The sequence below is a fragment of the Sus scrofa genome, chromosome 15 (assembly GCF_000003025.6).
Source record: "Sus scrofa isolate TJ Tabasco breed Duroc chromosome 15, Sscrofa11.1, whole genome shotgun sequence".
NCBI lineage: Eukaryota > Metazoa > Chordata > Mammalia > Artiodactyla > Suidae > Sus > Sus scrofa.
In genome coordinates, this window is record NC_010457.5 from 44,444,547 (window position 1) to 44,516,635 (window position 72,089).

At 44.4% G+C, this 72,089-nt stretch overlaps 1 protein-coding gene and 1 long non-coding RNA gene across 10 annotated transcripts; both read right to left on the bottom strand.

Moving 5' to 3' along the window:
• On the bottom strand, nt 21,766-48,048 carry DCTD (dCMP deaminase). 9 transcript variants are annotated; one of them, XR_002339072.1, is made up of 8 exons: nt 47,675-47,861; nt 46,170-46,284; nt 45,651-45,786; nt 40,061-40,130; nt 28,043-28,183; nt 26,695-26,811; nt 25,265-25,361; nt 21,766-23,241 (listed from the first exon to the last, which is right to left on the bottom strand). XR_002339072.1 is itself a non-coding variant. In XM_021075124.1 (6 exons), exons 2-6 carry the CDS (start codon nt 46,275-46,277, stop codon nt 23,163-23,165), a joined length of 537 nt encoding a protein of 178 aa, XP_020930783.1. In that variant the 5' UTR covers nt 46,278-46,284; nt 48,025-48,048; the 3' UTR covers nt 21,766-23,162. The 9 variants fall into 9 exon arrangements, 7 of the variants coding, with proteins under 7 accessions (XP_020930783.1, XP_005671735.1, XP_005671737.1 ...); XR_002339073.1 differs by lacking the exon at nt 28,043-28,183 and having other exon boundaries at nt 47,675-47,853; XM_021075124.1 differs by lacking the exons at nt 28,043-28,183; nt 40,061-40,130; nt 47,675-47,861 and adding an exon at nt 48,025-48,048.
• Nucleotides 63,205-69,489, bottom strand: LOC106506216. The gene is made up of 3 exons (XR_001301382.2): nt 69,449-69,489; nt 68,283-68,314; nt 63,205-63,399 (listed from the first exon to the last, which is right to left on the bottom strand). It is a non-coding gene; the product is annotated as an uncharacterized LOC106506216 (long non-coding RNA).

Here is a 72,089-nt window from a genome sequence, read left to right on the forward strand (position 1 = left end):
ATTCATTCATTCACTTATTCATCAAAACTTAAATGCTTACTATATGCCAGGGACTGCTATTATTGCTTTTAGTAACAAAATATTGGGAGAATAAAAGAATTGTCCAGTTAGAGGGAATTGGTTAAATAAATTTTGTTACAGTAATATGACAGAATACTACAAAGCCATTAAATACTATGCATTTAGAAGAATAGTTAATGACACAGGGAATCCATATTAAGGGGAAAAAGTCAGTTTCATAGTGTATAAAGCATAATCCCAATTTTGAAAGGAGGAAAACACAGCCACACCCACTAAAATGATAATGGTGTCTCTCTCTAGGAAATGAGATTAGGAGTGATTTTTATTATTTAGCCCATGTTAGTATATATTCCCAAATGTTAACAACATACAGGGAACACACTTTTACTTTTTTTTATTTTTTATGTTTTCTTTTTTGCTTTTTAGGGCCACATCTGAGGCATATGGAAGTTCCCAGGATAGGGGTCAAATTGGAGCTGCAGCTGCCAGCCTACACACAGCCACAGCAAGCAAGATCCTTAACCCACTGAGCGAGGCCAGAGATCCAACCTGAATCCTCATGGATACTAGTTGGTTTCATTATCACTGAGCCACAATACGAACCCCAGGGAACATACTTTTCAAAATTACTTATAAGCAATAAGCAAATATGATCATGCCTCCCTTTTACAAAAAACCCATCAACTGTTCTTCCTCACTTGAAGAATAAATGCTCCAGCATGGGCTCCCTCCAGCACCTCCTAAGTCCCGCCACTGCCCCCATTGCAGCTTCTGGAGTAGCCACATCCATGGCCATTCTAGAGAACACTGTGCTCTTTTGTACCTCAGGACCCCTCCCTACCAGTAGTCCCTCTTCCTGTACTGCCTCTCTCTGTCTTCATTCACCCAACAAACCCTTAGGGGGCATTGCTTCTGTGCCAGCCAGTATGGACGCCGAATGAAGTCCATGGCCTCTTGGAGTTCATCTTCCAGTGGAGGAGGACAGGTGATGAAGACATAACCCAGGAGATACGTGGTGTATTCATTTCCTATGGCTACTGTGAGAAATTTTCACACATTTAATGGCTTGAAACAACACAAGCATATTCTCCTAGAGTTCTGAAGTTCAGAAGTCCAAAAGGGGTCTTACGGGACTAAAACGGAGGTGTCAACAGAATGCTCACAACAGCCTCTTCCCAGGAGGCTCCAGGGAAGAATCCAATTCCTTGTCTTTTTCAGCTTCTAATCGCTTTTGACCATGGCTTCCTGCATTCTGAAAGCTTCCTCCATCTTCAAGGCGGACTGAAGTGTATCTTCTCTCACCTCCCTCTTAGAAGGACTCTGTGATTCCATCAGGTCCACCCAGATAATCCAGGATAATCTTCCCATTTTCAGATCCTTAATGTGGGAGTTCCTGTTGTGACACAGAGGAAACGAATCCGACTAGGAACCATGAGGTTACGAGTTCGATCCCTGGCCTTGCTCAGTGGGTTAAGGATCTGGTGTTGCCGAGAGCTGTGGTGTAGGTCTCAGATGCCTGGCTCGGATCCTGCATGGCTATGGCTGTGGTGTAGGCCGGCAGCTACAGTTCTGATTAGACCCCTAGCTTGAGAACCACCATATGCCGTGGGTGCGGCCCTAAAAGGACAAAAAGACAAAAAAAAAAAAAGATCCTAAATGTGATGGGGAGTTTCAGGTTAGTAGATGCAAACTATTATATTTAGAATGGATAAGCAATGAGTCCCTACTGTACAGCACAGGGAACTATATCCACTTTCTTGGGAATAGAACATGATGGAAGGTAATATAAGAAAGTGAATAAATATATATATATTTCTTTCTTCCTTCCTTCCTTCCTTCCTTCCTTCCTTCCTTCCTTCCTTTCTTTCTTTCTTTCTTTCTTTCTTTCTTTCTTTCTTTCTTTCTTTCTTTCTTTCTTTCCTTCTTTCTTTCTTTCTGGCTTTTTAGGGCAACACCTGGGGCATATGGAAGTTCCCAGGCTACGGGTCAAATTGGAGCTGCATATGCTGGCCTACACCACAGCCACAGCAACACAGGATCTGAGCTTCATCTGCAACCTACACCACAGCTCAGGGCAATGCTGGATCCTTAATGCACAACCTGCATTCTCATGGATATCAGTCAGTCAGGTTCACAACCCGCTGAACCACAACGGGAACTCCTAAGTGAGTTTCCATTTATCTGGCTATCATAATGCTTGGCATCCTATGTGATCATTTTTTTTGCTGACAAAGGGTTTTCCCTAGTAGGTTATGAGCTTATTGGGGGCAAAGACAATGTATTGTGACAGTGCCCCCAACCTCACCCAGCACAGGGCCAAGTACAGATTAATAGTTGCTAATTGGGCTTGGAATCAAACAACTAAAATTCCACCTCTCCTGCTTAGCAGTCATATGATAAGTCAAGTTATTAAATCTCTCCACGGCTCTTTCTCATCTGTGAATGAGATGACACTAATAATAATGTCACCTGCTTTCCAGAATTAAGCTGAGAATCCAAGGAGGACAAAAGTATGTAAACCTTTTAGCAATTGGCTTACGGGTTTCTGTTCAATTATATACAATAGTGCTTCTGATATTGGGGGTGAAGAGTAGTTAATAGAGAAGTAACTATTGAAAACTTGTCACTAGTCACTTAAACTTAAGCTAAGGATCTCAACTGGGTACCTGCTCCCTGCAGACACCACGCACAGGTTTCTATCCTGTGACCAGCAGGAACATTGCCTCACCCATGTTGTATCTTCTGTGGAGCCTAGAATACATTTGTTTATCTTAGCCAAGGTGTACAGAGCTTCTTATGTAAGCCAGGAACTGGGCTGGATGCCAGGGGTATACAGTTGACCATAGAGACCCACTTTTTGGCTTCACAGGCATGACATCAACTAAATAGATGACCAGACTCCAAGGCCGGTGAGCCCCTCGGCGCCTAGAACCAGGCTATGCTTTGGGTGGTATGGAGTTGTAATTTGCCTTAAAAAAAAAAAAAAAGGCCTCGTGCAGAACTGCATCTCTGGCTTTGGTATAATTTTGAGAGAAGATGGTACTTAAGATACCCCTGATTTTCCATGCAGGCTTCTGTTGACAGCACCACAGCTTTAGGTCTGTGAAATTTGCTAATGCATGATTCCGCTCTAATGCCTTGTAAGGCATTTTTATGACATCCGTGCAGCTCTGTTAAAGAACATGCTTACAACTGGGAGGCAAAAAAAACAACAGCTCGGGAATGGAGCAGTGTGGGTTCTCAAGAAATTTCCATTTTCTCCTCGCTTAGAGCTGTTAACAATCAGGCTTGGTTTCTCTGACTCCAAGACGCCGCTTCTGAGAGGATGTGACTTTCCTGATGAAACACCCTCTCGGTTCTGAGATGGATGTCAGCGGGATGCTGACTTTCTCTGCCCTCCCAACCAGGTAAGAGGCTAGAGCTTCTGCCCCCTGGGGATGGTGACAGCGAGAAAGCCTTTGTGGATGTTTGTGTTTTTGAAGATCATGTCATTGGCGCTTGTTCCCTGGTTGGCAAAAGGCCACCGAGCACGTCCTGCCCTTCACCGTGGCGGTGTCCTCAGTGGCTCCACGTTCAGGTACTGGTCAAGTGGCCACCACAAAGTTTGTGATCACCAGGGGCACACGGATAGATCTGAGCCTTGGGAAGTCCCTGGCCCTGCCCAGAAAGTGCCCAGAACCACCTCCCGTCCCCTGCCCAACACTCTTGAGCACAGATTTGCCCCTGACTTGCCAACTCTGGCCTCTTAGGTACTGTGTCCTCTTTTCCTGGGATCAGCATCTTTTCTTCAAGTTGCTGCTTAGATTTCCTTCCTGCCCCTGCGTCCTGGACACCGGTAGGGGTTCAAGCATAATGGGAAGGAGCAATGTGGCCATGGGGTCTGCGAGGCCCGATCTGGCCTATTTTGAAATGTAAATTTGGTTTTCAGTCATAAAAAGGCCATAAAAACCTTACACTAAATAAGGAAACCTATCCCATTCCGGGGCCTAATCCCGGCCCCGTTCTGCCCGGCTTGGCTCCCTCATTATACTTGTATAATACAGTATGGTTCCTATTCAGCCTTTCCTTCCTGTTTTTACACTTATTCTTGCTTCACTGACTTTATTATCGGCAGAATTTTGCAGCGTTTTTTTAACACAGCCATAAATACTATTCAATTCAACAAATGCATACAAATGGTTTCCATTAGAATTTTAATCTACTCTCAAAATGAAAGAAAAGCTTAATATAAATCTTTTTAAATTACCAGAACATAAATGCAGACAGGGACAGCTCCACCTAGACTATGCACAAGGGGTCACATCCTGCTGTCCTCGCTCATAAATTAATTGAGGTCTCTCACCGCCGTCAACGAACAGTGCATCCTGGAAAGATCATATCTGTCAAGATTTCAGATTGGTTTCCCTCAGACTTTGTAAAAGTCACAGCTTACAATACCTTCATTATGCCGATGAGAATGGCTGTCTCCCCAACTGGAAAGAAATAGGTGTTTTTGTTCTGTTGGACCAAGATTTACAGAAAGCAATTTTCCTCCATGCAGGAGATATGACAAACCTGCTGGAAAAAAATGTCATTTCACAACTTCTTTCATTTCATCACCTTTTTTACGGCTAGATGTAGATTCTGTCCCCTGCGCAAACAGGCTGCAGTGACATTTAATGGCTAAGTGAGGTAGTCACTACTGAGCGGAAGGGTTGAAGTCCAGCTAGTGTCCCCAAGGGGTGGTGGGGAAATGTCCCACTGTTGGCCAGCCTGCGGGAGTGAAAACCTGAGCCACTCAAGCCCTCGGACCAACTTGAACTTGAGAACTCGCATGAGTCCTGATAGTCTTTGGCCAACAGCTGAAGTTGCCTCCGTTACCCTCCTGTTTGCCGAGCCCCAGAACCACAGCACACTCGCCCCGTCCTTGGTTGTCGGCCCTGCACTCTCTCAGGAGGACGACTGAAGGGTAGAGTTTGGGCTTAGGTTGTTTTATTTATTTTTTTTTTCCCATTTCCTCGTGTCATAACCTAATGCTGTTCTAGCAAAGCTTCTGCATATTAAATTGCCTTTTAGCAACTGGGAAGGGGGTGGCATGATCTGTGGAGAAAAGGCCCCTCATGTAAATGTATGATGGGCTGACACTAGTCCCCGGAGGAGAAAGGGCAGGATGAGCCTGGAGACCAGAGGTCACCAAACCCTGGGAAACGTCACTCTTTACAGCCACTTCTCTCTCCTTGAGTCAAGAGCCACCATTCTGGGCTCCTTGCCTGCCACAGCCCCATCCCAGGCCTGTCACCACCTGTTCTCTGGGCCGTGCTGGGCAACAAGGCCAAGGGAGGCTGGGGAGGAGGGGACAGAAGCACTTTGGGCTCTGAGAGCATCTCTGAGGTTCAGGTACCAGACAGAGAGCAAGATGAAATTAAATCTCCCTCCTGCCAAGGAGGCGCACCTAGGCCTAGGGTGGCCGTCCTGCTGCAGACGAGGCTTCTGGCCTGGGTGCCATTTAGCGGCTCCCAGCAGGGCGGGCAGGGCACTAGGAACCCCAGTGTGTCTCCGGGCTGATGAGGGTTTTGCAAATCTTTCTACCAATGATGATCACGATCCACATAAAGTGGCATAATAGCCTCTTTGCTTTACTGAGTGATGCTGGCTGTTGAAGTGCTCATTTCTTGATTCTTAGCCCATTTGCTTTCCATTAGCAGTAATCTCAAGCCTGCAAAACTCCAATTACTAAGTGATAATAGAAATTCAGTTCTGCCTCGAATTCTCGGGAGCCCGGAGTCCAGAGCGAGCCCAGGTTCCCCGCAATCATGCGGCAATTGTATTTATACTACCAGGGTGAGACATCTAGCTGAGCCTGGGCTGAAAGGCCCAGGGGAGCTGAGGGGTGTGCCAGGGGGGTGTCAGCATTGTAGGCCCAGGGGAGCTGAGGGGTGTGCCAGGGGGGTGTCAGCATTGTAGGTCCCTGGTGGCCTAGGGGTGAAGGATTTGGTGTTGTCACCGCTGTGGCCTGGGTGCAGACGAGGCTTCTGTTTGATCCCTAGGGAACTGGGGAAACAGGACAGTCCTCCTGAGACAGACGGGGACCCGCAGGCAGAAAAGCAGCATCGGGAGAAGCGATGACATAAAGCAGGAAGCTGAGCATGTGCCTCCTTGGATTCCTGAGTTGAGAGCAAGGATGGCTGAGTGACTCTAGAGACAGAGCAAGGGGAGGGGTTTAAGTCAGGAGTGTGGCTCAGAAATGCACCCAAGGTGATGAGAAAATTCACCACGTGGCCCTTGGTGACCACTCCAGGGGCACGGCAGCTGTTTCGGTTTTATTTTTCATGGTGGTAAAACACCCATAAGGTAACACCCACCATCCTCATCATGCCTAAGTGTACGGTTCCATGGTGCCACGTGTATTGACTCTGGTGTGCAGCTGATCTCTGGAACTTTTTCATCTTGCAAAACAGAAACTCTGTATCCATTCAACAACTCCTCAGCTCCAGCCCCTCAGCCCCTGGTAACCTCCATTCTGCTTTCCGTCTCTGAATTTTACCTACCCTGGGTAGCTGGTATAAGTGCAATCATGTAGTCTTTGTCCTTTTGGGACTGGTTTATTTCACTTCGTACAATAGCCTCAGGGTTCATCCATGCAGCAGCAGGTGTCAGGATCTCCTTACTTTTTAAGGCTGGGTATCATCCCACTGGATGGAGCTTCACATTTTGTTTATCTATCCATCCATTGATGGATACTTGGGTTGCTTCTGCCTCTTGGCTGTTGTGACCAGTGCTGCCATGCACACAGGTGTGGGCGGCTGTTTCATAAGGGACAGGATGGTGGCACTTGGGTCAGTCCATTTGGCCTATAACCCCATCGAGCTCCTCCTGAAAGGACTGACCACTCTTTGTCCTCCTAAGACTTTCTGTCCTTTCACCAAGCCCCCTACACCTCAATCAGCTCTATCCTCAATTTCTTCCTTCCCAAGGCTCCTCTCCCTTTAAAAGTCTCCAGTTTTACCTATTTCAGGCCTTCAAGAATAAGCATGTTTTTCCCATTCTTTCTCAATCTTAAATGACTCGCCACCTTTTGTTTGCTTCACTATCAAATCCTTTTGCTAACTTTCACCCAGCACTATCCTTTCCAATCCCTAATTTTTAAATTTTTTTATTTATTTATTTTTTTGTCTTTTTAGGACCGCACCCGCAGCATAGGGAGGTTCCCAGGCTAAGGGTGTAATCAGAGTTGCAGCCGCTGGCCTACGCCAGAGCCACAGCAACGCCTATACCACAGCTCATGGCAACACCGAATCCTTAACCCACTGGGCGAGGCCAGGGATCGAACCCTCAACCTCTTCATTCCTAGTCAGATTCGTTTCCACTTCACCATGACGGGAACTCCTGCCAATCCCTAATCTTTTTCTTCCAATTTTTCTTGACTGCAAGATCCTCTTTTAAATATACTAGAAAGGAGGAGTCCCTGGTGGCCTAGGGGTGAAGGATTTGGTGTTGTCACCGCTGTGGCTCAGGTTTGATCCCTGACTTGGGAATTTCCTCATGCTGCAAGCACGCCACCCGCCACCGACACACTAGAAAGGAGAACTTATCTAACTTTTTTCTATTTCACACCCAGGGATAAACAGATCCCAAAAGACAAAAGGACTACAGAGTGTGGAGGTCCTGACCACTTTGGTGATTTTTGTTCCTTTGCTTCAATATCTGTACACATACATGCCTTGGAAAACAATAATCCATTTACTACTGCCACTGTGCAAACACAGAAAGGGTTTTTTTCCGGAGTATGTCCAGCCTTCCGGTGAAAAAGCAGCAAAGAAAACAGGGTGCATGTGCTCTTTCCCTCTGACCCTTCTGCACTTTCCTGAGTGGCTTCTCAATTACTCACTGTGACCACATTTTTATTTTTAGATTTTTTTTCTTCCTTTTTTTTTCTTTTTATAGCTGCATCTGCAGCATATGGAAATTCCCAGCCTCGGGGTCTGATTGGAGCTGAAGCTGCCAGCCTGCACCACAACCACAGCAATGCCCGGTCCTCAATCCACTGATCAGGGCCAGGGATCAAACCCGCCTCCTCACCGACACTATGTCGGGCTCTTAACCCGCTGAGCCACAACAGAAACTCCAGATTTTTGTCTTCCAGTTTTGAGATATAATTGACACACAGTGCTGTGTAATTTTGAGGTGTACAACGTAACAATGTAACTACAACCTTATGAAATGATGGTGTAATAGGTTTAGTGAAAATCCATCATCTCATATGGATACAATATCAAACAATAGAAAAAATTTTTTTCCTTTTGATGAGAATTCAGGCTTTGTTCTCTTAACTTTCATACAATGTACAACAGCATTAATTGTATTTATATGTCATAGGTTACATCCCTAGCACTTATATAGCTGGAAGTTTAGATTTCTTTCTTTCTTTTTTTTTTTTTCTCAGCTGCACCTGACAAAATGCCAGCTCCCTAACCCACTGCTCTGGATTCCACCAGAGAGATAACACTGGATCCTTAATCCACTGTGCCACAGCAGGAACTCCTAGTTGTTTTTTTTTTTTAATATTAGATTTTACTCTTTAAGGTAGTTTTAGATTTACAGGAAAATGGAGAGGGAAGTAGAGAGAGTTCCTATATTCTTCCCTCACTTCTCTTCCCACAACACACACACACACTCTCCCCTACTATTAATATCTTGCATTAGCGTGGCATATTTGCTACAACTGATAAGCCAATACTGGTATATGGTTATGAACTAGGGTGTACAGTTTACATCTGGGTTCATGCTCTGTACATTCTATGGGTTTTTGACGAGTGTATCCTGCATTATCAGCCACAAGCATTTCACTCCCTAAAAATCCACCTATTCCTCCCTCCCTTCTGACTTACCCACCAACACTCCCCTCCCCCGGCACCAGCTACATTTAAAATCACACTTTGGACCATTTTCATGAGACTCTCTACTGACAGTCTCTGACACGTCTGCCTCACATGTTCTTTTTTAAATCCAAGGAGAGGGAGGGAATGAGGATAAGATGGAGTGAACTCTGGTTTTCCTGCTGAGGTTTCTGCGCTAGAGGCCATACACCAAGAGATCAGAGCAGTGAGCTAAAGTAGGAATCCTCTCTTCTGTGTCATTATGAAAAAAATTGTTAGTTGCAAAAAAAAAAAAAAAAAAAAAAGGATGTGTATTCTCCCGAGTCCACACCTTCCAGGCTTCCAACATGACACACCAGTAGGCTCCTTCCCTTAAGAGAGAGACTGGGGAACTCTGAGCCCCCAATGTGTTTTGGTGACTGGATTTCCACCCAGCCCATTTTCAGTTCTGATGAGGTTACCTGCCTGATAACCCAGCCCCTTGCTCTGGCAGTTCTCTGTCCAGGTCCCGCCCTGGTGGCTGGGGCTTTGCTGCCTGCTGACAGTCTCTCCCCGCTGCCCACTTACATCTCCTGTCCCAGGCACCCCTCACTGGCTCCTCTGAGCCTCCAGTCATCCTCACTGCAGGCTTGTCCCCTGGCTTGCTCATTGCCTCTTGGCAAACCAATGACTCTCCAGCCCTCCCATCATCACTAGCCCCAATTACTGCGCCACCATGAGTCCACACCATGTTTCCAAAGCTGTAGCTGACCTGACCCTTCCCAAAAAAAGATCTAAGTCCAGGGTCTGGTACTTACCAGTCTGCCTCCACTACAACTGGTCTGACCAGGATCAGCCCTATGCTAAGATATGAAAGCTGCTGAAGATCACTCTGTGACACACACAACTCTGGGGGCATCATTCACAGAGAAACCATAGGACAGTGCCCCTAGGAACTACCCAGCATGACCCCTGCCAGACAGATTCCTGGGCACCAGAATGGCACATGTGGCGGGGGGTGGGGGGTGGGGGGGAACACAGAACAGAGATAGTCAGGGTCCGTCTCTGGGAAGAATAAGACTTGAGCAATGTTCAGTGATGGGAACAGCCAGAGGAGGATGCTCCCATGTGGGAAGGAAAGACAGCAAGTGCAGCAGCCTTGACCTGGGAAGGAATGTCCAAGAGACAAAACAGAGGCCAGCAAGGCCAGACCATCAAGGAGGGTCCAGGGGAGACTAGAAATCTAGCCTGAGTGGAAAGCAGCAGAGCACGGGTTAGCCCGGTGTTCTGGCCAGGGCTCAGAGTTGGGAAGCCTGCCGGCTCCTCCCGCTTTACCTCTAAAGCTGCAGAAGCCTGGGTAAGTAGACGGTTGGAGAGTAGATGCTTGTAAACTCCAATGTTCTTCAGCACCAGCTGTGAGAGGCTGCTCTCCCATGGACACAGATTCACACGGAGCCCCAAGACTCCAAGCTCACAGGCACCAGGCCTGCCTTGCGAGAGCCTAGATCTTCCCCTGCAAACCTGCTGCCGCTCCTGTGAGAGTGGAAGCCTGCCAAGCGCAGCCCGGGGACACTAACAACTCACTTGGCCGGTGAGTAATGTCACGGTGGTGTCCAAGAGAGGACAGGCAGGGGGAGAGCACGGTAACAGGCAGGGCGCCCACTCCCAGACAATGAGGCTCTTAAAGAGCCCTGACTGCGCAGGAGTCTAAATTGAAACATCATCCCAGCTCAGCGGAGTGATCGCAAGAAAGCAAGTTAGAAAAGCAGACCGCAAGCTGCCTGCCAACCCACCCGCCAGAGGCTCCGGCTAACTTCCTGGTTTGGCCAAAGCACGGCCAGTGTTGCGGCCAGTGTTGAGAGGCACCAAGCTCACTGGCATCACCACGGGGGGCTGAGTCAACTAAGCCTTTATTCAATTAAACTGCATCCCCCAGGCGACACGGAAGGGTCGGGGGACCGACTCTGGTGGTCTGCGCTGAGACCCTCATCCAGGCTGCAAAGCCGTGAGCTCGGAGCTCACACCGGGGCGCTCACACCGGGGCCTCCACCTCCGTGGCTCCTTCCCACGTCCAACCCAACAGATCAAGTACAATCCGGGGGGAGGGTGGCAGTTGTGATGGGAGAGGCGCTCCATGTTAGTGTAGAATCTATCCACTCCTGCACAACTAGTACTCAGAATGCACCGTGACGTTTTTCAAACGGGGCACTGTTACTGTTTGGTAAAGAACCGCCCTTCTTTGGGGGAATTAGTGGGGCAGGCACATGTCACAGTGCTGCTGGGTACCGTTTTCCGCTGAATTTCACAAGCCGGACCTGCGTTGTGGAACCTTCTCTCCCTGGTGGCTGCTTAATCAAAACGTACAGTGAAGACGTGTTCATATTCGGCATCGAAGGGTTGGGTTTATTTATAGGTGCATTTTCGGGGGGGCACGTTCCTTAAGCTAGTTTGCACGTTCCTCCAGCGTGTTGTGGGTGTGATGCGGGGCCACCTGCCTCAGTGAGCGTCACCGGGGATAGGGTGGAAGAGAAGTGAGGAGATACAGAGGACTTTTCGGTCATTATTTTGTGATATTTTTGAGCCACAAGAAAACCCCGCTGAACCCCTTCCTTCTTAGAGTCAGCTGCTGGCGGAGGTACCCAAATCCCCTTCCTCCTCGCCTCCGTTGCCGGCTCACAAAACAAAATCAAGGTCACAAAACATGCAGAGAACATGCTCACAGTATGGAGTTTCTTCTAAACTACACTTTTCTGATTCATTTTATTAAGAAAATTAAATAGTTGATCCATTTGAACTCTCATTAGCAGATATTAAATGTTGCCTATTATAAGAAGGCTAATAAATCATCAGGTTTTAAAAAAATTAACTACCCAATGGCTAACAAATTAAATGTAAATAATTAAGTCTGATATTCCTAGAGAGGGATCACAGGGGGTGGTACATTAGAGACCCTGTTTTTATTTTGTTTGGTTTTAAACAAAAGGAGCCCATGCTGGCTGCTGGCTCCTGCCTCCCTGGCCCTGTTTCAAAAGGCCAGCAGCTGCGAGGCAGCTGACTGGGTGGGCAGCCTTTTGGAGGGTGGCTGGGCTACCTGGGCTGCCTGGGCTGCAGGGCAGAGTCCCTGACCTAGACCTCATTAGTCCTGGCTCCAACCAGCCGTGCTAATCAGTGCGGACATGTGTTGTCCAGTGGTGATGCTCTGTCACTTATGGCCCCTTCCAGGACTGCCCCAGGTAATTAAAAGCTCTAATTCTATGGAGAGGATGACCAATCAGCCTCATCCGGGGCTGGACAGAAAAACCATTGTCTCCATTCAATGAAAAGGAAGCAGGAAACCCAGCAGGCCCAGGAGGTGGTCCCAGTCTTCATGAGAACTCAGAACCCACCCTTCCAGCAGCTCACCTTGGCCTGATGGAGGCGGGCTGAACTTTCGTCCTTCTTGCAATAGTCTCAGCGGACCTGACTCAATCCGATGTTGCTTATTAATATTTTAACACAAGGACATTAAATAAGAAGAGGGATTTTGATATTCTAATGTAGAAAACCTGAACAGACTGATCTGTTCAGCTGCAGCTAACTGAGCCAGCCTGGTCTACATCAAGAGCTGGTTTGGGAGTTCCCTTCGTGGCTCAGTGGTTGACAGATCCAACTAGGAACCATGAGGTTGCAGGTTCAATCCCTGGCCTCACTCAGTGGGTTAAGGATCCGGCGTTGCCTTGAGCTGTGGTGTAGGTCACAGACACAGCTCAGATTCTGAGTTGCTGTGGCTGTGGTGTAGGCCAGCAGCTACAGCTCTGATTCAACCCCTAGCCTGGGAACCCCCATATGCCGCGGAAGCAGCCCAAGAAATGGCAAAAAGACAACAACAACAAAAAAGCTGGTTTATTTTTTCTTCTCAGAAAGTAATGGTATCAACAAGGCCTTACATTCTTGCTATAACATTACAGGAGATAAAATTCCAGTGAGGAGGAAATGATCAACTCTTAAAAACGTTTTGATTTTTTTTTTTCTTCTCAGGCAATGTCACCCAGGCCAAAAAATGCAGAACTAGCGAAGGGCAGAGCCTGAGTGGACAAACAATTCCAAGTGTTGGAGGGTTTGATGCCACACTGTCATCTAAGAATGCAGTTCCCAAAGCAGGGGCCTGTGATCTTTCAGAGACCAGCATCCTCAAAACTATCTTCACTATTCTGCTAAGATACCATTGGTCCTTTTCACTGCAGTGACACTTGCACTAATGTGACAAAGGCAATGGTGGGCCAAGGGCCAGTGAATGAATCCAGCACCAACACTCTTCACCACCACATACATAAGAAAGAAAGAAAGAAAGAAAGAAAGAAAGAAAGAAAGAAAGAAAGAAAGAAAGAAAGAAAGAATAAAAAAGATCAGTTTCACTCAAGAATGTCCTTGACAAATCCTGAAAAGAGTATTCCTTGAACTAAATCTCAGCCCTTGAGTCTTTTTGAACATTCCATGTGGTGACGTGGGAAACAGACGTAAAGCACGTGTGCTGGGTGCCAAAGTACCATGGTTGTTTTCAGGGAAAACCCTTGCTCAGTTGTCTGAGTTGCAAGCAAGCTGAACTAGCTTCTTGATTCATGGAACACCATTTTACTAGTAAGAAAGCCTAACAGACCATGGCTGCTGAGATTTGGGCATATGATACCCATTTCTTGAAAGCGAACAAAGTAAGCCTATTGCATCAAGGAAAATGAAATGATAAAAGTCAAGCTTTTTTTGCCATCTTTTGGGCCACTCCCAAGGCATATGGAGGCTCCCAGGCTAAGGGGTTGAATTGGAGCTGTAGCCACCGGCCTACGCCAGAGCCACAGCTACACGGGATCTGAGCGTGTCTGCGACCCACACCACAGCTCACGGCAACGCCGGATCGTTAACCCACTGATCAAGGCAGGGACCGAACCCGCAACCTCATGGTTCCTAGTCAGATTCGTTAACCACTGTGCCACAAGGGGAACTCTGATAAAAGTCAAGCTTTTAAGATAAAAGTAGAGTTTTGGAAAACTTATTATCCGACACTGTGCATTCCACAGCTTCCCAAAACTTACAGGATCTTTCGAATGAGATCAGCTGTGATATTTATAAAAGTGATTTTGAGATACTGTATAATGAAATGAGCCAGCATGTAGAAGATCTATGTAACTCAGTGAACCAGGATTTTCCAAATGACCATGGCATGTTATAATCTCCCACAGGAATCAAATAACCATTCAAAATACAAGATAGACCAATGGATTTTAATGTAAGATAACAGGAAATGTTCATTGATGTGGTTTCAGATTGCACACAGTAACTATGCTTAAGAAACTATACCACATATCAAGTAGTGGTGTGGTGTCAAGAAGAGTATGTGTGAATTTCTGAAAGGGCTGTTAAAATTCTCCTGCCTTTTCTAACTACCTATCTGCATGTAGCCTGATTTCCTTCATATACTTCTTTTTTTTTTTTTTTTTTTTTTTGTCTTTTCTAGGGCCTCTCTCATGGCATATGGAAGTTCCCAGGCTAGGGGTCGAATCGGAGCTGTAGTCACCCGCCTACACAAGGGTCACAGCAACACGGGATCCGAGCCGCATCTGCAACCTACACCGAAGCTCACGGCAACGCCGGATCATTAACCCACTGAGCAAGGCCAGGGATCAAACCCGCAACCTCATAGTTCCTAGTCAGATTTGATAACCACTGCGCCACCATGGGAACTCCTCCTTCATATACTTCAATCAAAAGAACTGATCACGACAGAGAAAGAGAACTTACAGAAATGAAAATACAACTGTTTCCTATTAAGCCAGACATTTAAAAGAGTTACAAAAGTGTAAGATCATACAACTCTTATCACAAAATATTTTTTGTTGTTCTGGAAATTAGTTATTTTTTACAAATGTATGTTATTTATGTTACCAATAAAGAGTTTATACTGTTTTTTTTTTTTTTGTCTTTTTTTTTTAGGGCCACACCCACGTCATATGGAATTTCCTGGGCCAGGGGTCTGATCAGCCAGCCTAAGCCACAGCCACAGCAATGCCAGAACCGAGCCAAGTCTGAAACCAACACCACAGCTTAACACTGGATCCTTACCCCACTGAGTGATGCCAGGGATGGAACCTGCATCCTCATGGATACTAGTCAGATTTGTTTCCTCTGAGCCAAGATGGGAACTTCTATTGTTATTTTAAATGAATCAAAATAGTTTTAAAATTTCTGCTTTAATTTCTTTCTTTCCTTTTCTTTCTTTTTTTTTGGGGGGGGGGGGCTGCATCTATGGCATGTGGAAGTTCCCAGGCCAAGGATCAAACCCACATCACAGCAGCAACTCGAGCCACAGCAGTGACAATGCCAAATCCTTAACCCACTGAGCCACCAAGGAACTCCATCCTTCTTCATGCACATAATAATGGGGACACTTGGAGCTTAACAAAACAAGCTGGAAGACTTAATGCTCAAATAGCCAAGTGAAAATAAAGAAAAAAGCTTAGATCTTTGCTGACATCACAGAGCAGCTAAACCAACTCCAGCAGATGCTTACCTCTGTACTTATTATGTGAGCAAAATATATTATTTATTTAAGACACTAAGAGTCAGATGTCTGTTACTTATAGGTACATATATTACTGACACTTGCTTAGTCAGGAAAAATGGGAGAAAGGCAGGAGAATAAACTCGAAAAGCTGTGTGTCATGTACCACTGTGCAGAGGAAGCAGTCAAAAACCAAATGCCCTTCTAAAACCTGGATCAAATGGCATTTTTTTGTTTTGTGGGGTTTTTTTTTGGGGGGGGGGAAGGCATGGCGTACAGCGGCATGATGTGGGATCTCAGTTCCCAGACCGGGGATTGAAATCGGGGCTGCAGCAGTAAAAGCACCAAGTTCTAACCACCAGAGATCTCCCCAGACGACATTTTGTTGTTCTTGTTTTGGGTTTTTTTGATTCCTCCCTCAGCTTGGGAAAGTTCCAGGTCCAGGGACGGAATGAACACTGCTGCAGAGGCAATGTGGAATCCTTAACTGGCTGTGCCGTGAGGGAACTCCCCCAAATGGCATTTTGTTTTTTTGGGTTTTTTTTGTCTTTTAGTTTATTTTATTTTTAGGGCCACACCTGCGGCATGTGGAGATTCCCAGGATAGAGATCAAATCAGAGCTGTAGCCTGTGGCCCACAACACAGCCACAGCAACGCCAGATCCAAGCAGCATCTGAGACCTACACCACAGCTCACAGCAACGCCGGATCCTTAACCCACTGATTGAGGTCAGGGATCAAACCTTTGTCCTCACAGATGCTAGCCAGATTCTCTTCCGCTGAGCCACGATGGGAACTCCCCCTAAATGGCATTTTTAACAATGCAAAAGAGGTAACGGTTTTATTAACAAATGCTAAAATGAAGAATCCCAGCAACGTAAGTATTCTATAGTGATTTAAGGCCTAAAAAGGTCAGGACATCCTCTGATCAGATGGGTTGCAATGGAATGTAATCTTTGGTGACGACAACAATGTCCCCTCAAGAGCATATATTATTGCCAATTTTCCAATCCAAAACCATATATAAGAATGCTGTAACTGAAACACAGAAGTTAAACATAAGACATTTAAGTAGTAATCTCCCTTCTCTCTCAAAGATAAATGGGCCCATTAACCCTGGATGCTAACAGAAAGATTTCTTTCTCTGGCATTCTGTTTGACCATATTTTTTTTCAAGCTGTTCACAAGGAAATCGGCATGGAAAAAATAATTTAGGAAGTTGGCTTCTGAGCATCTACTTCACTGAATTAAAGTGCAGTCAGGTTCATAACTTTTAAATGGGAACATGAAACTCGTATTAAATACGCCTCCGTGAGGTCCTCTGCAAACATGTGGGCGGGGCGGAAGGCAGTGGGGACAAAGATGCACAAGACCCGCAGGCGCTCTTGGAGCTAATCATCTGGTTAGAGCAGGAAGAGATCCTTGTGGACGTGAAATGAAGTGTCTCAGTAAGAGTGCTAGACAGTAGAAGGATGTCATAAAACAGTGCACAATTCATTGCCAAAAAGACTGCTGCCGACGAGAACTGCTGTAGAATTTCAGACAAGAAACAGATACTTCCAGCTGAGGAAGACCTGGGGAGACTTTATAGAGAAGCCAGGAACCCCAGCTCAGCCTCGAAAGATACACAGAAACCTGTGGGAAAAGGAAACACATTCAGAGCTTCTTAGAAAGGCTGGTTTACCAAAACAAACACACTAAAAAAGTGAGGAAGGTTCCAGGGTGTTTGGGTGACTGGCATGGTCAAGGGTCTAGGCAGACAACGCCAGGCTGTAGCTGAACATTAGACGCTCTAAAGAAAGCAGCGGCAAAAAGGTAGAAGTAATCCAAGAGTCCGTCAATAGCCAATGTGAATCAAAAAGTTATATTGGAGTTCCCGTCGTGGCTCAGTGGTTAACGAATCCAACTAGGAACCATGAGGTGGCGGGTTCGATCCCTGGACTCGCTCAGTGGGTTGGGGATCCGGTGTTGCTGTGAGCTGTGGTGTAGGCCGCAGACGCGGCTTGGATCCCAAGTTGCTGTGGCTCCGGCGTGGGCCGGCAGCTAGAGCTCCGATTGGACCCCTAGCCTGGGAACCTCCATATGCTGCAGCCCTAGAAAAGACCAAAAAAAAAAAAAAAAAAAAAAAAAAAAAAAAATATATATATATATATATATATATATATAGTATTGTATAATGGAATATTATTCAGCTGTCAAAAGGAGGGAGATTCTGACATGTGCCACAGTATGCCTAAACCTTGGATACTATACCAGGTGAAACAAGCCCGTCAGGGGAAAAAAAATTTCTTGGAGTTCTCATCATGGCAGAAACGAAATCAACTAGTATCCAAGAGGATGTGGGTTTGATCCCCGGCCTTGCTCAGTGGGTTAAAGAATCCGGCATTGCCGTGAGCTGTGGTGTAGGTCACAGAAATGGCTCAGATCTCTTGTTGCTGTGACTGTGGCATAGGTGGCAGCTGCAGCTCTGATTTGACCACTAGCCTGGGAACTTCCATATGCTGCGGGTGCGGCCCTAAAAAGCACAACAAAACAAAACAAAAAAACAAATTCTGTGTGATTCCACTTACGGGAGGTACCTCAAGTACTTGAGTTCAGAGACAGAATGTAGAACACTGGCTGTCGGGGGCCGAGGGGAGAGAGGGAGCTGTTCACAAGCATAGAGTTTCAGTTTTGTAAGTGGAAAGAGTTCTGCAGATGGATGGTGGTGATGGGGACCCAAAAATGTGCATGTACTTGATACCACTGAACTGTACACTTCAAAATGGCTAAGGTGGTAAATTGTTATGTATATTTTACATTGAAAATGTATTTAAAAACAGAAAGACCAGCAGCAGGCGAGTGAAGATACAGACTAGGCTTCAAGAGGCAGTTGGCCTCCAAAAATCAGGGTAGCAACTTTGTCAGTCTCCGGGTCTATAAGACTCCTGGGCTCCAGCTAGTAATTCTGCTACTGAGTGGGGGAGCAGGCGGTAGACAGAACTCCTCCCCAACTTTCTTTGGAAATACTGAACACAATTTAATTTAATGAAGGACCTTTAAAAATATCTGACCTTGGAAGTGGAGTAAGAGCCAGGCATCTGCAGACACTCACTTCCGACCCCTGGCCTCTCCCCACTGCCCTTACTCAGATGGATGTGGACACTTCAGACAACTCAATCCGGAGAAAATAAACTGCAGGTCGCAGCTGCGTGGCCCCGGCAGGTGGAGAGTGTTATTTAGCCTGAGATCTGCAAAGTTGGACTTCATCTAACTAACAGTTCTACTATCTGGACATCTCTGTCTTCTCTTAACTCTAAACAAGGAAGACTTGGAGAATGCACTTGATATTTGGTTAGGCACCCAGTTACTATTTGGAGATTCATACAGTCTCGGGAATTAATGGTTTTCGACCCCTCCAGCAGTCCTGAGAGAAAAATCAGGCTAGCTTGAAACCTTCCCAGAATTCTTGGCCACTCTTCATCTGGTCTAAACGGAATAAGCTCTTTCCTCTAACGTGATTCCAACTCCAGAAGGTCCTGGGCTCGGGGTTATTTTGCTGGCTTCGGCTGATGCTTGTCTCTCATCACCATGGTTCCCTGCCTCCCACAAAGCTCAAGGCAGCCCTCCTGGTTGATGATGCTGGGAGCTGCCGCTTACTTTAAAAAACAGAGCCAAGTGAACTAGGAGCATGACGACTTCTCAGCAGTGTCACACCTAGTCCTGCATTCTCGGACTCTCCTGCAACAATTTAACGTTTTAAATCCTCAAGCGGATATAGATGTTGGAAGGTCAAAACTTACGCCCAGCACACAGGAAGTTTAGATTCCTAGTTGTACAGGCCTACATTTTTATTCAAGCTCTCTTCGCTTTTTATTTTTATGCTTTCCCCCTTACTCTGCTTCATTTTTAATTTAACAGAAAATGGCTAACATCATAGACCACTTACACTGCTTCTTTTGTAATTTAAGAGGAAATGGCTAATATCAGAGACCACTTTCACTGCTGGATCTTGTTGGGCTTCAATAGTCTTTAAGGACAGACTCTTTGAAAAAGAAGAAAGGCATGAAATGTGTCAGGGAAATGGAGTTCCTATCATTTCACTCAGAGATTTTTGCCTTTTAAATGGAGTTCTCCTACCAGCAGTTCAGTGAAAGATGGTTCCCTTATTGTCATTTATTACCCATGACAGGCAGCAACACTGCCTCGGATTCAGTCTCCATTCACCACGATTATCTAGTGGAGCCTGCGAGGCAACAGAAGGTTCAAAATGCCTTCCTTCTGAATGTTTTCCCAAAGGCAACAGTTCAAAGCAAACCTCTATGAACTGGAACACTGACGTCTGCAGAGCTCTCCGGACAGAAGATTCACTATTGCTACAGAGACACCGGAAACGAAGACATAATTACCCTCCAGTCAGCCGGAAGTCGAGTTCAGCTGCTTGGTCTTTATGTGGAGATCGCCCCCACATAAACAACCCAACCAGACTGTCAAAAGACATGCTTCTTTCTTAGCAAGGATCCTCCCTGTTAACCTCCTCCCAGCAAGGAAAAGGGAAAAAAAAAAAATGTTTTTTCAGTAAACTCAATGTAACAGAATGGGACAAGATAGTATCAAAATTAAATTGGATGCACTACCATCATCCCTCAGTATCTTAGGGGATTGGTTCCAGGACCTCCACGGGCACCCACATCCACGGATGCACATATCTCTTAAGTAAAATGGCTCAGTATTTGCATATAATTTATGAATATCCTCCTGTATATTTTATTTTTATGGCCACACCCATGGCACATGGAAATTCCCAGGCTAGGGACTGAATCCGCGCTTCAGCCGCCTACACCACAGCTGTGGCAATGCTGGATCCTTTAACCCACTGTGTCTGACCAGGGAACGGAACCCTCCACAGTGACCCAAGCCACTGCAGTTGGATTCTTAACCCCCACTGCACCACAGCAGGAACTCCTCCTCTATATTTTAAATCATTTCCAGATTACTTATAATAGCTAACACAATGTACATGCTATATAACAGCTGTAAATACAATATAAACACTATGTACAGCCAGACCTTGGAGATACCACGGGATTTGGTTCCAGATCACCATAATAAAACCAGTATCACAATAAACAAAGTCAATATGCATTTTTGGGCTTCCAAGTACATATAAAGGTTGTGTTTACACTATACTGTAGTCTATTAAGTGGGCAATAGCATCTAAAAGAACAATGCATAGACCTTAAACAAAAAATACTTTATAGCTAAAAAATGCTAACCATACCTAAACTTTTCTGCAATAGTAACCTCCAAGATCACTGATCACTGAAATAAAGATTAAAAATGAAAAAGTTTAAAATATTGTGAGGAGTTCCTGTTGTGGCTCAATGGTTAACGATCTGACTAGGAACCATGAGGTTGTGGGTTCGATCCCAGGCCTTGCTCAGTGGGTTAAGGATCTGGCATTGCCGTGGCTCTGGCGTAGGCCGGTGGCTATAGCTCCGATTAGACCCCTAGCCTGGGAACCTCCATATGCCATGAGAGAGGCCCTAGAAAAGGCAAAAAATATATATATATATATTGTGAGAATTATCAAAATGTGACACAGAGACATGAATTGAGCAGATGCTGCTGAAAAAATGGAGCTGTTAAGCTTGCTCCAAGAGTTGCCATAAACCTTCAATTTGTAAAAAATGCAGTATTACAGAGCACAATAAAAAGAGGTCTGCCTGTAAAGGCGTGCAGCAAATTCAAGTTTTGCTTTTTGGAACTTTCTGGGATTTTTCTTCTGAATATTTCCAATCCAAGTTTGGCTGAATCTGCAGAAGCTGTGACTACAGATGGCTGGCCGTTCAGGAAACTCGTCCCTAGACATATTTACAAATATGACATAAAAATGACACGCCCCTTGCTAAAAGGTCTCACAAGTTATTTACAGCATCGTAAAAACCTCATCTATTTTCTATCTGTAAATATCTTTACTGATTTCTTTCTTCTACACACCTTTTGTTTTTATGCCTTTTGGAGCAGAGGGGAGGGGGTCTGGAAGAGATAAGAGAGGAAAAAAGTGAGGAGAGAAAAGGAGATTTAGAGGAAGAATGCACTAAGAAAGCAGAACTGGGACTGAAGAATTACGGGAGGGAGGGGGTCCGGGACCTGTCAGATGGCCACACCCAGACGGAGTAGAGCCCGCCAGAGAAAGAGGGAAGAGGTCTTTCCATCTTCAGTCTGGCCCATGAAGACGCATCACATCAGCTCTGGGGAAAGCACACAGCACCACTGCCTCCAACTGTTCCCTGAGCCTGAAAACGTACGCGGTGTGCTTCACAGACAACTCAGAAATGACAGCAATGGACAGACAAGCACATAATTATAATATAAAAAGGAACATACTTCAGCGTGGTGGATTTTAATAAGATTTTAATAACTGTGGTCAGGAGCCAAATTACGAATACCCCAGAACATGGAGTACAAAACCTCAGAGACAAAATAAAAACTCATAAAAATGTAAGAGCACTTTAAACAGTCATAATCTTTAGGATAAAGAAACCATTTTCTCAACAAAAGTACTGAGCACGTCTAATAAAAACTAAATGAGATTAAAGACAAGGTGCCCGGCTACCCATTCCCCAAATTGCAGTGATTAGGAGGGTGAGATTTGTGTTGAGGACGGCAGGGGGCCAGGAGGACAAGCAAGCTCCCATCACACACAGATCTGGAAGAAACGCCTGGAGATGGGTTGAGCTCTCTCCCGTTTCACTTTAGGATAGGCTAGAGCAGCCTTGAAAATGAACACTACTGCACTACTGGTCAGTGGAACAGCAGGTGCGTGCTCAGCCCCTACCCATACCACCCGCTCCATGGAAGGACATGGTCCTGGGGTGACACCAGGAGACAGGCTGCCTCCTCTGGGAACTACTCATTATCCAGAAAAACTAATGTAACAGGTCTGTGCCACCAACAAACCAAAGATGAGAAGAACAGGGGTCTGGGAGTTCCCTGGTGGCTCAGTGAGTCAGCAGTCCGGTGTTGTCACTGCTGGGGGCTCAGGTCACTGCTGTGGCATGGATTCAATCTCTGGCCCAAAAACTTCCGCATGCCACAGGGGCAGCCAAAAAATAAAACAATGGAGGTCTCCAGACCCAGAGGGATACCGTGCCACTACCCTGTGGGTAGCAGGTCAACAGAAGTGGAGAAAGAATCGCAGGCTCAGTTATGCTCATTGTCTGTCGGGACAGATGTGGCCCCCCCCATCCAGGTGTTTCAGGTGGTTGGGTGTTGGTTCCCTCAACTCCCTAAAGCAAATGCTTAAATGCTAATGCCTTATGGATCCCTTTTTTCTCCCAAAGGCATCACACGTTATGCTTCACTTGAGCCAGATGTTTGGACTGGGGTGTCTGCTCATCCAGCTAGGAACACAACTGCAATGATTCATCAGTCCTTCCAGCACAGGGAGTGTTGAAGAGCAGCTGTGAAACGCAGTGCACGACACACAGCTGACGCCCTTCTGCAGAGCCACAAGTATCCCAGCAAACCAGGGGACAGGAGGGAAGGCGCCCGCTCCAAACCTTCGAGACAGGTCATCCACAGCTCCTTTCTTTGAAACCCTCGATCAGTAATTTCAACAGATGCTGATTCTAGGTGACGGGAGAGAGTCGGGAAGATTGGAGGTCTTATGTTCTTCAGATGTGGACGTGTGCTGCCCTGGCTATTAAAAAGTTCTGTATAACTTCCAGATGAAAGGCATTAGAGCTTCTTAGAAGAGGATAATCCCGATCTGGAGATGCAATGACGTGTCACTCACTGGAGTGTCTCACTCGCTCTGCTGTTAATTGAATCAAAGTCAATGACAATCTGGCTGCACTTTGGTGTGAATTTCCTAAACACAAGAAACAAACCACATCAAGATATTATCCAGTGAGTAGTTTAAGCAATTTGTTTACTTTGGCTTCACTTAACATCTTCTGTGGGGTGGGGTGGGGAGGAGGTTCCCTGGGATTCACTTGATATTTTTTCTCTCATAAGAGCCAATTAGAGGGCAACACACGGAGAGACACACTGACACCGGCCAGGAATGACTAAGACAAAAACAAGGACGCATGGGGTGGCCTGGTTTGTGTGTTCTACAGCTAGCTGAGTTCATGAATTACCAGGGAGTCACAGGAGTTCTAATAAGTTAGCTGCACAACATGACATCAATGACTAGTTTTCTCACCAGATTTGTCTTACTGTCTAGGAAATGTCTGCAGCCAACTTGGAATTGCTCTAAAACAAAAAAAGAGTAAATTTTCTTCTGCTCTTGTGCACAGCAAAAGCCAATCAGCTGTCGTGAGGAGTCATTTTTAAAATCATGTTCTGCTAATGCAGAAGTAAAATAAACCCATGATATTTTTTAACTCACTAATGTACCTTCTCAAACAGTTAAAAAGGACATACTAGGGAATTAAATATAGTCTTTAAAAAAAAAAACCAACCAGTCAACAGTCAATATCTTGTTAGTATTATGCAAATAATTTGTGTCTCATAAGGAACAACAGTTCAAGAGATTCATTACAGATAACCTACAACCCTAGAAGACTCCAAGGGGTGAGGTATGTTACCAATTATAAGGACCCCAACTGCTGCCCACAGATACCATGAAGGAACTTGGAAAGTTTTCAGTCTCGGGAGTTCCCGTCATGGAGCAGTGGAAACGAATCCAACTAGGAACCATGAGGTTTCGGGTTCGGTCCCTGGCCTCGCTCGCTCAGTGGGTTAAGGATCTGGCGTTGCCATGAGCTGTGGTGTGGGTTGCAGATGTGGCTGGGATTTGGTGTTGCTGTGGCTGTGGTGTAGGCCCGTGGCTACAGCTCCGATTAGCCTCCTAGCCTGGGAACCTCCATGTGTCGTGGGTTTGGCCCTAAAAAGAAAAAAAAAAAAAAAAAAAAGAAAGTTTTCAGTCTCAATAGAAGTTTCCACCAGGAACCAAAGGTGGTTGAACTTAATCACAAGTAACTCATACCTCCCAATCCCTGCCTTGCAAAGACAAGCATATAAATCCTAGTGACTCCAAATCTCAATTTAAACTATTGCTGTTGAAAGAATTCCCATGTTTCAACCTGGCAGGTTACTTTCACCCTGAATTTTTTATGTCAGAGTTGTTACATCTGAAAAATTTACAAGGGTTTAATGTTAACTAGTAAATTTTATTTTATTTTTTTTGTCTTTTTGCTATTTCTTTGGGCCGCTCCCACGGCATATGGGAGGTTCCCAGGCTAGGGGTCGAATTGGAGCTGTAGCCACTGGCCTACGCCAGAGCCACAACAACTCGGGATCTGAGCCGTGTCTGCAACCTACACCACAGCTCACGGCAACGCCGGATCGTTAACCCACTGAGCAAGGCCAGGGACCGAACCCGCAACCTCATGGCTCCTAGTCAGATTCGTTAACCACTGCGCCACGATGAGAACTCCAACTAGTAAATTTTAAAATCTCTCTGGATTTCCTACTGTGGCTCAGTGGGTTAAGGACCTTAAGTTGCCTCCCTGAGGATGTGGGTTCAATCCCCGGCCTCGCTCAGTGAGTTAAGGATCCAGTTATTGCTGTGAGCTGTGGTGCAGCTTGCAGACATGGCTTGGATCTGGCGTTGCTGTGGCTGTGGTGTAGGCCAGTGGTTGCAGTTCTCATTAGACCCCTAGCCTGGGAACTTCCATATGCCACAGGCGCAGCCCTAGAAAAAAAAAAAAGAAACAAAAATATCTATGCTTAGAGTATCTTCCGAATCTTAGCACCTCAAGTTTAAAAAGATGCTTCCACGTGGGGAAGTCAGGCATCACAAGGAGACATGAGATGTCAGACAAGGTCAAATGTACTTCTTCATCAAGTCTTCACACCACCTTCTCCCCCAAGGGCTTCCCACGTACCTGAAGGAAACCCCGGCCATTTCAAACATGAGCCTCGCCGCTGTTGTCTCATTGCTATCGTGGTATTTATCAGACATGAAAATAACTTCTTTTATCCCTTAAAAGGCAACAATGGAAGAAACCTCATTATAGGCCATCGAGAGAGTGCAACAGACCTAAGGACAGAAGCCCTGGTGGTGTTTGATTAAGCACCTTTCCTGAGTGTGCAAGAGAACACCCCGACGTCCAGTTACCCAAACATGCATCTGCTGCTTTCAAATACAGCAGTGGATGGATTACATTTAATCTGCCCTCCAGTCTTTTACGGACTTTTTAAAAAGTACACGCAAAGGGAAAACATGTCAAATAGTCAAGCCTTGATCCGATTAACAAATTTTCTTTACTGATGGCAGTCAAATATTCTTTTTGCACAAGGCAATGACTCCTAACTCAAGAGGCTAATGGGGTTAGGGAAAATACTGGCAAAATCAGAGATCAGGTCCATTGCGCTTCCAAGAACAGCTCTACAGACCGCGTGCAGCCAGCTCGACAGAGGGTGGATCTGTTTTCCTTCCCTGTCTCACCAAGCGGGGCTCACTTGAGGGCACTTGACACTCCACCCTGCTCCTCCACCAGCCTCGGAGGGGACCACGGGAAGCTGATCCCCACACATGCCCGCTGCCGCGTCTCTGCTTAAGGATGGTGAGGAGAAGTCCTGAAGGATGGGGCAGTACCAGTGAGGAAGCCCACGATGTTCCTTAACGGAGGCCCTTGACCCTGATCCCGACAGACCTCTTCTGCTCAGAGATCCACAGGCTTGTGACAAACAGCCCTGCTAAGCCACACATCTGGCTAACATGTTACGTCTTTAAATCTCAAGCTGAGAGTTTTATGGAGCTAAAGGGTAGCTGAGTCTTAGATGTGACAGTCTGAGAATGGTGAATTAGTCCAAACACAAGGGTGTAGATTTATGGTAACCGTAACGCAAGGAAAATGTAAAGTTGTACCATTTGAGTCTTGTGACATTTATATGCAAAGAGATGTTTAGGTCCTCAAATATCTACCAGATATTAGATACAAATTAAAATTTCATATACAGCCTCCCAGCTGACCTTGTTTCTGACAGAAGTTCATTTCTCTCCCTCCCCCTAATCTATGCACAATATGTCAGAGAATAGTAAATTGACAGTAATTATATGCAATGCCTGTGTTGTTTTTGGCAGCTTGCAGTTTAAGAAGTTGCAAACCAAATTAAAAACATGCTAAGAATCACAGAGGATGCAATTAGTCTTAGAATACCTGGCACCATTCAAAAACAAAACATGGAAATATCTTGCAGAGCTGATAGTGCAATTAATTTAGATCTAAACAATCACAATTTAAGATCAAACACATCTGCAGTGAGCAGGTAGCAATGCAAATGTGACAAATGGAAACGGCCCGGGTCCTACCTGCCTGGATGATGAGCTTAGCACATTCATTACACGGGAACAAGGCGACATACATGGTACAGCCTTTCACGTCCGCCGAGTTTTTGTTCATGATGGCATTCAGCTCGGCGTGGCACACTGGTGGGTTGGAAAGAGAAAGAAAGAAAAACTCAGACTGCAGCTCATGAAGAATTTGCTAATAGGGATGAGGCATCTTCTGTGCCCTCTCTCAAATAACACAGACAATAGACTCAATTGTTAAAAAATTGATTAGAAATGCAAAGAACCGAGAAATGAGGACCATGTGGTCGGACAGGATGAGCAGCCAAACCGTTGAGTGCAGCAGCCCTGTGTCTGTTAGCACCTCGAGGGGCCAGGAGGGACCAAGGTCAAGTGTCTTCACCCACTCCAAGCAGAGCAATAGCTCACTGCTCCACAAGACCCTGGGGTGTGGAACTGGCAGCATAAAACAGCTCATTTGTGTGTTGATATGCACAGGTGGGGCTATTTACTGTGGCAGTTAGGAGGGCAAAGAGCAATTTTAAGAGCAAAAGAATCATGAAGTGAAGCTGAGCATTTCCATCCCTAGGGATCTGACGCACCTTGTCATTCTCAGCCCACATACACCCAAGCAAAACGCCCGAGGACAACTAGTAGTTTGTCCTCCGGATGAAAATTATCCAATCCACTTAATGACAATGGAAAGTCAAGATTCTTGCTACAGTGGCCCGTTCCACCAATGATCCAAGGTCGTCCCCAGGCTCGCCTGAATTCAAGGTTAAGGAGGTTCCCTCCTCTCCTCTCTGGCACCTGCTAAAGCCCACCCATCTCCCCCAGGCTATGCAGCTAGGTGTTTCCAGCCCCTTATCCGCAGGGCGCTCCTTTGAGGGAGCCAGCAGTATTCACCGCTCTGATTGACCCTGGAATCCCCCACCTGCTTTGTGAGGTTGCTGTACTGCTTTCTACTCTCACTGTTTAAGTGGCTGGGTGCCTTATCTCAAACCAGTCTCCTTGTGGCAGTGATGCGCAAACTCATCTGCCTGCTGGAGTCCCCCAGGGGGTTTCCACAACACCCATAGCTGTGCCCACACCTGGAGACTGAGACGGTCTGGAAAGTGGCCTGGGCTCTGGACTATTTAAGAGATTCTCCCACGTGACTCTGACCTGCAGACACGTTGAGGAAACACTGCCTTATAGGACCCTCTCGTGTCTGCAAGGGGACTACGCACACGAGGGTCAGGAAAATGTTTGCTGAATGAATTACCGTCTGGCCGTGGTCCAAATCATACACAACTGCTAATGATAAGTGTGGGGGCCTTCGAGGGTCTCCCCCTCCCTCTCCAACTCATCAACCCTTTACCCCCAGTACCTTCTTCCAGGAGGGGTGAGGCTGTAAAACAAAGAATGTTGCCCACCATTCTGTTCTACAAGGTCAAGTAATTAGGCACTGCTGACCGACCAACCCCTGAGAGGAATTCAGGATGAAGAACAGGATGAGGCACTCTGTGCTCTGGGAAAAGAGGCAGAACAGGCCCTTAGACGGTGAGACGGCTATTTCAGGAAAAACGAGATAAACATTTCAAGAAAATATTTTTATGAACCTGGATTCTTGCATCTTCCCATACTTAGTAAAGCACTAAATTCATTAACTGAGGTGTCTGTTCCTTGTGACTGGCAGTAACTTTACGCCAAGATGAGAGCTGATAATGGCACAATTTCCTGAGCCAAGATCCTGTACATGCTGGCTTCTCTCTCCCCTCCTCTTCGGAGCTGTTCCTCAGAGCTCTCTGAGGGGCCATCACCAGGGCTGTACCTCAGTAAGACCCTGAATAAAACTCAACTCACAGCTGCCGTTTTTTGGTTTTGTTTTGTTTTTACAGCCACACCAGAGACTTATGGAAGTTTCTAGGCTAGGAGGAGTCGAATCGGAGCTACAGCTGTCAGCCACAGCCACAGCCACAGCGACTTAGAATCTGAGCTGAAGGGAGTGGGAGGGATCGGGAGCTTGGGCTTATCAGACACAACTTAGAATAGATTTACAAGGAGATCCTGCTGAATAGCATTGAGAACTTTGTCTAGATACTCATGTTGCAACAGAACAAAGGGTGGGGGGAAAAATGTAATTGTAATGCATACATGTAAGGATAACCTGATCCCCTTGCTGTACAGTGGGGAAAAAAAAAAAAATATATATATATATATATATATATATATATATAGCTCTGGGATCTCCCCCACCAGATTCTGATAAACTAGCTCTTGGGCTTTGAAGAAAAAAAAAAAGAATCTGAGCTGAGTGTGCGACCTACACCACAGCTCACAGCAACTCCTTAACCCACCGAGTGAGACCTGGGATCGAACCTAAATCCTCATGGATACTAGTCTAGTTCATTACCACTGAGCCACATCAGGAACTCAACTCACTGCTCTTATGTTCTGCATTTTTCTTTCAGTCAACAAGGCCTTAAAAGAGGAGTGGCCTAGGAGTTCCCATTGTGGCTCATCAGAAATGAATCTAGGAGTTCCCGCTGTGCCGCAGTGGTTAACGAATCTGACTAGGAACCATGAGGTTGCGGGTTCAATCCCTGGCCTTGCTCAGTGGGTTAAGGATCCGGCGTTGCCTTGAGCTGTGATGTAGGTCACAGACACGGCTCAGATCTGGCATTGCTGTGGCTACAGTTCCAATTCAACCCCTAGCCTGGGAACTTCCACATGCCTCAGGTGTGGCCCTAAAAAGACAAATATATAAATAAATAAAAAGAAGAATGGCTTAAACTCATGGTTCTTGTTTGTTTTAACAGGATGCTCACTCAGTGAATCTAGCTGGCTCAGACAGTATACAGACCCTGGGCCACCTGCTTCCCCGGGTCTCCTGGTTTTGGGGGCTATGGGTCCCAGAGCGGCTCTGCAGTGCTGCAGGTGGAAAGCTGACCTGGGGCCTCTCAGGAGATGCTGGGGAGTGTTCATCTTAGCCTACGAATAACTCGATTTAATCGAGTGTAGAAGTGAGCTGTCTCTGGCATTGTTAAGAAAAATCTAAAGGAAAAAAAAAAATCAGGCTTAGTCAGATCACAGCCTGTCAGAGAACAATCCCTGCTGGCTGTGAAAGGGTCTGAGCCTGGCTCCCTGGAACAGTCCTGTAAACCCCACAGGGCCCAGTGGGTGGGAGGGCACTTAGGGACTGTCAGGGCACTGGCCTCGGAGGGGTCCCTTACCCCCCATTTCCTTCCCTGGTGACCCAGATGTTCCCAAGATGGGATTAACCGTGCTCAGGTTAGGAACAATTAGATGTAATTGTTTCTTTTATCTCCCCCTTGAGGGCACAGCCCAGTCTTCCAGGTTCAGTCTAAGCCCCCTAGAGCCTAATGCTACGCTGTGAACATAATGGGTGTTAAATATTTATTGAATGAATAAAGGAGGAAATGCAGATTCCAATTACTGATGGTGATATAGGGAAATACAGAGTCCTCTTAAATTCAAATATCAAGTATATGCTTTCCCACCTAATAACCATTTCTCGATGGTGCTGGTATTAATATTCAGAACCACAGCTTCTGAATCTGTTAGGAAACAGTGATGCGGTCTTCTGTAGAATCTCTACAAACTGTCACATTGCTGCAACTATCATCCTCTAGTTCATTCCAGGCAATTTGGGGCACATTTTAACATTTTATGTCTGGATTCATTAATGGAAATGATCGTATGAAACAGCATCTCTTGGGCGGCATTCAACACCCCTGTATAAAGGGTGGTTTATAGAAATAATACACAGGACTATAAGCAGACTTCTTTCTCCGAATCTCAAAATCACAAGACCAAAAATATAAAGGTCCTTGTTAAACAAGGGGTCTACTGGGTATCTAGAGCAGCTGGGTGTCAGGCACATGTGACACACTGTAAAAGGAACAGGTCACAACCAGTCTGGTTCAAAACCAGACAACAACAAAAACAGAAGTGAAGCGTCCCATCCACACTTCATTGCTCCTGCTCACCCCCACACCCTTCAAACTTCAAACATGGCAACATCCATCCCAGCCCCTGAACCCCCACTTCACGCCTGTTCCCCAAGGCTGAACCTGAGGTTTGAAGGGGAAACCCAACCCCAGGAAGCAGCCGACACTGAGCCTGGTCCCGCCCACCTTCCGACCCCCTGTGCTGCCTGTCCGGACACTGAAGTCTGAAAGGCTTCATGTTTCTGGCCCAGCTAACCTCTTAGCTCCAAGAGCTCCAGCAACATGGCTCTGACCCTCAATTTCCTCCAAAACCATCCAGGAGGCACCACTCAGTCAGGCCTCGGGCCCCAGGTTGTCCTAGTTCATGGCATCTGCTGGTTTCTGTGGTGGAAATACTCCCCCAGGGCTGATTCTAAGGTCCCAGTGTGACCGTGGTTGAGAGAGATGCTGCTTGGGAGAGATGCTGTTGGGGAGAAATGTGTATATCCCTCTCTGTGAGCTAATAGGAGGTAGTGCCCACACCCCGCCAGGCAGCCTGGATGTTACCTATGCCCAGTCCCCTTCTGGCTGCAATCTCTGGACCCTTGACTCATGACCTCCTCCTACTCCAACCTCTCAGCATTACCAGACCACTTCTCTATGGGACCCTGTCCTGCTCTGGCCTTTCTGGGTATTTCCCAAGGTTCAATCCTGCTCTTTGATTTTCCTCCCACAGTCCTGGACTTTAAGAATGCACCCTTTCAGGAGTTCCTGTTGTGGCGCAGCAGAAACAAATCCAAGTAGGAACCATGAGGTTGCGGGTTCGATCCCTGGCCTCGATCAGTGGGTTAAGGATCCAGCATTGCCGTGAGCTGTGGTGTAGGTTACAGACATGGCTCAGATCCCACATTACTGTGGCTCTGGCGCAGGCCGGTGGCTACAGCTCCGATTAGACCCCCTAGCCTGGAAACCTCCATATGCTGCAGGTGCGGCCCTAAAAAGGACAAAAAGACAAAAAAAAAAAAAAAAAAAAAAAAAAAAGAAGAAGAAGAATTCACTCTTCCATAGACTCTCAGAGAGTAGGTCTACCTGTAAAACCCTGCAACATACATTTCCAACCCCAATTTCCCAGTTTCTCCGCAGGCCTCTTCTTCACTATGATAAACAAGTCACAGATATTTGATGGCACTGTATGAAAGAATACACTTATCTTTTCTGAGCGCTAGTGTTTTTATACTGTGAAATAGCTACAGCAAGAGCTACAAACAAGCCTGAGCGCAAAAATCAACCAGGGCGGATGATTCTGCTAGTGACCTCTAGATGAGCTTAGTTTTTATATTCGTAACAGGAACCAGGACCAAGAAATCCAAAGGTACACAGTGGCTAAGAAGTACTTCAAAAGATAGCTCAACTCATTCACACACACAAGAAGATGAATTTTCCAACTACTTTCCAGGAATTACTCATCTACGGCTGAGCAATACGCAAAAGAAGTCTTCAAATACTACACGTATATTTGTTAAGCACAAAAAGTGACACAAAACACTTCAACGATTCTCAACATTGTTTAAAGGAAAAGCATCAAATGCAGAAGAGATCAGATTCATGCTTATAAAGTTCTTGATTGCTAGAAGGGGAATCTCTCTTTCAGGTAATTATAAGACAATTCACATGCTTTGGTCTTTTTCTCTCTCTCTCTTTTCTATTACTAACTGTCAGAATTCAGAACTGCATTAACCTTGGCCCACTGAGAAGAGACTGTATAATTAGAAAACTGTATTTTTCAAATTCCCTCTTACTAGGGCTTGATTAATCCTTACTGTCTCTTGTAGGCGTTTCTCTAGAAGTTTGACAAATTAACAGGATATAGTCGGTCCTTGGTTAGATTTAAGAGATTTAACATTTTATAGATTTAACTTTCATCTCGTTTGATGTAAGACTAATACAACATCTATTTTAGACAGTAGCATTATTAAGGTTACTTAAACAGGTTTAAAAAAAAAAAAAGAAAAAAAACCTTGGAATAATGCTAAACAATTGCTTATTGCTGCACAAACCATTTTTTCTTTTTTGGCCTCCCCACAGCATATGGAGTTCCCAGGCCAGGGATCAGATTCAAGCTGTAGCTGCGACCGACCTAAGCTGCAGCTGTAGCAACGCCGCATCCTTAACCCACTGAGCCAGGCAGGGATCGAACCTGTGTCCCAGCGCTCCCAAGACACTGCCGATCTCGTTGTACCACAGCGGGAACTCTTGCATGAGTAATTTAGTAACGTGATTCTACCCTAAACTGATTGTCATGCGGCTACCAGGACATGATGGGAAATTCTGGGACTGGATAAAATGTGGCGTCAGGAAAATTAAGTTTCACTTCCAGTTAAAAAAGTCTCCAGGTTATTTAAAATTTCTCATTTTCAGTAGCACAGGATTTACTTGAAGAAAATGACTTCCTCGGACCTGAGGCGAGTCCGCCGTGCCTGACCTGGAAAGCGGGCAGCCAGGTAAGGCAGCCGTGTTAGGGACAGCTGAAAGGTCCAGACGCAGAGCACCCGCTGCACTGAGCCTGACCTGCCTGCCTGCGGCCAACACTCGCCAGGCTTGAGTATTGAGCCTCGGTATCCTTGGGGAGCGCTCCTGTACCCCGGACTGTTGCTCAGGGCCCTTCGGCCACCCACGTTCAAAGCAATGACAGTTCAGTTCCCTGCCAGGACTCAGGAGCCAAGAAGAGTGTGCTTATGGCCATGAAAAGGTGAGAAGATTCACCCTGCAATGAACAACTGACACAAAACAAGGCACCCAAGTCCAAGGCTGACTCATGCATTTAAAAAATAGCTCAATGTTATGGAGTTTCAGTTTTGGCTCAGCAGATTAAGAACCTGACTAGTATCCATGAGGATGCGGGTTTGATCCCTGACCTCGCTCAGTGGATTAAGGATCTGGTGTTGCTGAGACTGTGGTATAGATCGCAGCCACAGCTTGAATCCCGGGTTGCTGTGGCATGTGTGGTCCTAAAAAGCAAAAAATAAACAAATAAATAAAAACTTAATGTTGGTTTTTACAATATATTCCGCTTCTATTCTGATGTCAAAGCTTTTCTGTCATTACTTCTTTTTTTTTTTTTTTTTTTGTCTTTTTAGGGCCACACCCTTGCAGCATATGGAGGTTCCCAGGCTAGGGGTCAAATCAGAGCTGTAGCTGCTGGCCTACACCACAGCCACAGCAACAGGAGATCTGTGCCGTGGCTGTAATCTACACCACAGTTCACAACAACGCCGGATCCTTAACCTACTGAGCGAGAACAGGGATTGAACCTGTGTCTTCATGGATAACAGTCAGATTCATTTCTGCTGAGCCACAGTGGTAACTCCCTGTCGTTACTTCTTGAAATCAGGGTCCAAGAGTTTTTCCTTCTGGAGTCACACAGGTATGGGAGGGCTCAGGCACCCCTGCCCTGGACACCCTTCAGATGCCTAGTGGAGGCGTCTACTGAGGGGTGGGGCAGGCATCCCCTCCTCTAACAGGTCCATTTCAGGAACTGCTTCACTGCTTCAGGAGTTAAAATCGAATTTCAACTACTTATTTCTTAATTATTGAAAGATATCCTGACATGGCCTCATCTATCACTGCCAGCCTCCAAAGCACCTATCCTTCAAGTCAATTATTTAATAGTAGAGAAGCCTCCAAATATCATCTCCCCCAACCTCCCGCCCCACCCAGCACCCCCACAAAAGTTATAAAGTGTTCCTTATCACAGCTGCCCCCCAAATCCAAAACAAATGTTGCTGGAATTTGGCCCCAAACAATATCACTCTTCTACCTTATCCGCCCTCCGTGAAGCTTTCCTATTTGTACAGGAGTGATGGGATTCTTAGCTTTCAAAGGATTCAAGATTAAGGTGGGCAGGAGTTCCCACTGTGGCTCAGCACGTTGTGAACCCGACTAGTATCTATGAGGATGTGGATCCCTGGACTTGCTCAGGGGGTTAAGGATATGTCTCTGCTACGGCTGTGGCTTAGGCCAGTGGCTGCAACTCTGATTTGACCCCTAGCCTGGAAACTTCCATGTGCCATGGGTGCGACCATAAAAAGACCAAAAAAAAAAAAAAAAAAAAATTAAATTGAGCAAGAGAGAGGGAGAACCAACTTAGAAACGGATGGCTGCATCAGTTCTCTGAGACAACACCAACAACACAGGCTCGGCCAACCCACCCACTCCCACCCCTCTGCTCAATCTTGCCCTGGGACCACCCTGAGTGCTCCAAGGCCTGCTGCCCTCTCCTGGCTTCCCAGACAGAACTCTGCCCTGCCTCCCTCGCCCCTAAGCATCCCTTGGTACCCGGCTGCACTAGGGAGAAAAAGTGGTTCAAAACTGTAGCACCAAGTATTGGTTGTGTGCTGAGCACTCGCAGGGCTGGGCAAAGGGCTGCAGGAACAGGCGGGTCCAGGCCCTCCAGAGCCCAGGCCCCACCGGGCAGGAGACGCCCAGCATGGACAAATCAGAGGACCCAGTTGAGGCCACAGGCCCTACAGAAGAAGGGCCATGGGAGATGCGAAAATCCAGGAAGCAAGGGTTAAGTGCACTGTTTGTTGGTAGACAGGAGATGAATCTGCAGGCAATACTGTTTCTACAGAAAAATGTATTTGGATTATAGATGGCTTTCCGAACAAAAGGATTCTAAACCCTGGGATTTGCCTATACAAAGGTTCAAGTCCCAGCCTCACTCAACTATGAACAGGAATAATAATCCTTCCCTTCCTAACTCACGGGGTTATAATGAAGAGTGCATAAGGAAAAAACTCTGTGAACAGAGAGAATGCTGCCAATGAGGCTGAAGTTACCAAGTAAGAACTGGGCTTATTTTCAAAGAACAGACAGCCTCTGCCCTAGCTGGGCCTGGCTACCATGAAGACCTGTGGGAGGCGGGATCCAGAGTAGAGGAGACAGGTGACAGAGCTTCGGCTCCACTGGCCGCACCCCCAACCATTCCATCCCATGTGCTTAGAATCAGATGTGTTGGATCGTCCGCGCCAGCCCCGCCCGAGGCACAGTCAGTGGCCTTTCTGTTCACAGGATAAAGTAACTGAGAGCCACTACCTTCTGACATTAAAGGGCACATGGTTCCAGTGGAGGGATGTTTGTTATTGCAGCAGGTTTGTGAGTGAACATAAAAGCAGGTGATAGTGATAGTGCAGAGGATCCAGCCTTGTCCCTGGAAAAGGGATCTTTGGGCATCTGTTTTATTACCACCCTGGGCTCTGAGAGGAGGTCTCTGCAGCAAGAAAATGACAGCACTGAGGAATTCTGGCTGGATGTGGGATCTAGGGGATGAGCTCTCTTAAAATTCAAAGACCACCAAGTCCTCTAGGTGCCTGGGCCCAGGCCACTCCTGGAACAACGCCTCCGCAGCTCTGCCTCCTCCTCACAGACTCCACCTCTCCCTCCTGCACCTGGTGATGCCTCAGCCTCCCACCTATAAAAGAGCGGGAAAGAGACCTGCCTCCAAGACTCGCCACCAAAACAGCGCCAAAGACGGACTTGGTAAATGTCGGTGCCCCCTGACTTCTCCTGCCCAGCTGCCCACCCTGAGACCAGGTAGCCCAGGCTGCTCGGCTTGGGGGACAGCAGGACAGACCTTTTTCCTCCCTCTCTCCCTGCTCTGGTCCCTGTCCCCTGTCCGCCTCTTCCTAAGGCTGCTGGCGGCCACTCTGGGAACCCAGGGGAGCCACCTAGCCCCAATGGCAGTGCTTAGGGCTAAAGAGATGTCTGGTCGTGGTGTTTCCATTATTGATAATAAAGTCCCCGGAACTCTAATTACCTTGCTTCCCCACATGCTAAGGGCACACAATCAGATTAGAATGAGGAGGAAGTGGAAACTCTGTGCTTCATTGGTGGCCAAGCTGTGTCCACTGTCCTTCTAGCTGTTCACGTAAGAATACGTTTGATGCTTAAGAGGTGCTGAGCAGGAGGGAAACGGAACGCTCTCCAAACTCTCTCCCTGGCACAGAGTGTTCCAGGGCCTTCATCCTGAGGGCCTTTGTCCTAGCATCTCTCTCAGCAGGATGCTCCTCCTGTCCCCAGACACCCAGCACCCCCTCTTCATCCAATGGGGCCTAGGGAACCCTTCAGATCTCTGTGTAACCGTCACTTCCTAGAAAGGACTATTCAATAGCACCTGTTTATTCCATTCATGTTCACTTTCTCCACTATTAGTCTGCAAGCTCCTTGAAAATTGAGACCATGTACATTATTTACTGCTGTAGAGCGCCTGGCATAGAATACATACATATAATACATGCCCTCTAAGCATATGCTGAGCAAATGAATGACGACAGGTGAACGTCCTCTGAAAAATATGATGTATTATAAAATGTAGTTATAATTTTTAAGAAGGAAGCATGATGCTTCAAGAACTCACCAACAACAGACCACTCAAACTGGTACAAGAATACCCAGAAGAATACTTATTTCAGTCCCTATTACTCACATGCAGAAGGGAAAACGACAATGAGGAATTCTGCTTCCCTTTTCCACCTAAACTCAAAATTAATGGCATTTTGAACAAAGTCTTTTAATTGTAGAACTTAAAAATTCATGCTTGGTGATCATACTCAATATTTTAAATTTACTGTGGCATCTATCATGTGGAAGAAGCACAGAGATAAAATTTACACCTCCACTAATTGGCGAGGACCTGGGCGTCAGCCGGCGTGAGCAGGGGGCAGATGGGCACTTCCTCACACTCCACCTGCCCTGTAGGCACCAATATTCTCCGTTTATCACAGGACTTCCTGATGCCAGGTGAGGACCATGTTTCAATAAACATCACCACGTGGACTGAACGATCCACAAAAGGATTGCTCAAGCCCTTTCTTTCTATTTGGTCTTGGAATAACTTCTTGCCTCCCCAGAGGTATAAGCGTGCCTCCTCTGCTCATATATTTTCTTGTACTTCACAGGGGGTCTTTTTCTTCATCTCTGCCCTCCAACCATTCTTCATCCACATCTGTGGGGTCACCCACTCTCCAGCCGCCCCTCCTGCCTGTGTGTGCCGTCTCCATCCGGTTTATTTGTCTCGGAACCGGGCGGGATCTGAATCTCTGGAAGGAGGGAGGGAATGAAGTCTGTTTCTCTCTATCAATCTGTCCACACACACACAAGCGTATTCCCTGTGTCGCTGCTGCCAGCAGCTGTTTACAGCAGCTTTCACCCAGGATCCCTCCAGAGCTCCCCTAAGACCCGCTAAACAGAGAAACAGCACCCTAATCAAATACAATCAAAGCTCTATTGTCTGATTTTTCCCGAGAATTTTACAGCTGGAGGAGTCCTCAGTGACGCTTTATTCCACAAGGATATTGAGAAGTTAAGTGTCAAGTTGTGTATCTAACAACCCCACAATCCCTGAGTTTACGTACACCACATCTGGAACCCAGGCTCAGGATGGTCAGTCCAGAATTCTCGCACTTGAACCTGATAATTGTGGTTTTAGACACTGTGGGGCATTTCTTAGCTAACGTGCATGTTACAGGCTTGTACAGTCCCAACCAAATTTAAAACAAAAGCCTTAAGAATTAAAAGTTAATAAAAATATACAAATATTTGCAAAAATCTCTAGGAGCCAGATTTTATTGCATTTTTCTGGAAGCAAACTATCTATCTATCTATCCACACTCTATATATGTTTTACATATATTCTACTTTAATACTGGTATTAACAAAGCTTATGAAAGATAGTCTTGATAAAAAAATCAAAATAAAATAAAACCGTACTCATACAAAGTGAAGTAAGTCAGAAAAAGAAAGACAAGTACCATATGATATCACTTACATGTAGAATCTAAAATATGGCACAAATGAACCTATCTACAAAATAGAAACAGACTCACAGACATACAGAACAGATGTGTGGTTGCCAAGGGGGAAAGTGGAAGGAAGTGGGATGGATGGGGAGTTGGGGGTTTGTAGATGCAAACTATGACATTTAGAATGGATAAGCAATGAGGTTCTACTGTACAGCACAGGGAACTATATCCAGTCTCTTGGAATAGAATACGATGGAAGATAATATAAGAAAAAGAATGTGTCTATATATGTACGCCTGGGTCACTTCGCTGTTCAGCAGAAATTGGCACAAAACTGTAAATCAACTATACCCTAATAAAAATAAATTGTTAATAATTCAGGCCGATTTCAGAAAATACCAGTCAACATCAGCATATCTGACACAGAATAGATCAACAGAATCAAGACTCCAGAAGCTCGTCAGTGTCAAGTGCTCCTTGTAACTACAGTGCATGTAGCCCAGAGTTTCTAATGAAGATTCATCAAATGTAAAGATTCAAAGAAGTTATATTTATGATTCAGATAATTAATGAGCTCACATACTTAAGATAACTTAAAATAGGTTGAACGTGGCCCTGAAATTTTATTGGGGCTCTTAACCTCTCAACAAACCTTTTGTTTAGAAAGACTGTGTAAAAGATAAACTTCAGGCCACTTCCTGGTCATGAGTTTGGAAATCACTAACCTTGAAGTATTTTAAGTTTTATTATAAACTTCCATGAGGTAAACTAACTCTTTATAAATGAAGACCAATGTGTATTTTCCTGGGTAGGTTTGATTCCATACATGAGCATTTGAGCTTTTCCTACATCTGCTCTTTAGAACAGGGAGGTATTGTTACTAGCTATCCTTTGGAGACATTCATGTGAAACAGTAATCTCTAGCTCTACAAATAGTCTTGAACCTAGAGATTAAAGAAGAGTTCCTCTGTTGTGGCACAGGAGAAATGAATCTGACTAGTATCCATGAGGATGTGAGTTCGATCCCTGGCCTTGCCCAGTGGGTCACGGGTCTGGCATTGCCGTGAGCTATGGTGTAGGTCACAGATGCAACTCAGATCCCATGTTGCTGTGGCTGTGGTGTAGGCTGGCTGAGCAGCTGTGATTCAACCCTTAGCCTGGGAACTTTCATGTGCCAAAGGAGCGGCCCTAAAAAGCAAAAAACAAAACAAAACAAAAACAAACAAAAAACCCATAGATAAAAATCAAATAAATGAACAAAATCGTGATTTGCTCTTTTCTTTCTTCTTTTTTTTTTTTTTTTGGTTGCACCCATGGCATGTGGAAGTTTCAGGGTCAGGGATCGAACCCGCACCACAGCTGATCTGAGCCACAGCAGTGACAAGGCCAGGTCCTTTACCTGCTCAGCCACCAGGGAACTCCTTTTCTGAAGACTGTTCATAAACAATTAAATACACATGTTGAACTGGTTATTTCTCAGAGAGAGCCTCATATACAGGCTGTTGTATTTCCCTGTTTATAAAATACCACAGGGAACATGAGTTTGCCATTCTTTTCATAAAAACAATCTATTTTATTTCTTTACCGTGAACTTGCTCAAAGGTCTTCCACTTATTACATTAGTTATTTTGTATAAAGGTCCCTAATTAGACTCACCGTCAGGCCACAGCTACTGGATGGCTGGGCAGGGGAGGGATGCTGAGGTGACATCGGAGAAATTAGAATTCTGCAGGAAAAGCAACAGTGAGTCATCAAATCTATGGATCTGCCTAACAAAACCAGAGGGCATTCAATTTCAACTGGCTGAGGGAATGAATTTGATCTTAATTACTAAGAAGCTCTTACAAGTTGCGAGGAAGTCACAGCTTAAGAAGGATCAGCCTCCTAACTTCTTGATAAATTAGTTTCTCAAGACTAACCTTTTGGATGCCAAAGAAATACATCACATGCATGGCAGTCAGGAAAATGTCAGTGTTCAGGGGGTAAGGTAAATGGCTAAGTAATCACCAAAATGACATCTATGCATGCTTAACAATATGCTAAACCTGAAAAATAAAGATTACATTTAAATATAAAATTTAAAGAAGCACTGCCACACACTGGCAAAACTGTTTCGCGCCTTAATTAATTCCAGCGTTTTCCATCCCAGCATCATGTCTTTTTAGAGTTTTCCTGCAGAAATATGAATGGACGCTTGCAAAGCCCCACATGTCCATTGCTGCCTGGTGCATCAGAGGGTAGGGCTAAGCCACCTCTTGGGAGATCAAGATTATGTTCCCTTCTAGGATGCAACAGGCAAGGCAATCCTGGCTTCCCGACTGTCTGAGATGGAAGAGAAGGCCAAGCAGAGAGGTAGGTGTGCTCCCCACAAATCCCTTCCCCAGTGGGAACCTGCACAGCAGGAAAACGCATGCAAGCCTGATGGACCTGGGGAGCACTGCTAAGAACACAAGGATTAACGATCCTCCTGAGTAAGACAGAAGGAGATTCTATTCCAACACTCTGGTCTGTAAACTATGTCATCACAATTGGCCACTGAAACGCAACGAAAGGGTGCTCTCTGAATTAGCATGAGTATTTCGCCTCCATTTTATAAAATTGGTATTTTGATTAACATGCACTTCACTCTGATGAATTCCACAAAGAGAAAGGAACAGAAAATGACAGCCGAATACTTCACCCTGGGTTTAGCAACCACCCCCCTCATAAAAATTAAAGTCTTCCAAAGTTTTTTACATGGTAAATTAGATAAATCTGCTGCTTCCCGGGTTTTTCACTGTCATTCATGTGAAAAGATGTCACTATAATAACGCTGACTTCTTCCTGCCACTTACTGTTACTGACATCATACTATCTTTTGGATTTTTCAGGAAAAGGATGAGATAAAAAGCAGTTTCTTTGGCAGGGGGACTCTTCATTTTCCATATTAATACCACATTATAATCAAATAGTTTCATGAAGTTTTGATCCTAAGCCTCGAAGAACAAAAACACCCTTTAAAAATGCTTCTCCAGAGACACAGCCCAGAAAAAGCTCCATCTTCCTAGTCTGTTACACGTAGTCTGTGTTTATCTCCTTTCCACAAAGTGTCAATCAAGACTAACGGCTTCCAAACTTACAGAATTAATAAGGAGAATTAAGATGTATATGTTACTAGCAAATGCAAACTTACACAATTCCCAAGCTCCCCTTCAGAGAAATGTTAAAGCGAGTCAGGTGCAAAGGGCTTTCTGCTTGATCCTAGGTGCAGGCTGCAGGCCACTCCTGGGGGTCATTTGGTGGAAGTCTCTGTTTGCTCCAGTGCATAGTGAGAAGAAGAAAATGGGTGGGCCACTCTACTATGATCTACCTATTTCAGAAAAGCTGAATTCTTGTGCTTCCCCATAGGAAGCACAGGGCACTGGCCTAGGAATTAGATGTCACCTGCCTGTGTGGCACTGTACTAGGTACTTAACGTTTCTGGACCTTCATGTTCCCACTCGCAGGCAGCTTAGACCCGTGGGCACAGAACCCCAAAGCACCACTGAGGTTCTGCCCGGGGGACAAGGAGAGTCCACAGACTGGCAAACATCACATCCAGCACTTACATACACTCTTCCAAACACACACAAATGTTTAACAAAGTTCAGATTAATGCAAAATATTCCTGATATCAAGTAACTTTTTACCATTGTGAATTTTCTTACTCAAAAGATACTGGAGTTCCTGCTGTGGCTCAGCAGGTTAAGAACCTGAATAGTATGAGAATACTAGTCCAATCCCTGGCCTCGCTCAGTGGGTTAAGGATCCAGTGTTGCCGTGCACTGTAGCTAGGCTGCAGATGCAGCTTGGATTTGGCATGGCTGTGGCTGTGGCATAGGCTCGCAGCTGCAGCTCCATTTCAACCCCTAGCCTGGGAACTTCCATATGCTCCAAATATTAATAAAAGGTATGATCTTATATGTGAAATCTCCTAAACAAAAACAAACTCACAGGTACAGAAAAGATAGGTGATTGCCAGAGGTGGGAGGTAGGGGCGGGGGATGGAAGAAACAGTAAAGGGGGTCAAAGGTACAAACTTTCAATTATAAAATGAGTAAGTCCTGGGGACGTGATGTGCAGTATGGTGACGGTATTGCATATTTGAAAGTTGCCAAGAGAGTAGATCCTGAAAGTCCTCATCACAAGAAAAAAAATTTCTTTGGTAATATGAATATTTATATATGAAAATATAGATATGAAGGTACTTTATATATATGTGTGTATATATATATATGAAGGTGCCTTCATATATATACACGAAGGTATCATGTTGTATACCTTCAAATAATGTAATTTTATAGGTCAATTATACTTCAGTTTAAAGAAAAAAGATACTAATAGTTTAACTAGCATTATATAGGGAGCTGGAAAGTTTTTTGGTTTTTTTCGGCATTTAAAAGAGGGTCCACATATATGCAGAAGAATTAGGAAATCAGTGATCTAGAACTCTAAATAATTTCTAAAGCTCCTTGAGAGGGATGAACACATCATCTACCCTTCCTGAGATAACAGCCCAGCCACCATTACTGTCAGTGAGGAAGGAAAGGGTTAATTAAGCCCACCCACCCAAGTCCAGACATCATCACTTTTTTTTTTTTTTTTTTGGTCTTTTCTAGGGCTGCTCCCGAAGCATATGGAGGTTCCCAGGCTAGGGGTTGAATTGGAGCTGCAGCCACTGGCCTATGCCAGAGCCACAGCAACTTGGGATCCAAGCCAAGTCTGCGACCTACACCACAGCTCACAGCAATGCTGGATCCTTAACCCACTGAGCAAGGCCAGGGATCAAACCCGCAACCTCATGGTTACTGGTCGGATTCTTTAACCACTGAGCCACGATGGGAACTCTAAGACATCATCACTTTTACACATGTATGACTGAGTCATTTTGCTGTACAGCAGAAATTGACAGGACACTGTAAATCAACTATAATAAATTTTTTTTAAAAAGAAAAAATGGGTTTAGTAATAGTTCCTATCTCAAATAAATAAATAATCACCAAACATTCCTTTTACATCCAAAGCTACCTAAACATTTATCCTCTATGGCCCAAAATCCTTTCAAAAGACAAGACAGTGTGCAGTGAGTCATAGCTACTTAGACTTAAAGCCCATCTTTACATGTATTATGACAGTAGTGATACTAAATGCCTTTTAAAAACCATTTAATACCTTCTACGACTTTTATGGTACATCAAATTACAAGCTCACTCTCATGAAAAAAAACTGTCTGCATTCTAACCCAGCTACATGCAAAATGAATAATTGATAAGTAAGGGGCAAAGAGCTTTGAAAATCTAGAGGTATCACATGGGTAGTAAAAAATAATGCAGACAGACAACCAGTGCCCTGAAACCCGGCAACCATTCAATAAAATACAATCAGTGAAGCTGGACAAATGCCTGTGTGGGTTTTTTTTAATTCCTTCTGGAAAGGAGCTCTGAAAGGTCCAACTTGGACCAAAGGCAAATGTCTCAGAACAAACACAATCAGCCACTCAAGAGGTTCTGGAAGTGAGAAGCCCGGGGACTGTAAATGTGCTGCAAAGCCTTGGGCTTCTAGGTCACTGCCAGAAATGTGCCTGAGGCTCACGAAGATTGAAGAAGGCATGGGTCCCCCCGGGAGAGCCACTCACTAACCAGTGAAGGCCCCTCTATGCCAATTTGACCACCGGCATCTTTCGGTAATAGCCTCAGTGCTCCACCAGGAAGCTCTGGAGCCAGAGCTATCTGTCCTGACCTGGTGAGTAAGGGTTGGGGTACCCACACAATGCCGTGTGGACCTTGAACACAGCGACCCTTTCATTTTTGCAATTTTTATACCTGACCTTGAATGTCCTGTGAAAAATCACCTTTTCATGTGCCTACACACAAGGAATCACTTCCTTTCTTCCTTATTGTTGCAACTGTACAGAATCAAAACCTGATGACAAAATGTTTCTAAAACATGTCACCACATCTTTCCCATCCTCTACTCAGCTATAAAGCTGGGCCTGAGAAGACATTTTTGCCCTTTACCCCAGAATCCCATTCTTCCTCCTCCTCCGGGAGGTGGGGGGAATTAAATGGGCTAACCTGACTATGAAATCCCCTTAATCACTAAACTGTGTTTTATTCCCTGAAAGCCCTGAGTGCTTTGTAGTTCTCCCCAATCTCATTCCTCAATTCTTCTCCACCTCCAGGCATGGTTTTTCTTTTTCTTTCAAAAATGAAGCAGTGGCCCTGAAGCAGCTTAAAAAGAAATTTATGGGGCTTATTTAACATGATTAAGGTCCAGGAACATTAGTAAAAATATATAAATTAGGCTAAGTATTCTCAAGGAAAACCTACCAGGGAAGAGCCAACGAAACAGAAAAGACTCCCATTGTGCCTGAGCCTCATTTCCTGAAGGCAAGCCTTTCCCATCTGGATGGCCTTCATCCACTTTACTGCCGACAGAGGCTGGCTGTTCAGCTCCAGACATAAACACAGGTCCCAACATTAAGAAAAAGCAGCAGCCAGCCTACGCCATCTTTTTATGGCAGTAGTTGCATATTCTTCAGGGAATTAAAAGAAAGGTGAGGCTTGGCTGGTCCCTCCCAGATAATCTCTGAGGTGAGACTCCCTGGGGCTCAGAGAGAAAACAGCATCCAGCATCCTTCCCTAACTTAAAGATGGAAACCAGAGATGGCCAGGCCAAAGGTCCTCGGTTCCATGCCTGTGGCTTGCGGTCTGACCGCCGGTCACCTGGGACTGCAGAGCCCAGGGAACAGGAGGAGGCCACTGTGCCATCCACCCCTGTGACGTCCAGCTCACAGTGCGTGCTCCGCATCCCAGAGATCGGCCTGAGCCAGATTCCCCTGGGAGGTGGAAATGAACCCTGCTTCTCATCAGAGCAAAGCCCTGGCCAGTACGTGGTTAGCTGGCTCTGCTTCCAAGTGGCCAAGAAACAAATGGCAGAGCCACTGTGTCCATTTCACAGCCGCCTCCCCAGGGGCTGTGGCACTCTGCAGAGAAGCCTGCCAGCAGTAAAACAGGACTGCTTGTGGAACCACTGCCATGCTTCTGCTCACTGGCTTTCTTTGGATTTAAGGAGAGGGAGGCGGGAAATTGGGGTAGTTCAATAGGATGCTGCTTCTTTCCAGTTGTTGATAAGTGAACAGGAAATGACGCTTCCTGACCATCCGTCACATTTAAGCACTCATCCAGGCTAGGCCGATAGGTGGAACGGAACACAAACAATGCCCTACCGTAAGGGTATTTGGTGTCCAGGATGTTCTCTGCTGTCCTCCTCCAAGGCAAGAGGTCATCACTGCACCCATTGGGCATTCCATTGTACCCGATGCCCACAATCTTATTTTCTGCATTCACGATGCAGGCTCCGACCTACAGGGAAACACACCCAAAGGCTCAGTGACTTTGAAGGAGGGCTGGCCTGTCACCAGAGAGGCAGTATGAGAGACCAGAGGCCTATGGAGCTCCCAAACGGCAGGCAGCTTCTGGATGTGCTAAGAGCTCTGTGTCTCTGGGTATAAGAGGCAGTGAATGATGGCATGTGACAATTTATTCTCTCACAGGAAAATGTGAGCACTCAGGAGTGCAGCATGAAAAACAGCAGGTTTTCTCCGCTTCCGTAAGCGGGCGGGTGTCCACAGAGTCTCTTGCTTGTATAATTGGCTGATGTGTGGGAACCTCTGTGTCTGCTTGTGAAACATTCAGACTGTAAAACTGAATGAATTCCCAAACATTCTCCTGTAAAACTCACCTACCTGGGAATTTGGATCTTTGCTCCTCTGTGCTGACAGGAAGGCCACTGCCATGAAATACTCAGGCCACTCCAAATAGTCATCACGTTTTTTGCAGGGCACTTTGCTCATGCTGAGTCTAGAAAAAAAAACACAACAGAACAGCGGTCGAGAAACACATTTTGGTCAATCTGCTTTCCAGCTTAACCCAAGCACATTTCAACTTTGGATCGACAAAGTCAGACAATTTCAATGTACATTTATCAATCAGAAATGACAGCATCTGAATCCCAGGCGATCTCTGGTCTTAAGAAAAAAAAAAAATTAAGAAATTAAGTTCCTATTTCAGAAGTTTGGGTTCAGCCTGTAAGGCTATTCCCAGATATTACATCTAGTCACTGCTTTCTCATAGGATTTACTACGCATGCCTGCCCTACAAATCACTCTCATCCTTTACATCTCCCCCATCAAATGGAGCCAGCACAGGAGGGAGGGGAAAGGGAACCCTGATTGACCATCTAATATATTTCAGACACGGTGAAAAATGATACATAGCATCTCACCCAAGCTTCATTCTGAGCTAAAGTAACTAACATTCCTCTTACGAGAACTTAGGTGGCTCGCCTGAGATCACATCACATGATTATCCATCCATGCTGGCTGGATTCCACTTGGAGCTGTCCCAACTGTGATATTCATTTGTGCCTTTCCTTTCCCCAGATGGGACAGAAGTTATCTATACCGAGTAATGAACCAAATGAGAAGAAGCTATGAAGTGTGACAAGAGTACTAAGGCAAGATCTCAGTAACACTGGGCTACCCAGCAGGTGCAAGCGGTCTCTCTTCAGGGAGTGGCCCTGAAGGGACTTAAAACTCCCAGGAAGGAAGGTGTCCTTTCAAAGGAGAGGAAACAAGGGCAAGGAAGGAGGGCCACACAAGACCCAGATGGCTCTCAGTGAGAAGTCTTGAGAAAGCCTGGACACCTGGGCTAAAGGGGAGATTTCCCGGCAGCTGGGTGTCAGGATCTCCTGTGAAGTTTAGGCTATCCCGCACGGTGGCGGGGCCCAGACTGGGGCGCAGCCAACAAGCTGGCACTGGGCACCACTGTTACCCACTGATTACATTGCCCAAATTCTGAGAAGCCTGTAAACCCTCCTAATACGAAGCGATGTTGGCTGGAACTTTACCACCTGGTTTAACAGTCAGTCTCCGTAGTCTCTGCTGGAGACCCGGTTAACTGCTTGCTAAACAGTAGGTTAGCAAGGAGAGGAGAAAAAGGAGAAAGGAATTTTTTTCCTCGGTTTGGTTTCACGTTCGCTGGTGCCCCGAAACCCAGGGGCAGAAGTACAGGAGGGACGAGCCACCCGCCGGGATACAATCCATGCTTCTCCCGCCACCCTCGATTCCGATCCCAGGTCGGAACCACGCACCCCCAACGCACACATGACTGCTCTTTTCAGGTCCCCCCGGAACCACCGGGCGCTCTCGGCTCCCGCGAAAGAGAAAGCGTCCTGGAGGCTTGAACTGACCGAATACCGCGGCCCCGCGCGTGTTTGCCCAGCGGAGGCTCCAACCGGGATGGTGCGTCCCCAGGACTCCCTGCGCCCCAGCCGCGCCACGTGGACCCGTACCGCTGCCCCCGCCCTCCCTCCGGTCAGGGTCCGCGACCTGCAGGCCGGCGCTCGTCCCCGCCGCCGCCGCCGCCGTCCCGCCGCGCGCCCGGGGAGGAAGTCGGCAGAGGAGGCGGGGCCGCCGCGTGGCCGGAAGGTGGCGGCCGCGCGCCCCAGGATGGGCCGGGGGGCGCGCGCCGGGCGGGCGGTTCCTCCGCAGGGTCGCCTGCGCGCTTGTCCCAGCCGCACAGTTAACTCGCCCAGCCCACCTAAAGGTCCGGATGGCGCCCTTTAGGGCCAGCGCACGAACGTCTCCTTCCGGGCCGGCTGGCCCCCTTTGTTGTGGGGGGTTTGGGTTTCACCGTTGACTTTGATCTGGCGGCGGCGGCCGCCGAGCCCCGGAGCCCGCGAACCCATCCCGAGGCCGCTGGGCGGGACCTGCGCGGTCGCCCGGCCACCCCGGGTCACCGGGAGGTACGGCAGGCGGCCGCTCCCGGGGCTCTGACCTTAAAACCATTGCAGTTTTCAGATCGCAGAAAAGTAGGTCGTTTTTGTTGTTGATGGTGCAGGTTTGGGGATTTATTTTTCCCCCACCTGACTTTACTATCTGCTACCTAAGGCTCTCCGTTATTAAGAAATTATATAGAGAGAGGTCTTTTACCTGTGCAAAAGACCCGAAAGAATCTACTGCACTAAAGCGGAAAGGGGAAGGAAGGAAAATTGGTTTGAGTCTCTGGAATGGGCCTGCTCTGTCGCCATGTCTTCCTGGGTAATTTTGACCTGTAGTAGCTTCACAGTTTCACGGGGAAGGAGTTTGTTGGGGGCAGAGAACTGGGTTGGGCGGGGAAGCTCTGCCTCGAGGCTCGAATGCCTCGAAGCTGCATTTGCATAAGCGCTTTGCTTGACCAGCTTTACAGTTCCTGCTCAAGTTGTGTAGAAGGGTCTGAGATGTGTGCCAAAGCCTGCGATCCCTTCTCAACCCTCTCCACTGTCCACACCCCTCCCGGTCTTCCCCGTGATGTTTGCTGGCTATGCAATTGTGCACATTTTGTTACAATTATTTAAAAAATAAAACAAAACAAAAAAACCAAAACCAAAAAACATGGTGCAGATCAATAGGAAAGACCTTGGGTGACATTTCTGAAGTTCTATGCTCTAGGGAACTAAATCTGATTTTCTTGTTTCCTTATTCTGTTCAAATGTATAGCCCTTAAGTCTAGTGGAACACTGGTTCCACCCCTGAGAATGACAAAAGAACCCCTTTCTGTTTCACACGTGGGGCTTGAGGATACTGTCAGCGCTCCATAAATAATAGCTACTGTAGTGATCATGAGTTCTGATCAGCACATCCCAGATCTGAGCCTCTAATCCAAACAAAAGCTTGTTAACTATATTAATTTACCCTAACAGAGGAAGAATGATGAGAATAAACAGTTGGTTCTATCTAATTTCTCACCACAGCAGACACATCATTCTTCATCTCCATGGTCCAGCCTGTAGATTCAATAATTAAATTATGTACTGTGTTCAGTGGATGCCGGGAAAGCAAAGGGGAAAAAAATACTTCATCCTTAACTATAGATTTTTTTTTTTTTTTTTTGCCTTGAGAAGACTGAGACTGGAAAGAGCTATGTAGATTAAGATGATGACTTTTAATGTCAAGTTAACTTTACTTGGCTGTCTTGTTGCCACTAAAATTTATTATATGCTGAGCCCCTGCTTCTTTTCCCCTCCCCAATCCACTGGTAGGTCCCTGTCACACTCATCTATAGTCTTTGAGTCTTCATAGATCCATTTCTCTTCTTACCAGCCTCCAACCTACGCATCGCCAATTGCTTCTGGTCCTTCAACCACAACATCATTAAGCTTTCTTCCTTCCTCTGCTCTGTAAAGACTATCATACATAATTTAGTTACTTCTCATCAGTCTCCATTTTGGTCAACTCACACAGTCCCCTCTGCAATAAATTCAGGATCCTACTTGCTACAAACACATTACCCTGAATGTTCCCGTGTTTCACTGAAAGTCTCTCATCTTATAAAATGACATCATTCATAATACAGGAAACCCTCCTGATTCATGGTTTCACAACTTGAGGTTTCAATTATTCCACACTAACTGCGAACTCAGGCACCTTTGGAAGAAAAAAATGCATTCCTTGGTTTATCTTGCTCATTAACACCTTGTAACTCCAAGTGTGACTGTAGGTGTTAAGTCTCTTGTTAATACCTTGTATTTTGGTTTATAATTGAAGATCTTTCTTCACCTACCACAGACACAGAGGCTTACTATGTTTTCAGCCACATCAAGTGTGAGGAGAGGGGGCTTTACACGGGTAGACACAATCAGCAGTTTGTGAGGATTATGCCACAGGCTTTGGCTTGGCACCTCCATTCACAGGCTGGAGGATTATCCATGTCTTCTCTGTAGCATGGCCGGGAATTTATTTCAGTACCTTGAAGGTGGCAGATCTGGGTTAAAAAGACAGAAGTCAAGGTAAGTTTCCTCAGGTGGGACTTTGATGGCATTCATGGATGTCTGCTCTGTCACCATATCACCTACCACTTCTCCCATCACCTCGGCTTACCCAGGAAAGGCTGGGACTTGCAACCTAGAAACAGAGGCAAGGAGTCTGGAAAGTCACCCATCTGGGTGTGTCAAGTTTGTCATGGGGAAAAAGTCTAACCAGACTTGATCTCCGATTCTACTTCTTACTACCCAAATGACCTTCAGAAGTTACTTTCATCCTTGGAGTCTTTTGTTCCTCGACTGTAAAATCAACAATATCTGTACATTCGATCATTTTTAAATTAATTCTCTATGTGCTAGGTGCTATGAATCCCAACAACCAACAAGATAAACCCACGAATGTCCTCACAGAGCTTCCCTCCTGCCCCACATCCTCCCTTCAACCCCCTAACCCCTCCCCCACCAAATAAATGCTGAGTAAATGAACCTCGTTGCTGGATCAGTTAACACAATGAATGTTATTATAAGATAATCTGTCTGTTAGAATATCCTTGTTCTTAATCCAGTGATAGTCACGACCAAAATCTTCTTTTCCTGGCTCAACAACTGCCCTTAGAGGCAAAATACCACTTTCACTGTTTTTTAAAGAAATAATTGTTTATGTTCCCATGCAGCAGTCCAACTAGAGAGAACTGCTTAAACCTTAAGTTAGGGGATGAGCGGACCAGAAAAGAAGTCAATGTAAATTCTAGGGAAGAAATTAAATAAGTGTTCTTGTCAATATATACATTTTTATACATGTGTTAGAGCCTAAAGTCAGTTGTTCATGTCTAAGGAAAGGCAGAGAGACTGAAAGTTGATATGATAGAATACTCCTATCCAAAACTTCAAGATTCCTAAATAGGTTTTGAGTTAAGAATTGAGGCCCTCGATTATCTTTATCATGATACATTTTCAGTGCAGCAAAAGCAGTACAAGCCTACCTCAGGAAACAAGAAAAAGCTCAAATAAACAACCTAACTCTACACCTAAAGCAACTAGAGAGAGAAGAACAGACAAACGCCAAAGTTAGCAGAAGGAAAGAAACCATAAAGATCAGAGCAGAAATAAATGAAATAGAAATGAAGAAAACCATAGAAAAGATCAACGAAACTAAAAGCTGGTTCTTTGAAAAGATCAACAAAATTGATGATACATCCTCAAAATTATTACTATTTTTTTTTTTTTTTTGCCAAACCCACAGCATATGAAAGCTTCCAGGTCAGGGATTGAATCTGAGCTGCATCTGCTACCTACACTGCAGCTGCAGCAATATGGGATCTTTAAACCCACTGCACCAGGCCGGGGATCAAACCTGGACCTCCGCAGCGACACTAGCTGCTGTAGTCAGATTCTTTTTTTTTTTTTTTTTTTTTGCTTTTTGGGGCCGCACCTGCGGCATATGGAGTTTCGCAGGCTAGGGGTCCAGTCGGAGCTATAGCTGCTGGCCTACACCACAGCCACAGCAACACTATAACCAAGCCAAGTCTGCAACCTACACTACAGCTCATGGCAATGCCAGATCCTTAACCCACTGGAGCGAGGCCAGGGATCGAACCTGCAATCTCATCGTTCCCAGTGGGATTCATTTCTGCTGCGCCATGATGTGAACTTCCTTGTAGTCAGATTCTCAACTCACTGTGCAGCAGTGGGAATGCCACATCTTCAAAATTATAATGAAGATCAGTGAGGAAGTGTTAACCTGGCTTGTGCACCTGCTTTGCCATTGTATATCAACAAGTGTTGGTTGACTAAATAAAGGAAGTAATTGCTTTATGCCAAATTTTTTGGAGCATCCCACATGTAAAAAGAAGTCTTCATTTGAAAACTCTACTTTACTTCTCTATCTGCTTCCTTTTCCCCCTTGTACTTAAAGGACCTGGAAAGACATCTGACAAGGAAGGCACTGGGGCTGGTGGGTCAGGAACCAAGGGTGAACTGATTGTTTTAAGACATGCGGTATCTTAGTCTTAAGATTTGCCTACACGTAACCAACCATCTTTAGCACCAGAATGGAAGGCAGCTGGAAGGCTGTCTGCTTTTCTGTGGGATGTCAGTTCTCTCCATGACTTGCTTTTCCTCTACAGAGCTGAACTTGCAGCCTCTTTCATACATAACTGGTTGAAGTTGATGGAAATTACATGTCTTATCACTTCTTAAAAGAAAAAAAAATACAAAATGTAAATCTAAAAGAAATGGGCAATTTTCTTGTACCACTTTATATTTCTGTGTAAGTTACCAAGTGCCAATCACTCTTACTTTTTACAATTCAAATTTGTCAAGCAGCATGTAGGCTTTCAATGTTGTGAAAGAAAAGATAATGCTTCGTGTGAAATAGTCACTTATGCTAGTTCTGCAAATGTGCCTACCAAAAGAGAATTTAGCAGATTGCAGGTTTTATAGAAATATTAACGATCTAATTAAATTATCCCCTCTACTCCAGGGTCACCATGGAAAGGTAATCAACATAGTATTATGGTTCTGGATAGACAATTCTTTATTGACATCAAAGTCACCAGTCATTTTCTAGTGTGTATTCTAACTGATGTAACAAGATGAGTGCCTGAGAATCACTGTAAATGAAAGCTGCTGTTAAATTGTACTGGGAAGTTAATGGCTGCCATAATCCTCCTGACGTGCTCTCCCTTCCATCTGCTAACCGGAGCGCTCATGGGAGGTAAACGTCTAAAATGAGAAAGCAAGAATCAAATGAATATTTTAGTACTGCAGCTCACTACATACGTGTGTGTTGGGAGTAACATCTGTGGTCTTGCTATGACAACAACAATCAATGCTGTGAGATGAAAAGTCAGCTTCTATAGGCATGAACAAACAAAACAAGGAAGGAAGCCTATCCTATTTGAGTGGTCGCTGACCCTGTTCACAGTAAGGAATTCTAAGCTTTAATGCAGGAGGTGATGGAGAACAATGTGGCAGTGGCAAGGTTGAAGTCTTCAAAAAGTCCCATTTTGTCTGCGGCAATGTTTGACTGACAACCCAGAGATGATGCAAGGTAGAGAGCTGTCAGCTGTGGAGCATACTAAGATACTGTGATAATAATGCTCTCTACAAAGTAGCCATGGACTGAGCAAAATATCAACCAAAAGGCATGGGAGGACAGTCGTGATATCATCCTTACCCTTACAAGAACGAGAGAGATTTAATAGTTTAGTGGTTACAGTAACCACTATTCTGCAAGAAAAATCAATACCTACACAGTGTTAGAATCACACCAAGGGGTCCTGGAGCTGAGCCTTGTCACTGAAGAGTAAACCCGGGTTCATTAGAGCAGAAAGTCAGGATGTGGTGGGAGGTCAAGCACAAATACAACCTGGGCTCTTTTGTCTGGAAACCCAAGAAGATGCTCTTCTTTCAGGATCCAGGTATTTTTTAAAAGCATAGAATTTACAAAGCTGGAAGTGACCTTAGCAATCACAGAGTCCAGCCCCTTCTTTTTACAGATGAAGAAGTAGTGGCCCAGAAAGATGACTTGGCTTGCTTCCGTTCACACAGCTGATCTGGTGAGATTTCCTCCAGATGCCACGCTTCTACAGCTTAGAGGCTAAGAATCAAATCATGACTGTTCATTGAGTGCCTCTATGGGAGGCACTCCGCTAAGCCTTCCAGGAGCACAAAGAAAGCTGAATCAGTTTCCTCCGATTCTATACCAGAGAGAAGATAAAACGATAAAATGGGTTAACCAACATTTCATGGTTAAGTTGAGATGTAAAATGACAATAAAAGAGCTATCCAAAGTAGGGCATGATTTGTTGTGTGTGTGTTTTCTATCAAAAATAGCCTGCCCTTTCTGCCTACCCAGAAAGTAGTTTATGGACAGAGCTGTGCATGCTCCCTTTGTCATTACTGCCACTAGGTACAATATTGTTTATAACCCAGTTGCTTTTTTGGAAGAAGTGCAAGATACACAAGTCACAGAGAACGAGAGCCTGCACAGACATACAGGACATACAGGATGATATGCATCTCAACCTTGAGGATAAGAAGGTGCCCTAAGCACAGCCCTTCACAACCTGTGGAAAAGATCCCATCTGAAGAAATCAGATTGTGTTTCTAGAGCTGTGGATAAGCCAGGCAAGGAAGAGTGCTTGACATCTCTGTAGTCACTGAATACCAAATGTTCCTATGTCCCTAATGTAATCATAGCATCCCACTCCCCACCCCGAGAACCACGGAGTTTCTGGTAAATAAGCACATAACACACATATGTGATCTTTCTGCTTTGTATTATTTAATTCAATCCTTGTTGAAATCCCAGGGATAACATTACTTTTTAGATAGAGTTCTACTATCTTTGCACCCACACAAAAAGCATCGCAGGAAATAAATAAATAAGGGCATGCAGAGAGTACCCCCTCCAGGACCGGAGAAGATGTGTGGATCTGGCTTGGAGACTGATAGCTAAAAACTAAGTCTGCCTGCTGGAAACCAGCAATCTCTCCACAATAATGCATAGACCCCCATGTAAACTCCTTATCTTTGCCTTCCACTCCTTTATGCTTTCATATTCATGGCTCCCTGTGAAACCCAGAGGAGTCCCGTTCTTGGAAGTCTTTGTTAAGAGTCTGTTCGCTCCCTTGCTATTCTCATGTCATGTTACAAATGCTCTGTGTTGGCAAAAGGTGAGATACCAAGGTTACATTTTAAGGGGTAATTTCATTATGGAGCAATCTGTTTGTTTGTAACGGCCTTCCCTCTGTTCCAGCCAGATTCTGTGTGCCAGGCTCCAGGACAGGGGAAAGAACTTCATTTTCTAGAAATGGTGGCAAATTCTATTAGTGATTTTAGTGGCACATTAAGCTGGTTATTATTAGAAAGAATTGACATTTCACGTGTAGACATACTTTTTCACTTGAAAGTCAAGTGTCATTCAAAAGAGAGAGAAATTATTTGGGATTTCTGAAAACATCAAAGAAAGCCCCTGCAAACCATCCTCATAAACGCCTCAATCAGTTTAGGAATCGGGGCCAGAAGCGATGCCTTTGAATTCCCTTTGATGCAAACAATAATATCGAATGGAATGGCTTTGCGAAATGCTCATAAGCAGTGGTCAGGAAAGTGGATTCTTCTTCTGTATTCACAGCCAGAGCCCAGCGCGGATGGGCTGAAGCCCAGTTGATGGTCGGTATTATTCATTCACAGTGCACACCACAAAGAACTCCCCCTTTGCTTCCTCCAAACAGAATCGCATCCTCCTGCTGTAGATACAGAGATTGCAGCAGTAACTGAGATGCTTGAAGAGTTTTTCACTGCATATGCCTTTAGAGGTACACATTTGGCTCAGCAGAAGCTAAACATTTTTAAGAGCACAGTAAGAAATAGGCCAGAAAACATCAAAGCTTTATAGCTTTTTAGAAAACTTGATGGTCTTGCTGGTACAACTCCCTATGATATGGTTCAGTTGTAATAACAATGGAAAGTATATCAGTGCAAACTGCTGATGAAACATCAGAAAATGTAGCCAAGGGTCTTTTAAACACATTTAAGAACTGTTCTTTTGAACTGTGCCTCTTAGCCTTGGAAAACCTCTTCAAGATTTTAAACAGGGCTTTGGATGAACTGCAGAGTGAGAACCTGAAATTATCTCGTGCACTGGAATCAATATCAAGCGATATTTTCTCTTTGAGAGAAATTCAATCTGACAGAAGAGAGAAGGAGCCATAAGGAAACTGGGACTGAGGCTAAAACGCTTGCCTTAGAAATACGCTGTAAAGCAGCACAAATTAGGTGATGTCACCAGAGGCAGAAAACCATAGTGACAGAATAAAATGTGATCTGGGCTTCAGAATACTTCATTATCACTACCACAGGTCACTAAGCTTCACAAAATGCATCCATCAGCCTTGATAGCCATTTGTAAGCCGCCGCTGGTAGCTGGATGGCGCGGTGACCAACCGCGCAGCCCCTCCAGCTCGGGAGAACAGGGTTCAAACGGAGGCCTAGGTGCCCAGACCCAGGTTTGTCAGTATCAAAGTGCTCTCTAGCGGCCAGAGGAACATAGAATTACCTGACGCACGGAAGCACTTCGCGGGAGGATTCAGAACTAGAGGGATACCATGGAAAGGCAAGGGAGAGCTGCTTTCTTCTGCAATTGGCATCTCCTGGATCCGTGGGAGCATTTTGGGGGCAAACTTGTCTCTTGCAACGACTGTGTTGCTACCCATAAAACACTGAGAAATTACTAAACTCAGCAGTGTAATTTTTATACTCTATTTGATAAAGTGGAGGCTTTTCAAATTAATACGGAAGCATTTAAATGAATCCTTGTGCACTTGTAGGAGGTTCATTAGTGAAAGGTATTTTTAAACAGAATACAAAGTACGTTTAGCTTGTCCATCTATCTGGCCATGCAAACGCTCTATTCTGTGCTTCAGAGCATCTTAAGCAGAAGCGCTGCTTTAGGGAATGTGATAGGGCTTAGGCATCAGACTCGGTTTAACGGGATCATTTCTCCAGCTTCTGTATATTCCAAGCACAGCCTCATCTTTTACCTCTAGTATTCATTTAGTCCTCATGAAGAACCATCTGATGGAGGAATCCTTATCTGGGCTTTTAAATTTTTTTTTTTCCAGTTAAGGCAGAGGTTGACAAACTTTCTATAAAGGGCCAGAGAGCAGATATTTTAGGCTTTGAGGGCCATCCAGCCTCTGTCACATCTGTGTATCCAGTCAGCTCTGTGGTTACAGCAGGAAAGCAGTCAAGGACAATAGGTAAACAAATGGGAGTGGCTGTATCCCAATAAAACTTTATTTCTGGGCACAGAAATGTGAATTTCACATAATTTTCACACGTCTCAATATATTGTTCTTCTTTTGGTTTTGTTCCAGCCATTTAAAAATGTAAAAGCCATTCTTATCTCACAGGCCATACAAAAACAGGTAACAAAGCCACACAAAAACAGTGGGCTGTATTGGCCACCAGCCAGAGTTTGCGGAGTCCTGCGATAAGAAAACTGAATCTCGGTCCACAATTCTGTGAGCCGTGGCATCAGCAGTCAAACCAGCCTGACTGAAGTCCGGGCTGAACTGGGTGCCCCAGGGTTGTGCCTCCATTTCTGGTACATCAGCCCTCCTCCTAGCATCTGCTTCACAGTAAATTTGGTTTTTGTTTTTTAAGAAAGAGAAAATTCAAAAGAGAACTTCTCCAGGAAGGGCCAAAACAAAGAGAGAGAAAAGGGAAAAAAAACACTGACGGTAGCCAATCAGGCATTGAGAGATAGGCACAGTGCCCTTCCTGGAAGACCACCACATAGGATGTTATGCAGATTCCAAATCAGATGGAAAGCAAGTTCCTGAATTCAAAAGACTCGATATCATGTAAGGAACATATTAGGAAATCATGGAAATGCACATTTTAAAACTTGCTGAGTCTATCCAATCACCTTTAGCTGGAGAGAAATACATGCGAGAGGAGCTTCTACAAGAAAGATTTCCAGGGAGACTGGGTCTCCTCCGTAGTGTCAGGCATCAACTCATTTGTAGTCTGAACAACACAAAAGCCAAGTGTGCAGAATAAATTTTCTTATGTTTCTAGAATTTAGAGGAACTTTTACTTTGTGCTCTAACGCTGTCTAGTGAAAGAAATTCAGACTTGGTCATTTCAGGTTTCAAATCAGTCAGTTCAGCATTTTCCTTCCCCCTCCTTCAGCAAGAAAGTGAAACCTCTTCTAAATGTTAGGGTTGAAGGTGACATTGTAGCCTCGGGAAGAAGGCTTTGATCCTCAGCTGGGATCTGCCCTGTTGATACTGCTGTTGATGTTCTGTTTGAGATGCTGCCTGAACATCTGGGGGGAGATTCATGGTCAGCACTGTCCCCCTGCCCCGTGCTTCCCACTGCTGCTTCCCCACACCTGTCATAGCAGAAGTGGCAGGAAGCCCTGAGCAGCGACCAAGGTTGGCACCCCAGGAAAGTAAGTGCTGGGTGAATGGGGTGCCCCCTGAGGTAGGGAAATGCTGAATGGAAGGGCTGGTTCCACCAAAGCTCTTCCATTATAGAATGACTGCTGCCTGGAGTTCCCGTCGTGGCACAGTGGTTAACGAATCCGACTAGGAACCATGAGGTTGTGCATTCGATCCCTGGCCTTGCTCAGTGGGTTAAGGATCTGGCGTTGCCGTGAGCTGTGGTGTGGATTGCAGACATGGCTCAGATCCCTCGTTGCTGTGGCTCTGGCATAGGCCAGTGGCTACAGCTCCAATTTGACCCCAGCCTGGGAACCTCCATATGCCGAGGGAGCGGCCCAAGAAATGGCAAAAAAAAAAAAAAAGACTACTGCTGCCTTCAGTTCTGCATTATAGACATATGCAAATAGACATAGAAAGGATTTATAAATTATAGGACATGTTAACAAGAGCATTTCTGGCAGGAAGCCTGGCTTGGGGTGAGGAGGGCATGCACACTTGGGCCCAGCACAGGATGCTAAAGTCCAAGTAGATGGGGAGAGTAGCCATGCAGGAGGGAAGCCTGGGGCGATGGACTGGACCGTAGCAGAGTCAGAAAAGTGTTTATGCAGAGGGGGCACGGGGGGTGGTGTTATCAGGTCTCCAGCGAGATAAGGAGAGCCTCTGCTTACGGAGAGGGGGGACACTTGCCACTGAGGGTCAGCCCAGAGGATGAGGAGGATGTTGGGGGTTGGGTGTTGGAACCCAAGTTGGGAGGGAACACACCTTCAAGGAGGGGGGCTGACAGTGACTATGGGAGATTTGCTATTTATTGGAGGAGTGATTAAATAAATAAACACACTAAGAACACTGGGAACCAGGTTTCTCACTGTCAGGGAAGAGAGTTACCAATATACAGAGGAGAAACTAGAATGTATCCTGGGGTAACTGAATTACAATTAAGCAAATCACTGTGAATTCATTGTTTTCAATATATGTAACCAGATATATAAATTAGCACAACTAGAGACCAGAGCTTGGTGCTTATTTCTTCTGGGGGTCCCAGAAGCTCCCAGGTGACTGAGATTGAGAACACACACACACACACACACACCATTCATACTTATATCTGTATTTCTATATCCAAGGAAATCTGGGACAACTCAGCATTAAAATCAATAACGATAGAGACAGGCGTTTCTGTCGTGGCTCAGCAGTTAACAAACCCGACTAGCACCCATGAGGGTTCCATCCCTGGCCTCGCTTAGTGGTTAAGGATCCGGCATTGCCCTGAGCTGTGGTGTAGGTTGCAGACCTGGCTCGGATCCCATGTTGCTGTGGCTGTGGTATAGGCTGGCAGCTGCAGCTCCAATTCCATCTGTAGCCTGGGAACTTCCATATGCCACAGGTGCAGCCCTAAAAAGCAAGAAAAAAAAAGAAAATGAAAACACGAGGTATGTGTGTTTATTGAAGACCCATAAACTAGCCAGGTAATGGCCTGACATAGGTTATATGTGCAAACATCTGTCAAATATTTATACGAATACAAGGCGCTCTCCAGAGTCCACATACAAGGGGAGTAGATTGCCTTCAGTTGTGACAATAGAAGAAATAGGTGAAACCAAGAAATATGGAACAACTGAGTTTTTTTTTTTAAAGGGAGGGAAAGGAAAAAGTTCACAAATAAAAATCACAGACCCATACTTACGCAGGAACCACTATCACGAGAGCGCTTGCACTCTCCAGAAGAACCCCCCAGACACCCATATAGGAAAACTGGTCTAGGGACCCTGGACCTCTTAAGCGCCATCCTGTGGCCACCAGCTGCCCTTCTAATAATCAGACTCCTCTCTACTTTTTCCTAGTCCTACGACCTGGAAATGTGCTCTTATTTCAGTTAACATAATTGATCTCAAGTTGGTTATTGTAGGGTCATTTTGTAAACTTTCATTACAAATGACATTTTCACTACTCCAGATTATTTATAAACCATCACCTACAGAACACGAAAAATCCAATCCAATTCCTGGCCTCATGTATACACAGCCTTCATCTTTAGGCACAAATCCTTTCCATCAATGTTTCTGTCAAAAGACTGATCAAGGGAAGGATGAGAAAAGATCATAATCCACAGTCCTCCCTTGAATTTGGCAACAACATTTGGCTGGCAGGCAACAATTTTCAATATTTTTGTTGCATTTCTCTTGGCCAGGTTCTACCTTCCACTAGTTTTGAAACACCCAGGTCTATGATTTTAACATGTAAAAAATTTTGTTTAAAAACTGTTGGAATAATTTTTCTTTTAGTATTGGAACGTATTATATTAATATAACCAAAGTTAATTGATTCATGCATGGAGCAAAAGATGAAGCAAACAGATCTCACATGGCTTTAAAAGAATTTGAATTACATTTTTGAATGCCTAGGTCTGTATCATCAACTGAGATAATAACTAAAAGTCTACCAGGATTTTTCTCTGACAATAACAAATACTGTATTGAATTCATTAGTACTTGAGTCATCAACCAGGGGATTCTATCTGGGGGAAAATAATGAGTTTAGTGATCACATGAAAACAAGTATGATATATGCAAAGTCATATTTTTACTATCAAAGCTTGAAGCCATAGAGGATATGAATAGATGTGTGTGTACTTTTATTTATCATAAACTGACATCCAGTGAGATAATCATTAGAGTCACTAAAGCTTCCTGTTTCCAGAAGAGAGTCTGCATTCTAGGTGACACAAAAATAATAAGATTGCCTATTGTGAAGTCTGTCTCATTACTTTATAATCCAATTACGTGTTCTCTTGAGATGGTTGACCTTTTTCTTTCATTCAACAATCTTACTAAAAAAAAAAAAATGACATATTAGTTGTCACTACATAAGTTTTATTTTACTTGCACCTTTCAGAATCTTGAAGAATGTTTTTTCTATTGGCTAACCAGAGCTCTCCCTTTTCTGGTAAGTTTTATACTTTCAGGTAACTTCTCTCTCCAGAAATTATAAAACTAGGAATGCAATTGACATACTTTGGAAACATCTCACATGTTGGAAATAGCATATCCAAAGTTTACTGAGCATTCACAGGTACTGTATCAACTAATTACCATAACAGCTCAGGAAAAATATAATTGTACCCATTTTACAGATTAGTGCAGTGAGATAAGAGGTAACTCACCCAAAGTCACACAAATAGTGTCAGAGTCAAGAGTCCAACCCAGGCATTTTGCTTGACTCTGGAGCCTGTCACTATGCTACGCTGTGTTAGTTTCTAAGTTATGCTGTTGTCAAAAAGAGTTGGGCATAGAGTTCATACATTTAATGGAATACTAAGCAACCCGAAAGAATCCCACATGTTTGAAGAGTAATGAACAGTATGAGAAATGTTAATAGTATCTTGAAGAAAAGGGAAAACTTTCTTGAGTACTTACTGTGTGCCAGGCACTGTGGTAAGTTGCTATTTATACAATTATCTCATTTAATCTTCATAATAACTGATGGCATACTTAATTCTCCTATCATCTCCATTTTTTAAATGCGGACACTGAGTCAGAGATTTAAGAATCTTGGCCAAGATCACACAGCTAGTAAATAGCAGAGCCAGCATTTGAATTTAGCTTTCCTTTCTTCACATTTATTCTCCATATTAGACTCCACGGTCTATCTTTTAATCACCTAGCTTCGCTTTCCCTCCATCACTCCTGCCTGAACAGACCCAGATCCCCATCAGCTCCAAGCCTGCGGTTGAACTTTGTCAGATTCACACAGCTCGGTAAATTGGCTTCACTTTAAAATTCCCAATGCCACACCCCAGAGAGGCTGGCATTTCAACCCAGCAACCCATGCTTGTTTGCTAATAAGATTACTGTCCTTGTCACCAGGAGGATGTTTCTTCTCTCCTCCCAAAGCTTTCGCCCTTCCTAGTGGCTTCCTCACATCCTCCATCTACTTCACCTTACACTTGATGGAGAAAATGGGACCGTCACACCATCTGATTTACAAACAGCCGTGCCATCGTCTCTTTTTTTCCTTCTTTTAGCAACTGAGCATCAGCTTCCTTTCCTATCAAGGGCAATCCTTCCTGCATTTTCTGGATGCCATCCCTTCTCAAGGAATTTGCTCCTGAGCTATCCCTTACTTCATCTTGAATTTTCCCTTAGCTCATTTCCTAATAACAGAGAATCTTCCATCTTTTAACATTTCAGTATATTCTAGGCAAGGCTGAGTTAGGATGAATGATGAGATCAGCTGGTGTCAGGGTTAGTCCTCCAGGCTCAGACCAGACTCACCCACATCTGTCATAGCCTGATCACATGAGAGTGGCCATATGAAAGGATCCCCTTTGCTCCTGGAGCACTGTCGTTGGTCTTCCCAGAGAACAGGAATGGCACATGCATTGCGTCACCCCTTCTAGAACCAGGTGCTCTGGATGGATATGATGTTTTCTTGCTGAGGTAGGGTGCCCTGGCATGGTAAACACCATGGTGACATGGTGATTGCTTCCTTTTTTTTTTTTTTAGGGCTGTAGGTATGGCATATGGAAGTCGAATTAGAGATGCAGATGCCAGCTTATGCCACAGCCACAGCAATGCCAGATCTGCGACCTGTATCACAGCTTGTGGCAACACCGGGTCCTTAACCCACTGATTGAGGCTGGGGAGTGAATCCGCATCCCTATGGATACTAGTCGGGTTTGTTACCGCTGAGCCACAATGGGAACTCCCACTAGTCAGGTTCTTAACCCACTGAGCCACTATGGGAACTCCTCTTATTCACATTCTAAATGACCTGGAAGAGTTCAGGTCACAAGCTGATCCCCTAGGGGCAATCGTCACATATATGTTCATGAGCTAGGGGAGAGATGGGGTAAAGATTGTTGTCCAGTTAATGCTTGGGTGACTGTCAGCACCAGCCGGGCGCCGGGGCTCTGGCCACCCACACTCAGTGTGTCAGCATACAAAGGCTATTGGCCTTCAGCCCTTCCCTTATTACTAGGCAATAAATTAAACATAATTTCTGGACAGTCCACTTCCCTGGAGAGGGTTTATTCCAGTAAATTATGTAGACCTTGAGGCTCTGAGCCTCTTCCAGAGTTCCAGGTAATTCTACTCCAGGAATCTCTGCCAATTTCTCTGCCCTCCCACTTACCATTACAGATGGTGAAGTTCCTGGACCCAGAAAGCGGTTACTCTAGCTTCATCTGACACATTGCCAGTCCGACTGCCCACGGATAGACTGACGGAAAGAAGGAGACAAAGGAAGAGCTTCAGAAAAGTGAGATTGATCACGGAGTCCAACACACCAGGCTTATCTTAGCAAGAGAGAGGGTGGCCTATCCTTCAGGAGCTCCAGTCAGAGGCATCTGAGAAACCTAATCCTTATAGATAACCATGGTCTCCCCAGACTCTGCCAGGGATAACTCAATTCTCCCATGAAGGAAAGTCCCATAGGATGAATTCCAACAGGAAGGCAGAGATGCAGAAAAGAGAGAGAGAGACTCAGGGGGAAGAAGTTCTCCCAGACATAGAGCTCAGCTGACTCCAAATGAGATGATGGGACCCAATGAGAAGGGAAGGAGATAGTTTACCTGCCCTTTGCACCTGCTATCCTTGAGGTGTGGTCCATACACCAGTACCTATCTTTGAGCTGTTTGTTAAGTGCATATGACAAATACAGAAATAACTGTTTAGAAACTTTGAAAGCAATTTGGAAGAGTAATTTTCTGTCTGTTGAAAGTTGGGACATGTATTTTACATGTCTTTTTTTTCTGGAAATTAATTTGTATCCTAGTTTACAAAAATATAGATCTGGTAGAGATTGTTGGGGGGGGTGGAAATCTGGCTCTTCTTCAGAAATTATTTGAGAAGCCCTAATTTAGTTAACTCATGGTAAGAGCATCTTCCTTCTGCTGACACACACTTCACCTGCCCTCCTGTCCTGGCCAGCATACCTGAGAGCATCTGCATGCCTCTAGCCAGAAAAGGAACAGAGGCTTTGGAGAGGGAGCATATGGAAATAACAGAAAGGAAAGAAAATAAATTTATTTATTTATTTATTGCTTTTTAGGGGCCCCATCTGCAGCATATGGAAGCTCCCAGGCTTGGGGTAGAATCGAAGCTGCTCATAAAGCAAACTTGGTCATATAGCAAAAGGTCATTGTAGTGGAATATTACTCAGCCATAAAAAAGAATGAAATTATGCCAACTGCAGCAACATGGATGGACCTAGAGATTATCATACTAAATTAAGTAAGATAAAAACAAATACCATATGACTTCACTTATATGTGGAATCTAAAAAAAAAAGATACAAAAGAACATATGTATAAAACAGAAACAGACCCACAGACATAGAAAACAAACTTATGGTTACCAAAAAGAAAAGGCAGGGGCAGGAGATAAATTAGGAATTTGGGATTAACAGATACACACTACTACATATAAAATACATGAACAAGAACCTGCTAAATAACACAGGGAACTCTATTTAATATTTTGTAATAACCTATAATGGAAAAGAATCTGGGAAAAAAGAATCTGTAATGGAAGCTATATACACACACATATATATAAAACTGAATCACTTTGCTGTACACCAGAAACTAACACAACACTGTAAATCAACTATACTTCAATAAATTAAAAAAAAAAATCATTGTAGCAAATGCCAGTGCCCTGGCCATGCCCCTCAGCCTTAACACTGAAACACAAGCATCCAAAGTCCTGAGCGCTTTCTCCATTTCCAGAGATAGCTCTGCCTGCAGGCAGGGGATGGTGGGAATTCCGGAGAATTAAGCTACTCAGCCCCACCCCAGGGGCCAACAACCAGGGTCTGGGGCAAGTGTTTTGATCCACTTTGGCTCCCAGTGGATTAGCCTCCACCAGCCCAGAACTGATTGGCTCAATGTCCCACCCACAGCTGCTTTCCTGCCCTGTCTCATGTCCCTCTCTACTGCCAGTTTTTAGCACACTTTCAAATAATGACTTGCCTTGAATCCTGTCTCATTTAGGTCCCATGCGCTCAGCTTACTTATTCATAACAAAAGAAATCTGGCAGAGCCCACCTTAACTAAGTGAGCAAATTTAGCACCACCAGTAGTGGGACAGACTGATTCCATGGAAAGTACACATCACCCATGAAGTATTCTTGACAAAAATCTTCAAGCTCAATTCAGTCCTAACAATCACAGTTATGGGTTGAACTGTGTCTCCCCCAAATTCATATATTGAAGGCCTAATCCCAGAACCTCAGAATGTGACCATATTTGGAAATAGGGTCTTTGCAGAGGTAGTTAGGTAACAAAATAAGGTCATCCTAGAGTAGGGTGGACCCTAAATCCAATGAGTGGTGTTCTTCTATGAATACCATGTGAAGACAAAGGCAGAGATTGGAGTTGTGTTGTCCAGAACCAACCAGAAGCCACCAGAAGCTGGCAGAGGCAAGAAAGCATTCTCCCGTAGAGACTCTGGAGGGTATATGGCCCTGCCACCTCCCTGATCTTTGGACTTCCAGCCTCCAGAACTGTGAATCAGCATTTGAATTGTTTCAAGTCACCCGGTTTGCAGTGCTTTGTTACAGCAGCTCTTGTAAGCCGATAATGCAAAATTTCAGATTGTGAGATGATCTACAGGACAACTTGTATCATTCTTTAGAAATAGCCATGACATAAACAACACCAACACACAAAAAACTGGATGGGGGAATATTCTAGATTGAAGGAGACTAAGGAGACATGATAATTAAATGTAATACGTGACTTTTTAAAAAATTATAGTTGATTTACAATGTGTTAATTTTTGTGGCATAGCAAAGTCATTCAATTCACTTATACATACATACATACATACATACATATATATGTATACACATATATTCTTTTTCATATACTTTTCCATCACGATTTATCTCAGGATATTGAATATAGTTCCCTGTGCTATACAGTAGGCTCTTATCTATCCATCCTATATATGCTAAGTGGCACCTATTAACCCCAAAATTCCACTCCATCCCTCCCCCACCCCCCAACCCCTTAGCAACCACAAGTCTGTTCTCTATGCCTGTGAGTCTGTTTCCATTTTGTAGATGGGTCCATTTGTGTCATATTTTAGATTCCACATATATGTAATATCACATAATATTTTTTTCTCTTTCTGATTTTGTAGTGTGTGACTCTTTTTTTTTTTTTTTTTTTTTTTTGTCTTTTTGCTATTTCTTGGGCTACTTCCTCGGCATATGGAGATTCCCAGGCTAGGGGTCGAATCGGAGCTGTAGCCACTGGCCTACGCCAGAGCCATAGCAACGCGGGATCTGAGCCGCGTCTGCAACCTACACCACAGCTCAAGGCAATGCCGGATCGTTAACCCACTGAGCAAGGGCAGGGATCGAACCCGTAATCTCATGGTTCCTAGTCAGATTCCTTAACCACTGGCCACGACAGGAACTCCCTAGTGTGTGACTCTTGATTAGTTCCTGGCTATTAAAGGACATCTGAGAAAATCTGAATGTCAACAGATAAGATTATGATACCAAGGTTAAATTTCTTGGGTTTGCTAATGCTGCTATGGTTATACAGGAGATTTCCTCATTCTGAGGAATACATGTCATGATGTCTACAATTTATTTTCTAATGGTTCAAAGGAAACTATAACAAAGAAAAAGCACATGTCCCCACATACAGATCAATCAAGCAAATGTGGCCAAATATTACCATCTGGTGATTACAGGTGACAGGTAAAAAAATGCACCACTCTTTCAACTTAAGTTTTGAAAATTTTCAAGATCATAAGTTTAAGGCACAACTATATTTTTTGTGGCTGCGATTTATGACGATCAATACTCTCTCACAGATATGACGCCTACACTTATTTTCTAACAAAAATAACTAGTCGGGAACAAACTGGTTTTGTTCAATTCACATCTTGTTTAAGCAGGTGGATATGAGAGAGATAAGATTGCATCTCCTTTGAGAAACCAGAAGGAAATGAGCAGATCATCTGTCTAAAATTTATATCCCTTTGGGAATGTGCAGCAGTTCCTGTGCATATATATCATTCTGCCTCTTTGTTGTTGTTGTTTTGTTTGTTTTGTTTTTTAGGGCCACACCAGCAGCATATGGAGGTTCCAAGGCTAGGGTTGAATCAGAGCTGTAGCTGCTAGCCTACGCCACAGCCATGGCAAGGCAGGCTCCAAGCCAAGTCTGCAACCTACACCACAGCTCACTGCAACACCAGATCCTTATCTCACTGAGCAAAGCCAGAGATAGAACCTGTGTCCTCATGGATGCTAGTCAGCTAATCTAGCTGAGCCACGACGGGAACTCCTATCCTCCTGTCTCTTAAGTAATCTAGACTCTAGATGTGTCATTGGGCAGACATCCCATAAAACCAACACACACCCTTGAACACCACATCCAACAAGTGATTTTCTAAAATAAACACATTATTGAAATTTCATCATGATGGATGATACAGATAAGCAGTTTTGAATTTTTCCATTTCTATCACGCTTACCACTAACAAGTTGATTTTTTGAGTCTATCGGGTTTTATGAAACAAGATATTTGGCAAATTAAACCATCCTATAAACAAAAATATCGAAAAAAAACCCACACAAGTAATTTTCTGAGTTTCAACTGACTTGTATTTTAGCCTTGAAAGACCAGTATTCCAGATTTAGCTTTTATGATTCTTTCTGAGGTTATCATAAAATGCTATGACCTTAACTCATGGAATAAACCTTTTAAAATATATTTTCCTCATTCAGTTATATAGGTTCAATGTTTATGTGACAGTGTTGAGAACTCTGAATATGTTTCTATCATACTCAAAGTATTTCTACTCTTTGGACACCTCAGGGTAATTTCCAACATTATGACAAATATAAAAACCTGAATGGCTGAACTTGTGAATACAAAGAAGTTATATTAAAGCCTTATAAAACATCTCTCAAAAGGATCTATCCAGTCATATATTAGACTTCATTTCTAGAACATAAAACTTGATTTTTACACTGGGGACTCTCTGGAATAGTTGCTCCATATGGTTCCAGACTTTGCTTCAAGCACAATAGTTAAGAGCACCTCTGGCATTACCACAAAAATAACAAGAAGGAAGATGTACCTTGATCTGGCCATAACTGTTAGCTGCAATATCTGTAAAATATAACCATGTATATTTTGTTAATTTTTAAACTTACATATTTTTTATTCAGTATCAAATATAAACAGAATGTAAATTTCAATTGGTCAAAAAATGACCGATGAGGGAGAATCAGGTACAGACTTCTCCAGTATGCCTCTTCACTGTTGATTATTTCCCCTTTTGGAAACTCCTTCCCTGGCTTCCATTCTCTTTGTTTACTTAACTTCTCTATTTACTTAAGTTTAGTCTTTGTTTACTTAACTTCTCTGTTTACTTAAGTTTAGTCTTCCTTCAATAGTTCCTCTTCCTCCAATCACTGCTTCAATATTATCTTTCCCTGCAGACTTTGCCTGGCTCTCTCTTCATCCTGCACACTTTGTCTGAGGTTCCTATGCCTGGTTTCACCTAACACTGATGACTCCAAAATATCTCTTTGTAGCTGACAAATTTTTTTTAGAACTTCAAAATCAAGTATGTTTCTTCCTGCTGGACATCTCTGCTTATATGATCCATAGATAACTCAAGCACAACATGTCCAAAAACCATACAATCTTTCCCCCAAATATGTTTCTTGTTCTGCATCCCCATGCTCAGCAAGTGATATCCTTCTCCCAACATGAAACCTTGGGATTATTTGAGACTTTTCTCTCTCCCTTGCCCTAGAATTTGTTGTGCAATGTATCCGATTGAAACTATAGCCTAAGGAGTTCCCGTCGTGGCTCAGTGGTTAATGAATCTGACTAGGAACCATGAGATTGCGGGTTTGATCCCTGGCCTTGCTCAGTGGGTTAAGGATCTGGCGTTGCCTGTGAGCTGTGGTATAGGTTGCAGATGCAGCTCAGATCCCGTGTTGCTGTGGCTCTGGCATAGGCCAGCGGCTCCAGCTCTGTCTGATTCGACCCCTAACCTGGGAACCTCCATATGCCACGGAAGCGGCCCTAGAATTGGCAAAAAGATCAAAAAAAAAAAAAAAAAAAAGAAAGAAAGAAAAAGAAAAAGAAAAGAAACTATAGCCTAAATATCTTCTAAGTCTCTCTCTAATTCTCCATCTTCACTTTTAATAACTTGACTGATGACTCAACATTTCTGTAATATTCCAAAATCATCTCCCTCTTTTGGAGACTATTTGTGAATCTACTCCTTACATTATTGTCAGAAGGACTTTTTTTTTTCTTTTTTCTTTCTTCCTTTCTCTTCTTCTTCCTCTTCCTCTTCCTCTCCCTCTGCTTCGCCTTCTTCTTCTTCTTTTTTTTCTTTTTAGGGCTGCACCTGCAGCATATGGAAGTTCCCAGGCTAAGGGTCAAATTGGAGCTACGACTGCCCGCCACATCCACAGCCACAGCAACTTGGGATCTGAGCCGCATCTGTGACCTACACCACAGCTCACAGCAACACCAGATCCCCAACCACTGAGGGAGGCCAGGGATCAAACCCAAGTCCTCATGGATACTAGTCAGATTCGTTTCCACTGCATCATAACGGTAACTCCAGAAGGATTTTCTTAGTATGCAAATAATATCACATCCCTTCATTGCTCAGAATCCTTCAACACCTCCCTTTTATTCTCAGGGAGCATCAAAACTCCTTAGAATCCTCTACATAACTCTCTCTGATCTTGTTTTTGGTCCATTCACGCCTGTTATGCCACAATAGTGAACCGCATTTAATTTCCAAATCTTGCTCTTCTGCCTCACACCTCTTTGCCTTTGCACAGACTGCTTTTTTCCTTCTGGAATGACTTTCTCCATTGGCTTTCCTAGCTGACTCCTACTGACCTTGAAGGAGTGAGCTCAAGCATCAACTCATCTGGGAAGACTGTCCCAGTCTGACTAGGTACCTCTCTATGTGCTAGCATGCTAATCTGTTTATATACCCACCATGCAATATAATAAAGGATATTAGTTTATCTTCTTGTCTGTGTCCTTCACTGGATCATGAAATGTCAGAGTCTGTCTTTTTAATCTCTATATCCACATGGCTTGGCATATAGTATTTGCAAATAAACTTTTATTAAATGGAAATTTCTGTTAAAAACTTGCATCAAAAAAGGAGTTTCAGTGCATTAGGTCACTCAAGTATTATAGTTAATATTGAAGTTGAACTTTGATGGTGCTATCCGCAATCAAACACTAGTTTTTCTTAGTATCAAGTGACCAGAGATGTTGCTACAGAAAGGAAAAAATAAATTTTAAAATTGTCAACGAGAAGTTGCTCTAATGGTTGTAAATTCTCTAACAGATTACACTAGAACCATTAATAACAGATATTGTTGTTTTTCCAAGTTCTCAATATAGTTGTATTCATATGAGAAACCTAGCTATTTTTCAGCACTCTGGATCTCACTTAAGCATTCTAATTTGCACTCAGCTGAACTGCAGCTAGCTTGAGATTTAGAGAGGAAATACTCTTTCATCATTTATAGAACAAGTGTGGCAGGTTCTATAATCTTTATGAGATTCATATGAACCACTGATTTGTGACAACATCAGTTGACATTTTATAGATCATCAGAATCTTCCTCAAGGCAGAAATTTACAGTCTTGTTTCTAATAGCCAGCAGTCACAGAAGTATTCATGTACCTGCTAACATTTATATTCTTGAGCCTCACTGTACAACTTCATTGTACTGGATAATCTTTGACAGCAATTCTTTCCCGTTTTCAATCATTCTTGGTTATGAAGCTATAAAATTATGAAAACATGAGGATTAGAATCTTCTTTTAACATTTTCCTTGACTATTTTTTAACTGAACAAAAATGTAATTATTCAGCGATGTGGAGACTGGCTTAAACACTTCATTTCTTTTTATTATCAGGCTGCTTCTTTCCAAGGAAAAGGGATACTTTGTTCCTTCAGCATGGAGGACAGAGAATCTTTAACCCTCTGGAGTTCCATATTAGGAACTAGAATCTTATTGAGATTATAGCCTATAACATTTCCTTTTGCTTCAAAAATATACAGGAAATTAGACAGGAGTCTCCAGTATCCAAAGGTCAGGAGAGACAATTATGTGGTAGCCTGCAATGACAGTTCAGCACCATGGACAGTGAGACAACATGCCACTGTCCCATTTCTGATTTTTAAAAATAAGAATATTTTAAAAACAATTCACATCATTACCAAAAAAGAGTTGCACTAAATGATCCTTTGGGATGCCTGAGGAAAATATCAGAAATTCTATTTATAATTACTTTTATCTAAAAATGTTTAAAGTTACGCTTAATTAATATTAAATATATGAACAGATGGAGTACACATGTATAATTTATAAACAAATACATATATATACATACATATAATATGTATTTCTATGGGGAATCAGTTATGAGAATTGAACCACACTGTAACTGCCACTGACAAGAAGGCCCACATAAATAATACAAAATCTACAGTATTATCTTCTTGAATAGGAGATGTAGGATCCTAAAAAGGTTCATGGTGGCAGATATATAGGAGAATAACTTAAAACCTTATAGGAAAAAACAGGATTGTGGAGCAAGGATTGTACCCACACTTGTGAACACCTTATGAATTTTTACATTCAGAAAAATAAAACAATAAATACTGAGGCCCTTCTGAGTAGTTTTATATCCACAAAATAAGTAATAAATATTAGATAAGAAACAATAATCAATTAAGGGAATATCAATAAAATGTCCTGGTAATGTGTAACTGGTAATAGTAACTACTCTAAGTTGTTTTCATTAGTGAACTATAATACACTGGGAATTTTTCAGGTACTTCCTCTCCCATTTTCAAGATGTGCTTTGAAATTTGTCTGTATG

Coding starts and splice junctions, on each gene's coding strand:
- DCTD (XM_021075124.1), bottom strand. CDS start 46,277: ATGAGCAAAGTGCCCTGCAAAAAACGTGATGACTATTTGGAGTGGCCT. Junction 45,787..46,169: donor GCAAAGATCCAAATTCCCAG/GTAGGTGAGTTT, acceptor GTTTCCCTGTAG/GTCGGAGCCTGCATCGTGAA. Junction 23,242..25,264: donor ATGGCCGGGGTTTCCTTCAG/GTACGTGGGAAG, acceptor TCTTGTGTTTAG/GAAATTCACACCAAAGTGCA.